Source organism: Abrus precatorius, unplaced genomic scaffold (assembly GCF_003935025.1).
Source record: "Abrus precatorius isolate BTA unplaced genomic scaffold, Abrus_2018 Scaffold11, whole genome shotgun sequence".
Lineage (NCBI taxonomy): Eukaryota > Viridiplantae > Streptophyta > Magnoliopsida > Fabales > Fabaceae > Abrus > Abrus precatorius.
The window spans coordinates 23,195,587-23,266,610 of record NW_020874303.1 but is presented as its reverse complement, the minus strand read 5'-3'; the positions used below and the strand labels follow the sequence as shown (position 1 = coordinate 23,266,610).

Genomic DNA, 71,024 nt, shown 5'->3' with positions numbered 1-71,024 from the left:
AGAAATTTTGGGTGGGTGTAAAGCAATGGAAGAGTCACTTCTTAGCCACTTATTTATTACTTTGTGAGGGGTTTCCTTATGCATGTATCATTTCTTGGTGCTTAAAGCTTCAGTGTGAGATCAGGAGATGTAGAAGCTTGCGGTGAAGGGGGTGGCATTGGAACTAAACTAGCATTAGAACTTTGAGCATGTCCTAGATTAACACCAGCTCCTTGATCTACCTGTCTGAAACTACCAGGCCAAAAGAATCCAACATCATCATCATCCATGAAAACTAGTGATCCAAAATTATTTTTCTCAAATTTTGCACCAGCTTTCATATCAGGAACCATCAATGAGGATGGCACTTGTCTTCGGTGCATCGCGGCGTGAGCTTCGAGACCAAGAGACCGAAAAGGTGAACCATGAAGAGGTAGAGATGCCAAGCTTGTATACCTCTCCGTGAACATTCCCATTCGCATTGCGCGCTTAGCCATTGTCCTCTCCCTTTTGTGAGCATTTTGATGACCCCCTAATGCCTGTGAGCTATAGAATTTCCTCCTGCAGTAATTACAAGAGAAAACCCTGGGAGTTGCTGATGCTGAAGCATGAACTTCAGCTCCTACTTCACTGCTAGCATCACTTGAACCTTTCAACTCACAATCACTATTTGAATTGAGGTTAAGTGTCAAGTCAAGGGTAACAGGAGCTGGATCAGCTTCATCCTTTGAAAGAGAGGAAGAAGTGGTGGTGCTACCCTTGGTAAGATCAGGGGAAGCCACTTGGCTGGTTCCTTCTGAATGGTTTTCAGGTTCCAAGTTCAAGTTTGGAGTCATCATGTTTGAATGGATTTGCTAAGAGATAACTTCTTCCCCAGAAGGCAAATGGATGGAACAAAATTGTCACTTTGGTCAGCTTACCATGACACCATCATCTACATTACGAAGAAACACATTATTAGGTAAGTAAAAATGGAAATATTGTTTATCAATGTAAAATGGAACATACAAAGTTCTAGTATTAATATGATGTTGGTACTTATATGCAATCAAAGTAGAGAAAACCACGTCCAATCCCATCATATACATTAGCCCCCATTGTGCTTGTCCATCATGTGAGCAAAAAAATACACTTAATAAAAATAAAATAGAAAAATACTGTTGCAGAAACATAAAGAGATATTATGAATTTATGATCACTATATTGGCGATGATAAATGTGTGGAAAATTCCTTTAGGACACAAGGGAAATCAGATAAATTTTAAGATGTTTACCGTTCAACATAATGTGCATCAGGTTATTCAAGTGATTCTAAGAGAGTTCTCATAGCTCAAATCTTGAGTAAAACTGCAAAAGTAACCATTGCCATGTGAATATCAACAAGATGCTGGTTCATTGGATTAAGTATAACCTCTTCAAGAATTGATTTATTTTTAAAAGAAAAAACACAAATCACATATAACTGTTTCACTTACAGTAGTACTTCTTTGAACAAAATATCACCAAAAAGAAGTTCCCCAATTTTCTTGTTATTTAACATTTATCTGTTTTTCCTTGCTTCATAGAGACTTAAAAATCATGGATGATAGAAAGTGAATAATGCACCATAGAAATAACATTCCTACCACATGTATTTTTCTAAATATCAGTAACAGTTTTTCAAACAATCCCTTAGCGTCCATAACATAAGGTTAATGTAGTATACTTTTTTTATCTAAAATAATTCCTATTAGACAAACCTAAGTATTTTTTTTTCATGATGAACCAATTATCTAATATATTTACTATTTGAATGGTAGTTCAGATAAACAACAAACTTAAAGCAGAAAAGAATTATGCTTGTTTAAGCATTTAGGATATAACAATATAACAACTGGGAGTTGGGAAGCCAATATAGAAATAATATTAAATTAAGGAGAAAACATGTAATAACATATATGGAAGTAATAGAAACAAACATTGGTGAATGAAAGTTAAAAGAGAAAATAGGAAAGAATAAAGCCAATAAACCAAAAGAAGTTTTATTAAGGATTAGAAGTATAGACAAGCTTTTGTTTCCTATAGCTGACACAAACCATCTCGGATAGATGTTCATTTATTGCTTGCTAACCAGTTCTTCATAAATTAAAGGAGGGCCACTACCTCTGTTAAAGAAAGTCAAAAGATGGAAAACATATTAAATGTGCTACTGATATAATTGTGATCCTTATGTCATGCATGCCTATCATATTCTCATATCATTGTTGTCCTTTTACCATTGTTTTAAATTTTGCTCTGCAACCACAATGGCAGCTGAATCAACCACATTTGTGATAATATCAAGGATTGTGACATAATTGCAACCACGGATTAAAACATTGCCTTCTACCATTTACAAAGAACTCTTGTCTCGAAGTTTTCTACACAAAGAACTAGACTACTGAAGATTTAATGACCAACTTGGGTCACTGCAAACTGCAGAATGTACAAAGAAAACACAAATTTCTGCTGACTTTCTGATGGTTTTTCCTAGAAAGAAATCATGGTGGTAATGGAGAAAGATTAATAGATGCTTGTACCCCAATGTACATATAATTTTTTGCTCTAGTATCGCTTGTGTCATCTATAGGTAAAGAAACAAACTAGTTGATGTATTGTCAAACTAGATTAACTCGTGCTTTTAATTTCATTTTTTTAACTTGGTAGTCTTTAGACAAACTAGGTGGTGATTCATCACCTTGATCAGTTCCACTTCAAGATTTTCTTCCAAATTGAATCTGCCTTCTATTTTAATCCCCTCTTGTTTATCCCTTCTACTGCTATAATACCTCGCCTTACACAAGAAAATTTGTCTAATCCCAACACAAATTAAAACGAGAGCAAAGTAAAAGAGTCTACGATGCACAGATACTTCAAAATTGACAATGTATCTGTGATTATGAATTGTACCCATACCAGATACCAATACGCATATTATAAGGCTGCCTTTATATCAAATTTATATTGTCTTATCTTCAATCCTCTACATGTCTTCTTTAGATAGTGAAGGGATTATAATCATAACTTGAATGTAACATTTTTATTTAAATTTGATTACAAGTATGCTTTTTTTAATTAAATTTTCTAGAGATTACAGACAAATAGCAACACAATGATAATGACAAACTAATATAAATATCAACTAATTGAGAAAAATAAAGAAATCAATAAAAAATTAGAAAATTAAAAAAATTAAAATATAATTACATTTTAATTAATATATATTGTTGTACCTGTACCATAATTTAATAAAATTGTCATATTAACTTATCATGTATATCATACCTGATACTTTTACTATTCTACTACCAATCACCATCTATAGGTTCATACCAAATACCCACTAACTCAAGGAACTGATCAATTATCAGTCATTCATGCTAGTTAATTGTTCTCTCATGTCCGCTTATGTGATATGCCACTATTGCAGGCCTACAAACATTAAGTGATGATTACTTACGACACCTTCCACTGAAAACTTATATCTGGAAAAAAAAAAAAAAACTTTGATCTATAACCGGCATGAACACTAGTCAACTAAATTGCAAAATGAAGGCCCGCAATTATATTTTGGGTAAACAAAATGTAATTGTTTATCCAAAAGAGAAAATAACCTTCAAATTATCACATTACCAGTAACCCATCCATCTTGCAAAAGAATTGGAAACTTGATTGCAACAAAGAAAATTCAGTCCTTCCCTCAAACAAAATAAAAGGGCCCTTACACAAACCAAAGTGTTTATCGATGCATCCATGACAAGACAAATTAAAAGAATAAGCACATTGAAGAGGAGGAGAGGGGATTGGAGAGACTCCAAAGGCATACATAATCAGATTCCATGCATGAATCGCAAAATAGTTTTCAGATAAATGTGTTCTAATGCAAGAATAAATCACCAAGAATAAGAATTAAAGAAACATAACTTTTTCTTGTCTTTTTTGTTATTTATTATGACAAAAAGAAGCATATGTTGGATACAAGACAAGACTTGAATGCAAACTGTACCCAATGGTCCTTATCACATAGTAATACTTAAATGAGCATTATGTTACACATTTCATATCTTTTCTTCTAGTAAGTAGAACCTGGCCCATCTCTTGATTTGAGTACAAATCACACTGTAGATTCACACTTCATTTTTCCTCTAGTTGCTAAGCAGAACATAAGGTGCTTCTATAAATGCCCTATATTATGCAAAAGCAAAAAAGTAGCATTTTGTATTGTCTGTTGTGAACTTAAACTATTCTGTCATTCATCAAGAGTAAATTACGGAATTGTCCTGCCCAAATCATGAGTCTTTAAGGTAGAGTACCGTGTCAGTTTTTACAGTCATAGATTCTTTACTTGCTGGCAAAAGTTGATGATATTTTTAAAACTACTTAGATAAAAAGACTCATGGCAGGAAGTTTTCAGGAGTTACTTTAAGACAAAATTAAGACTGCAAAAATTTATTAATTAAATCAGATAGGTTTAACTGAACACTCAAAAGGATTTATCTACATAAATTTGGGAAATTTAACTCTTCCATGCCAGCATAGACTTAAATTGTCACCAGAGATTACCCAAATAGTTCTAAGATCACTCATCAATTGACATGATACACTCTACTAAAAAGCATTTCTTGCAGTGAACTAACCACCCAAAAACTACTCCAAAACAAGGAAAGCAAACATGAATATTACAAATACTCAAAAACTTATGGTGAGGAATGATTATAGGATAATAAGACAAAGAACAGTGGGAATTAAGAGTTACTAAATCATCAAATTAGAGGCTTCCCTTTGACCCTTACAACGTAGATCTAAATTTATACTCAAATAGTAGGCGTAATCCTTCTCCTTCGTTAGGAAACTGATGATATTACAACCACCCATCACAAAAAATTCCAAATGATCATAAAAATATACACAAAGTCCTCAACATTAAGAAAAAAAGTTTTTCTTACAAGCTAAAGTGAAGCTTCAAGAAACTCCAAAACACAACAAAAGAAAGAGCAATACAATAATTAAAGAAAAAAAAAGGTAAAATTAAAAAAGAAAAGGAGTAAAGTAGAGTGAGGAAGCAGCAGGAAAAATGGCTTAAAATGCATGGAGGAATTAAAGGAAAGTACATAACAAAAACAAATCTTTAGGTGATGAGATGGGAAAAAGGAGGTACTTACATAGCATAGTATATAGTACAGTAGGATAAACTGCAGGCTCCTTCAGTGATATGCTATTGCTATGTACTTGTTACTCGGGAAGAGTATCAGCAACAACCAACAACATAGGGTACCATGTTTTTTTAGCATCAACGAAAGTAAAGGGGTGAGTGAATTATTAAAAGGAGATAAGATTACAGAGAGAGAGAGAGAGATGGGGATGATGATGATGATGATGATGATGGAGGAAAGTGAGAGAGAGAGAGAGAGAAGTGAGATAACACATAGACATGAACCACTTCTTTTGTCGAATTTGAGGTTGTATTTGCCAGTGTTTAGCTTTAGCTGATAAGGGCTAAGTGTGAATGTGTCTGTGTCTGTGTCCCTGTGTGTCTGTGAGATGTTAAAAATGACCAAACAGCAGAGACAAGAAAAGCAATCACTACTTTACCTGCCAAGACCCACCAGCTACTCAACCAGACGCTTCCTCATGCTACTACTACACAGAAACGTTAATAGCTAATAATATCAAGTATGGTTTGGTTAATAATTTTACACATATTCTCATATGGTCCCACTCCTCTGCATAGACTCAACAACAGTATAAATATGGATCCCTATTTTGGCTTTTAAAATAATTTAATATAAATCTTTAATGGTCATTTTGCATCCACTACCAAAAATAAGTGGTCCCCCCCTATTCAATATTTAACCTTAGCTTTGTTTTTCTGGTATTATGAGTATGAACTATACAGGATATTTTTCTTTACCATTTATTGACCCAGCCACCTTTGTCATATTCATATGGACTCCCATAACTTTCCCATCTTTTCCCACTTGTACATTGCATGCTGCACTTTCTCTTTCCTTTTTCTTTTTACGCTAATACACTCAAAGATTTAAAAATTACATCCATCGTTATATCGATTTTCTGCACGTCCAGTGTTTTATATTATATGGATCCTTGACTATATTAGTCTCCACTCCAATCGATTAAATAAAATGGTTTAGTCCCATTTTGATAATTATGTACATAATCATTATGAACTTCAATAAAATTTGAATGGTCGAGTTTATTTGGTGTTATATATATATATATACTATATCCCCTTGACTCCTGAATCTGCAACCACTTGTGCATTTTCACTGACTAATTTTGCCTTCTCCTTTTCCATATTGGCACTCCTTGCTAGTATTATCACAACTATTTACATGTAAAATCTTCATAATACTTTCAATAACAAAGAAATAAGATAAGAAAAATATATATGAAATAAGGTGATTACCTTGATATTAAGAGTGAAAAAAGAGAAACAGTTGTGAAATTGGCTATGATTTATCTTTCTAAAGCATCAAATGGTTGTGGTAGAATTACAAGGTCGCCAGCAAATGCTTTTCCTTTCTGCTTTGAACATAAAAAATCCACATCTGTAGACCCCACTCGTTCTCTCCTCAAAGTAGCTCATTCTTGACTCCCATTTCCCACCTGAGACTTGCTCGTCAGATTTCATTTTTTTTAAAATACAGAAACAGTATTTTTTTAACATTATTTTTACATTAATTATTTAATTAATTATTTAAAAATGAAAAAAAATATGCGTGATTAAAATTTTGAATGATTAATAAACGGGTTAAAAGTAAAAATTAAGGGCTTCCTTGGAGTGATTTTATATTTTAGTTTTTAAGTGTAAAATTTAATATAAAATATATTTGGATATAATATAAATAATTTTTAATTTATTTTAAAATAATTTAATTTAATTTTTTTAAAAAAATACAGTTTTGATTTTTTATATTTAATTTGAAAAATAAATTATTCAACTCTTATCTTTTTAAAAAAAAATACCTAACAATAATTATATTCACAATCATATCTTCAACTAAATTTCATTGATACTCTAATTTGAGAACATAAGTTAAATTAAAATAACTTTTATTAATTAATTTATATGCTCAATAATATATCATTATATATATATATATATATATATAATATTTTATTTATCTCATTATTATATTTAAATAGTCTTTCTTACTTTATATTTTTTATATGTTTTTGAATGTGTTAAATAGTATATTATATATTAAAGGCATATTTAAGTAAATAATTTAATTAACTACTTATTCACTAAATTTTTATCATACAAATATTTATGTATAAAATTGACTATCTAATTTATAAAAATTTAATTATAAATTTTTTTTATATTTTTAAATTTCCTATTAATTAAGAAATAAACAAATTGTGTTAAAAAAAAGAGAAGGAGAAAGCGAGAAGGAGGCGAGATGTATATATATGATCATGTATACTTAGACTTGTTCATGACACATCTAAACATTTTTCTAATTCCATTTCAGTTTTTATTTTAATTTTTTTTGCAATTTAAACTTCTTATTTTTAAAAATAATTTGACGTGTATAATTCAGTTATTTTAAAATTCTTCTTGCGTTCAAATAAAAGATTATTGACTGTGAAATTAAGATGTATTTAAATAATAATTAATTCAAGTATTTATTTAAAAAAAGTATCAAATGAAAATGTATGCCATATGCACTTAATGATGAAACAAACTTATTTTAATAGTTTTCATAAGAATTAATTAAATAAAACATATATAAAAAATATTTTTGTAAAATTAGTAAAATATTTAAATAATTTTTAACTTAAATACTTGCGTAATAAAATAAACTTAAAAGGCGAAATTTTTATAAATGCTCCTCATTCATTGTCAAATCATCATCAGTGATCAAATTTTATACATCTATGATTTTAAATTGTATTTTTATTTATAAATAATTTTATTAAATAAAAGGATACAATATAAAAAAATGTATGCTTTTTAGTTTGATAATTTTAAATTATAAAGAAACATAATTTGGTTATTTTATTAAATAAAAATATCTATTAAAAAGTAACATTTTTTATATTTTAATTTTTTTTACGAGTAGCACTTTAGGCATTAAATGCAATATATAAAAAATATTATATTTATAAAATTAAATAAGTAAAACAGGAATAAAAAATGCCAAAGATAGAAAGAAGAAAATTACTTTCAACTATTATCTATTAATTTAAAACTAGTTTAACTACTAGGGTAATCTTGCTTAAAAAATTAATTAGTAAAATAAAATTTTAAGTAACTGAAATATTTTACTAGATACACCTTAAATGACACACACACAAATCAAATTAATATGGACAACTGTTAATAGAAATGGAATCATGTATTTAACTTTTTAGAATAAGAAATGAAAGTAAGTCCGTATGGGAGCCCTCACATATTACTATACAAATATCACTATGAGGTAACAAGTGAAAGGAAGTGTTTTTTATTTTTATTTTTTAAGTAATATATCAAATTAAACTTTAAAGTAAAGTTTATCAACCAATTCAACTTCCAAAATTATAAATATATTATTTTACTAATGAAAAATATTAAATAACAATAGTTTCAACACCTAAATTTATAATAAAGGCTGATATAAGCGGCATATGATCATTTTAAAAAGTGAACTAACATTTTTATAATTTAAAGGATTACATTAACTGATATTTATGAATTAAAAACTAATTTAATATATAACTCCTTTTCTTCTCCACTAATTTTGATGAAATAATTTCAAATATACTCTCTGTTCATTTCAACATATAGATTTTTTTTTGTCGGCAAGCAGTGTTTTGTATTGCTGACTGCCCCTCAATGAATCACTGTAACGAAAAGATTTCTGGGTCTTCAGCTGAAGTCATGAATCAGTGTATTGTTGGAATTGTGGGTAAAGCTGGAGGCACCTTCATCTCTTTTCTTCATCAAAACGCACTAAGTCTTGTCTTCAACCCTATTGTTTTTTGGTGAACCCTTGCTTACCCTATTGGAAGACATCATGCTACAACTTAATTGAGGTCAATTCTTTTAATGGGAGGCCAATTTGTGGATATATGCTTTTGATTATCACTTACCATTTGGGGGCTATTTTTTAAGTTTTTCAAAGTCTTGTTCAGCGCAAACCACCCAACATGAATGAAATCAAGCAAGAAGAACAAGAATGGGCTGTTGAAAACTTTTGGAGGTCAAATCCTGAGTGGTCTAGTACTATTTTGGATTTTAAATTTTATATATATATATGGATAAATTTATTTACATTAGTTATAAATTTAAAAAGCTTATTCTAAATTTTAATCGTATAAATTAATAATATATACTTAAAAAATTACGTCTTTCTATATATTTATATTTTATTATTTTAATCAAATAACATGTAACTTCTCAACTGTTAGATTATTAATTTGTACAGTTAAAATTTGATATAAGTTTAAAAAGACTTATACCTTGTATCTATATATATATATATATATATATATATCAAATATTTTTTATTTTGTTCATAGTGTCAATGTTTATTTACTTTATTGTTTTTATTTAAATTATTTTTACTTTTTTTCACAATATTTATTTAAAACCTAATATTTATTATCAAATAAAATAATTATTGTATAATAAGACTTTTCTTTCAACTTAATATTACTAATATAAATAATTTAAGATATTATTTTCAACTTATCTTTAGTTTTAATTTTGCATGAATATCGTCTTATTTTTTCTGAAATTATAATACATATTTATATTTTAGTTCTGCTAAAACGAAAACTCTTGCTCATGGAGTTTCTAGCCATTCAGTCAATCTGATCACGTAAAATTGCTCAATATTATATAGAATGAAAATAGGAAATTACCTTTCTCATGAATAAATTTATTTTATTGTTCATTCATTAAAAACGAGCACTCTCAATTAAATATATAAACTTTAATTCATTAAATTTTTTTCTTCAATGTTTATCCACCCCAATATAAGAAATTTGAATCCTTCTTCTGAAAAATAAAATAAAATTCTATGTGTATCATCGTTTTTACTTAATTAGGTGTCTTTTTAAGAAAATTTTTCTAACACGTTACTAAAGGGTATCCTAGATATAAAAACTACAACCCAATAATCTTTAATTCTTTATCTCTAGAATTGCATAAAATTGCACATCTACTATTCTACTGTTTCAATTCAATAATCAGATGCTTCTTAAGAAGCATCTATATAAAGGACAAGCTGCCACCTCCAGGTGAGAGCCAAGTGATGTAATTTCATTCGTCCATGTTCCAATTCATGATAATTTCATGACAAATGTTAATTAATATTTTGTGGGTACTAGTTAAAAAAATTATATCAAAAAATATTATTAACGTATTTTTTATAATTTATAATATATTTCCCAATAATTTTATTAAAAACCATTCAAATATTCGTTTCACAGTTTCTTTTTATATATAAAAAAAAATTACAGTGCTATACAAATTATTTGAGGGACAACGTCATGTGCAGTTATTTTATAAATGTGGATGATTCTCATCCGAATAAGCAGCATCGGTAATAAGATGAACATGGCAATTAGTATTTCTATCTAGACGATAATTTTTTTTGAAAATTCTGAAAAAAATCACGTGCTTGTCTCCCTAACTACTTGCTTTTTGATCAATTTTCTTATTTGATGATTTAGCTCTATTAAAATATGATTGATATTCCTCTTGGCTCCTTCTGATAGAATGTTAGTGGATGGAAAATGCTCTAGATTGCTTTCACCTTTCATTCTCTGCCACTACATAATCCACTTGGGGGGGTTTGATTGATGATGACAATTACAATAGTATCAACAATTATCATAATAAAATGATTTCAATAGATTAATTAATTTCATATATGGTAGTTTAGTGGGTCGCTTTCTTTACAACTCCCTCCTTCCACTCAATGAAGATTGTCCTTTTATTCAATAATGCTAATAATTAGTGGTGATGTTATATTCTATTTGACATTCAGTTGTATGATCATAAAAATTGTTAAGCAAGGAGAGAGTTGTCTATATTAGTGGGAGGAGCAAAGGAAGAGGATAAGTAGGAAAAATATGAAATATCGAATAACTTTTCATGAAGAAAATCACTCGATGAAGACAAGTTTCGTTAGTGCTTGAGACTGTTGCATCAAGTGGCATGAGACTACACGAGAAATGTCATAATCTTTTGACACTCGTAATTTGAATGACTTTTCGCAAGAAAATGACTCAACTACATATGAACCTATGGGTGATATTCAAAAAGGATTACCTGAGAAATTGGTTTGGCTGCTCTCTTTTTTTTTCCTAATAATTTATTTATATATTTAGGAATCTTTGGATAATTATTACCCGAATTTGGCATAGTAGGTTTTGGTTTGACTCGAATACAGAACCTCCAAAATCTCCACTATGACGTAATATCAATTGTGATCATTATGAGGGTAACCAATCAATAATTCAATCAAAATATAATATGTAATCCACTAATTGAACCTGTTCCTTTGTATTATTTTACTATGCTTGGAGATTAAATATAGATAATTCTAGATGTATTGTTTTTTAAGTATCTAATAATCTTTTCGAAGATTTGGTTAAGTGGACATAATAAGGTGCAAGTACAAGGATAAGGAAAACATAACAAATAAGAAGAGATAAATCTGTGAAGAGATTAACCATCAAACCCACAAAGACGGTTATTACAAGGGTGATGGAACTTTGGAAGATATAGTTTTGAACTTCCCACCATTAGATTTAAGCTTTTAATTGCTAATCGTTATTGAAAGTTTTTATTTAAAAATTTTCAGCCTTGTTGTTGTTAGGGTTATGCAAAACATCTTTATATGCATCTATCGTTAATTTCAAGTTGTGATAAAATTGCTAAGGTAATGCTTTTATGTACATTTTTTTTTCACGTATATTTCTCAGCTATACCATTTCATTTTCATTAGAATGCTTATTTGATTACTTCAAAATTCAAATACAAGCAGCCATTACATATGGAGGTTTGTGCAAGCACACACACACAGGAAACTAGAAAATATATCAAACTAGATGATTCAGATGAGTTATAGTCTAAGCTTTACATATATAGTCTAATTGATTTCATTATAATGACTCAATATCTCAATCGAAATAATATTCAGGATGAATTTAATGATACTATATCAATTATAAAAGAAAATATGATACATATGAAAAAAAATAAAAACATGTAAATAATATTATCAAACTTTCTTAAATTATATATTTGGATTAAATTTTGTTATTTTAAAAATATAAATATAAATACAATCTGTACCCTTTTTAAGTGATTTTATCTTTGAAATCAATCAATACAAAATATAGGTGGAATGGAATGCTCTATGACCTAATTTTGAATTAAACCATAGCTTTATCTGCATATAGAAATTTATTAGGTTGAGAACATTTTTTTATAATTTGCAAATATACATGTTTTGTTTGTTGTTGCGCAAAATATTGCTATTTCACCATAATTTACTTTAATTTAAGACTGTTGATAGTTAAGAGTTACATTTCATTCTAATTAATTGAAATTGAGTCAAATAAATTTTGGTAAGATGACCAAAAAAATTTCAGTACCAATTGTATTTTATTTATAAAATTTATTTTTTAAAATTAAACTCTTTATCATTTGAACAAACAGGTGTTAGATATACATATTTTCTCTATCTAAATGGCACTTTTTCTTTTATTTTCTTACGAAAAATGGTAATCGTTGGACCGTTGAATTGAACTTGGAATTGTGTATTTCCAGTCAAAAATATAGGTGGCAGCATAGCTTTCGGATTGGAGTTGTAGATTTAATAAATTAGAACTAAAAGCTTTTAAAATAAATAAATAAAGTCATTCTCAATACTAGACATCAACTACGAAAGAAAAATTGTAAACTAAAAAGATGTACTCTAATTGGTGCTATCGAAATCGTGACAGAATGACGAAAATCTAAAAGTAGAAATATAAATGAAGTTCTCGTCATTAATGCTTATTAATTTAAGAAACATTAAGAAAATACTTTTATTAAAAATGTCTTTAAAAAGATAACATTAAAATAATTTTATTCGTCAAAATGAAAAATAAAATATAAAATAAGATACAAGAGAATTAATTCAAATAAATATTATTATTTGAAATAAGAATTAAGTTTAACTTAATTGGCAAATCTCATTTTTACTTTTCCTAGTGTAATAAAAGGTTAAAGTGACGTTATTTAAAAAAAATGTTTTTTTCAACATAAACAGTGTTCTTTTTTTCAGGGAGTTGCTTTTTTACCCCTTTTTTTCACACTCCATTTAATTTTTGTTTTTTTTTTTCTAAAATGTCTTTTATGATTATTAAAAAAATTATCGATTTAATTTTTTTATTTTTAATTAATGTAAAATTTAAAATTTTAAAAATATATCTAAATTATCTTATGAATATTAAATTTTAAAAACTTTTAATAGAATAATTTTTTTTGAAAACTTACACAAAAATGATTAGTTTTGGAAGAGTAGAATTTTAATTTCTAAAAATTAGTTCCATAAATATTTAATAATTAGAGGTTATTTAATTTTTGAAAGTATTTTTTATTTTATTTAATAATTTAAATTATTGTTATAGATATTTAAGAAAGCAACTCATAATTTTATTCTAGATTAGTGTAAGAAGCCTCAAGCTAAGGATGAACACAACACCTCTTTACCTTTAGCGGCCCAACATGCAACTGGGTCAAAAGTGTTATTCGATGCCCATTTAAGCACCTTTGTGTGCAACATTCAACTCTCTATGCAACCACTTGCGGGGATTACAAGGTCACGGCACAGTCCTTTCATCGAGGCCTTTAGAACATTCGACGATTGTGTCTTGTTGGATTATACCACATATGGACACTCCTGTACTTTAGCTGTGCGTTAATCATATTCAAGTTTTGTATAACAAACTTCATTTTATTAAGTACAAGGAAGCATGAGTTGATGACTCAGCTACGGTGGCTTCTATCATCCCTGATGATGTCTAAACGTGTCTTGATCACGCGGCAATTAGCTCTCTTATCCATAAATGTGTTACTATGTTATTATGGACTAGCATTTGGTAGAAAAGAATCAACAATAAAAAAAATATATTAAAAAGGCTAATAACTTTGATAATCAATGCATCTTTACCGTAATCATTCTATGTACACCTAGTATTGATCACTTATTCACCACCATTTGGTGGTATAGATAAGCTCACAATGTTTGAATCTGGTGATGGTGGTGGTGGTTCATTCTTCAACAAAGCAGCATCGTCTTCTGAGATATCCAACACCTCAGGCTTGCTTTTATAATTCCCATCACTTCTTATATCCTTCAACCTTTCCAACACTTCAACCATAGAAGGCCTTACATCTTTAGAACTTTGCAAGCACTGAAATGCCAACTCAGCCACAGCATTGACCATTTTCCTTACCTTGAAATCTGAATCAAACCCAAGAGTAGGGTCCACCAGCTCATGCAATGCCCCACTTTGAATCTTCTTAATAGCCATGTTGAACAAATTAATTTCATGCCTATGCCTTGAGATATCAACAGCAGGCATGGATGATATCAATTCAATCAGCACAACCCCGAAGCTAAAAACATCACTTTTATCAGTGAGTTGATAGTACTCGTGGTATTCTGGATCCACATAACCTGGTGTCCCTTGTGGAGCAGTTGAAATGTGGGTGACATGGGTTGGGAAGAGACGTGAGAGTCCAAAATCTGCTACTTTGACACTGAAGTGATTGTCAAGGAGAATGTTGTTGGTTTTCACATCTCTATGGATGATGTCAGAAGCATGAAGATATACCAATGCACTTGCAGTTTCTATGGCAATGTTCATTCTAATGTTCCACGGGAGTGTGCCAGGTTTTGATTTTTGCCCATGAAGGTGATCAGCCACAGTTCCATTAGGAATGTACTCATACACCAGTAGAAGTTCTCTACTGTTGCGAGAAGTGCATCCATACAGTGACACAAGATTTTGGTGGTGTAAGCCAGTTAAGATCTCAATTTCATTCATGAATTGCTCAACTCTTTTGTAACTGTTCTCATACATCCTTTTCACTGCTACCAAACGTCCATCCCTAAGTTTGCCTAGCCAAGAAATATTAGAAGGCAGCAACCTTGGTTAATGATCATTGAAAACACACAAAACATTTATTGTCATTGAGTAAAGTATATATTGGTCCTGAAATTGACAGTACTAGTTAATTTGGTCCTTGACACTACGAAAATATCAATTTGGTCCATAAAATTAGTTCTACAATCGATTTAGTCATAGGTAAAGGAATGTTATTAACATACTCTTCAATACATCCCTTGTGATGTATTAGTTTTTAAAATATCAAAACAATTTTGAAAAGTAATCAATTTACAAAACAAACATTTGGCTTTTTAAAAAATAGATCAACAAGTAAAATGTATTAACAAGTATATTAAAAAAAATGTCTTTGTAACACTTCTCTCATAGTAAATTTTGTTCTCCAATTTAAGAACTATTAGTCAATTTGATCCCTAATTTGGTGTGCATTAGTTAATTTGGTTCTTAATGTTTCTGCCCATTAAGGACCAAATTGATTAATAATTTTCAAAAAGTGGATTAAATTTTCTTTTTCATAATGTTAAAAGATTAAATTGACAAGACTAAATTTATTTTCATAATATCTAGAATAAAATTGATTATTAATGCCAATTTCAAGGATCGAATTGATGTTTTAGTTAATAGTTATAAGTAATGAAAAGGATGCGGGTTTTTACCAAAATACACAGTCCCAAATCCTCCATCTCCTAGTTCTCTGGCTGGATCAAAGTAGTTTGTGGCCTCCTCAAGTTCACCATAGGTGAAGAAATGGAGTCCGATGCATTTACATCCCTTCTCAAGGTCTTCTAAAAAAGGACCAGAAGAGATTCCCCGAGATAGTACTGATGATGATACTACCAGATGTTTCTTCTTTTTATGATAATAGATATAAAAGGCTGTGCCAACTGTAATTGAAGTGATCACAGCAGCACCCACGCCTATGAAGAAGCATTTGAATTTTCAATCACTTATAAATATATTAATGAAATAAATACAACATTGTGAAAAAGAAAAATCATTATCAAGGATAGTTGGATCTATTACCTATACCAACCTTCCTTTTCCAATTCCATCGATTACCTGAGAGAATTAAAATAGAAGACAGATAAGTGAGAGCATTTGAAGGCAATCTTGCAGAAAGTTAAGCAATTTTATCAATGTAGTTTTAACTAAAGGGTTTCACGAAGAATGTAAGCACTTATGGCCTACGACATCAGAAGTTGCATGAGACACTAGAAGCAGGCAAAATGGGAATTACTGCACTAGCTTTTCACAACTTGGAAATTAACCATGCCATATTCATTTCCCATTTCAAATCAGTAAAACCAATTGTTTGTGATTGGAGATCATTTGGGATTTCCAAATTAATAATTTGAACCGTTGAACATACAGAATACTCCATTTCAGTTAATTTTCTGCATAAGCTTGAATTGCTTGACAACATTAAGTGAAATTTTTAATGAGACAGTGATGATTGCATCAAAGAACAGCGCTTGATTTTGTTACTCTTCCGAAACAATTGATCTTTTATTCGAAATGAAAAAAAAGAAAAACTACTTTTGAATTTTGACGAGTATGCATCAGATATTATTAAACTTTATAAAAATAATAATGATGATGATTTATAAGCTACCCAAAATAGTCAAAGTCAAAAATCACTACACGTTCACACATGATTACCTTATAAAATTTAGATTTAGATCCAGAGGGGAGAAAAGAAACGAAACAAATCGTACAGGAAAAAAAAATTGATTAGACCATTGACAAATTGAGAGGAAGATATGAGGTCAATTCAAGAGGGATCAATGAACAATATACCAAATTAGCACCAAGGGATAAACCAAACGTGACAATAGTAAATGCCCACAATCTAAACTTCTCAGTTTTCACTTTGTGATGACTCAAAATTCTGAAGAAATATGGGGAGGATTACTGCGAAGCCTCTCAAACAGAATCAGGTAAATAAAATTCCCAAATTCGATAGAGGTAACCCTTAAAAAAAGCCTTCAACTTTGAAGATTTCAACGCCCACCTAATCATAGATTCCTGTAATCACAGCTGTGAACAGCAACAATATTTTGATTCTAGTTAACCACGAAGAGTTGAATTCTGACAGGGTTAACGCCTCAGTTTCCTTTACTAGAAAAGTTTCTAGCTTAACATAAGCTAGATGCTTCAATTCATGCAACCAATTTGCATCAAAATCTATTCTTAAAATGTTTATAAACCCATATCTAAATCTCTTTGTATGACACACATATGAAGAAAAGAGAAGGGAAAGAAAGCATACTTTGATGAAGAGAACAATCTAAAGCTTCAGTTCCATCGGGGCAAAAGCATGAAAACTGAGACTTATCATTAGCTCCACAGGTTCCATTAGTTAAAATGCATTTCAAGCATAATTGACCATCTGAAATATAATTCACTTGAAACCCTTCACTCAAGGCTTTGTTCAGCCCTTCAATTCCTCCATCTTGTGTTAATTCCTGTGTTACTTGCACTTCAATTCTAACTCCTTCACAATCTTGTACTCTTGTAGTTGTGGGATCCCCATAGAAAACACTCTTGTTACCGCCCTCTTGGCACGGAAAAGAGTGTGTAGTGTTTGAAAGCATGGAGCTAGGACAACCGTAGAAGATGGTTATGTTCCTAACACTTGAGGTGTAAAGGAAGAGATTTGAGTTAAGGGAAGTGTTGGTTAAGGCCAAAGAAGAACAATGATCATAGACAAGGCCTGTTCGTACCATTTGCATGGTGTAACCCACTTGGTCAATGTGTAGCACTTGGAAATTTTGTGAGCCAAGTTGAATTGAGGTGTTTTGATGAGCCTCGCATTTGAGCCTGAATTGGTGGTTGCTTCCACAATAACTGGATCTGTTCTCCCCCCAGAAAGGGTAGTAGATGTTGTATATTTGTCCACAAGTGTATGGCTTGCTACACTCTACGTGCTTGTTTTCTTCTTGGCAAATGGATGTTGGACAAGTGATTAACAAGAAGAGTGATGATGTTAGGAATATGGAGACGATCATGTGAATAGTTTCATCCATGAGCAATTTAGCCATAGAAGGATCACAAGAAAATGAGGAATGAAAGAAGGGGTAGGTTGATAATCTGAGTGAGTGATTGTCACATGACGCAGTTATGGCAGGGTTCTCTTTTTAATATTCACTTTGACATTTGATTTTTCAAAATTGGATGATTTGACAAGTTATATGTTCAGTATCTTGCATTTGGCCGATTTAAAATAAGGAAATATATAAAATTAGAGAGTAAATATTCATTTATTGTTGATTTAGAATTAATTATTTTTATAAAATATAAATTAAAACTAATGGGATATAATTTTTTACTTTCTCATTTTATAGAGGAACTAAATCCGTGTATCTTCTTGTTCTTAGTGTTTGTTATGAGGCTGGTGCTACTTCAAAGGTTGATTACAATGTTAATATGTTATTTGACTGTTGTGTGTGTGGACATGTATAGACACATATATTTCAATCAATATGCAAATATTTCAAAGTTGTATCTGAACCTTCACTTCATTCAAGATCAGAGTATTTGAATTAGACAGGTGTTTCTAATGGATGTTGATCGTTTTTCCTTTGTCATTATGATTTTGATCTAAATAAATGTAAGATGTTGACTTCAAATTAAGGAAACTGCAAAGTTTGAAGTTTTATTTGCTGAAGTTTGATAATAAATTATTATATCATACCGTTTAAAATTATGGTATTTCGGCTGGCAAGAACAGTCTAACCTATGCAATAGGTTTGACAAATTCAAATATCCATTAGCCATACTAAATTCCTGCAGATATGGACGGTTACAGGAATTGAAAAAGTTAGCTGAGGATGAATAAATTCATCATGCCAATTTTTGAATAATTTACTCGAATAAGTATGCAAAAAAATCCACAGGAGTTTGTATGAAAAGGAAGTCATTGTGTGGACTAAACAAAGCATCCAGGAATTGGAAACAAAAATTCTTTTTCTTTCTTCTTCAGCTTGGTTATAAGCAATCCTATAACATTCCTCGTTTATCCGTCACGTGGAGCATTCTTCTTTTTACCATTTTTATTTAGTTGATGATATTGCACTGACACGAAGTGATTATGTCATGTTCGCTTTGCCTCATTGAAGGATTTTTTATAATAAATCTAGCACCAAAGATCTGCCAAACTAAAGTATTGTCTCAGTATATTATTGGCCCAATCACCAACAAGCTTGGAACTTAACCAATCTTAGATTGCAAGCGATACTTCTCCAGTGGATCAATAGAATAAATTGCTTTCAGAGGTTGGGCCTTTCTTTTTGTAATTTACTATTGTTGGCCTTTTAATTATTATGGTAAAGATCATGGTACATTTGAAAAAACAAAAAGATTGGGCAGGTTGTTTATCTACTTATTAAATCTGTCTCTCTGTGTACATATAGTTTAAAAACAAATGAAGTTATCTCATTCTAAATTTTGATCAGTATGTGTTTACATTGATTGATTTTATACTTAGGAGTTTAAAAGAAATTTTCAAAACAATCTTGAAACAAACCTATACTTTATTATTATAAGCTTTAATAAAATCTTGTAATAGTATTTATAAACATGTTAATAAAAATTGTGAGAAAAATTAAATCTAAATATTTAAATTTTCACAATTTTATAACAAAAATTATTGTCACAAAATATATCTCATATATATATATATATATATATATATATATATATATATATATAGAAGTAATCACAAAGAATTATTTAAAGTAATTAATTTTTTATTACATATATATTTTATACTTTTAAATTTTTAATAAAACATTTATTTGTATGAAAAAAGACTTGATACTTTATTGAGGTTGTAATTTGTAAACAGTAAACTGCTCCCTGGTGTGGAATATATTTAAAAATGACTTGAGCATGTGGTGCGTGGAGTCCATAGATAAAATTGTAAAAGTAGTCATTATAGCTTCACTTTGACATGGACACACCCTATGAACCAGAAAATGCTAAGGGACCCATTTATTGATCATGATAATCTCAGTGTAATGTAATTAGGTAACCCATCTCCAAATCCTGTTCCCACCATCCCATCATTGTCCTCTCTTCATCTTTTGTGAGGAAATGTTGATCGATGCAAAGGATTGGCCTAAATTCAACACCCTGCTGCCCCACCATGCATATTCACGATATGGGATGCAAACATCTCTGTCTAAATTCAACAATTAAACATACAATAACTCCCCGAGTTTTTGTCACATTTTTTAAAACATTTTTATTATTAATTCTTGATGATTGTACTCTGTTTGTAAAGACTCATTCTTAATCAAATACGTGAGACGGGAGAATACTTGTAAATGACATTTTAAGTTAATGTATGTTCTAATGGTAGATGCAATATAATAGAGGCTGTGCATGTTTGATAATATTGGTCTTTTTCATTTATAAGACCATTCTTCTATGCTTGTCTTTACAAGGGGAGACAAATCTTAGTAATGGACACACACAATGGGTCTATGATCCTGAGATCATATTTATTCATATGAGTTTTAAATATGTCTAGGAGAAAAAACAATTATTATAATGTTGTTGGACCTATGCATATGATTTGTGTACAAAACAGTCACTTCACTCGTATACATTATTTAATATATTAAATAAAAATATATTATAATATAATACAAATGAGTTGACATGGAGATGATAATGAGCAGGGTCATGTCGATGTATTTTAGTATATAACTATAGACTTATATTTTAATAAATTATCCATACTTATTTTTATAATATTTTTTTATTACCCACAATCTCTCCAAAAAAAATTTATAAAGTAAAAAAAAATCATTAAAAATATTATAAAATTACAATAAATACCAACTATATAAATAAAATATAAACTTCTCATGTTAAGAGATATCAAAATTAACTATAATATACACAGTATAAAAAAAATTAAGTTAAAAAAGAAATCATAACGTAAATTTATAAATAAAATAATTTTAAAAGTTAATTTAATTTAATTTAATTTATAATATGTTTGAATTCTATAATATAGTTGTTTTAAATATTTAGAAAAAAAATACAAGTTTTTTTAGATACTTTTCAATTATGATTTTGATTGATGTAACATATTTTTCCGTTATTTTTTCTATTTAATTATAGGAATAAAATTACATTTTTTTTTCTTTTGTAGAAAATAAAACATATTAAAAGAGACACTATATTTTGTTTAATTAAAATATACATAGCGAAATATTATATAGTATGAAATAAACAAAATAAAGCGACAAAAACTGAATAAAAAATCTATACTTAATTTTCCGTCAAATCCACATTTTTCTTAATAAAATGAATTTAACTTATATCCATCATAGTAAAAACGCGTAATTTCGTACTATTTAGCCACATGTATAAATAAGTATATAAATGCATATAGAACATTGACATAAATACAAAGGTTATTCATTGTGTAAATATAGATATGTTTTTTTTTTTTAAAATACAAGCATGAAAATAAATAGCAAAATACTCTGTGGATCTTAACTATTATAATCTTTAATTAAGGTGGCCAAAACGACATTTTTTCAGCATTCTATTGAGGGAGTTGTTGCAGTCAAAGAAAGGGTTGTTGGTATGGCTATTATTCTTTGCCGTGGTTGCTCCTACTTTCCTTTTTCCTACTAAATAATCAATACAACCATTTATTTTCTGAAGCAAATCGTTCATTCTAAGAATATGTTTATATTTTAATTAAAACTTGGTTTCGGGAATAGTTGAAATATTTTTTCACAAAATTACTTCATAACGGGTGTAATTTTTATTTCAAGCACTGACTAAACAGGCACTAAAATTGTCTAGCTGATGATTTCCATTTTCTAACATAAATAAGGTAACCAAATTTAATTTTGATACATGTTACTGTCATGGTCAACGATTTTTCAAACAAAGCAACATATAATTAAATTTAAAATATAAAATTTTAAATTATATACTTTCCAAGACCCTATAGATGAAGAAACTAGTTAACCAAGAAAAGAATCAAACATTCAAAATCAGACCAAAATAAAAAAAACGATTTTAAATGACACATAAAGTTATTTATTTATTTATAATCTAAAGTTTTTTGTATGACAACATTAAAGAGTAGTAGAATAGAATAAACTTATAAAATAAAATTGTTATATCTTATAAATGAAATAAACACTAAAGATAAAATAAAATCTTATTATTTTATTTCATTAACAAAAAAACCTACATGATGTAAAAGGATGAAGGGACATCTTATCACACTAAATATTTACAGATAAAAAGAAGGAATATTCTTACTCCTAAGATGTGATATGTCCTTACCAGACAGTAGAGTTTAGAAAGCAAAAAATGTTAAATTGAAAACAGTAACAAACAGACAAGTCAAAATCTACTTCAAATCTTTAATGCCTCCGTTACACCCAATTATGCCACATTTCTGAAACCAAATCTCACGGCGTCTTCACAAAAAATTAGACAACGTATCCTAACTTTCAGTTTTGAATTTTATATACTCTTACATTTTATTTTTCTTATTAAATAGTTATTTAAATAATTTTATTAGGTAGATTAATTTTATTTTTTATTAAATTAATAAATATTTTATTTTAATGAATAATATATATTTTAAAATATAAATAAATAATATGTTTATAAAAAAAAGTATGATAAGTGTTCAAGATTTGCGTCAAATTTCGACAGATATGACTACTGTATATACTTTTATTTCTTTAACCAATTAAGGCATTAAATTTCAACTTTTGAAAAAAGAGAATTATTTAACATTCTCATCTATCTAATCATTTAAAAAAGATTATGTTCAATGTAAGGCCATCACGAATGGGTCTATTCACGTATGTTGTGTCCAAAGTTTGTGTTATTTTATTTTATTGACATTTAATTTAAGTGATAACAATGAAGACTCTTTTCCATAAAAGTCCATCTAATTCCACAACTAACCCCAAAACTTCACATAATTAGTTAAATATCCCAAGAAAACGAAAAATGGTAGAATCCCCACCAAACTTGGTATGCACTCGTTCATTCCTCTCTCTCTCTCTCTCTCTCTCTGTTTTCTTGTAAAAGCTAGTGTTGAAATTTGTCTTCTCCTCCCTTCTTCTCTTCTTCAACATATTCAATCTTTCCTTTCTTCTCTATTTTTCATTATCTTCCATTGCTTTGATTCCGATTTGCTACACTTTCTTTCCCTTTTCTTTTTCTCCACAAAATCAGAGTCTTAGACTTCCCTATTCATCCTCCGTGATTAAATTTTTCTGGGTTTAATTCGTTTTTATGATCGGAAACGTTTCTTTGTGAAAATCCAAAGTGCGGGAAGAGAAGGGGAGGCGAAAAAAAAAAGGACTTTGAAATTTGGGTCGTATTTATTTTCTCATCTGATACTTTCCTCCGTTTTCTCGGTGACCAAACGGAGGAGAAGATAGTTGTGGAAAATGCTGGGTACTGCACTGCAATTTGGGGGTGTTCGTGGTGAGGATCGGTTTTACATTCCGGTGAAGGCAAGGAAGAGCCAGAACCAGCGTAAACAAGCTCAGAGAGCCAAGAATGGCGAAGCTGAAAACACAGATTTAACTTCAAAGAGCAAAATTGATGCTTCTGAGAATAACAATCTCAACCAATCATTGCACTTGTCAACAAAACCAACTCTTTCTCAATCTGTAGAGCCTGTTAGTAATATTGATAGGTTCTTGGACTCTACAACACCATTAGTCCCGGCTCAGTATTTCTCCAAGGTTGATCTCAATCATATTTTTTAAAAATTCTTTTTAGTCCATGATTTTATATTTTGGTGGTTGCTTTTAAAATACTGAAACAATTATTATAAAAGTGTTATGCTTTGACTGGTAGTTTTTGCATTTGTCTGGTTTTGACAAGTTTAAGACATTTAGTTTTCGTGACTTTTACTCTTTTTCATTCGGGTTATTGCTACAAAGGTTGATTCTCAGAATTCTTGTTATCACTGTATGGTTTATTACTCATTTTTATTCTGTTGTGGATGTAGACAACAATGAGAGGTTGGAAGACCTGTGATGTGGAGTATCAGTCATACTTCACACTGAACGATCTCTGGGAATCGTTTAAGGAGTGGAGTGCATATGGAGCTGGAGTCCCGTTGCTACTTGGTCAGAGTGAATCTGTTGTTCAATATTATGTTCCGTATTTGTCAGCTATTCAACTATATGGTCAATCTTCTGAGAAGTCAAGTGCAAAGCCAAGGTATTGGGCCATTGGCATTTTGTGCATAGAATCATTCTCTTTATTCGTGCATAACGATCGGTAACTTTAAGGCAGCACTAGCCACCGGAAACATGCTAGGATCGATTGACACTAGGTGTTAAACATTTTACTACAACAAATCTTATCCTTCCATTGACCTTTGCGATGCACCGGTGTGTAATATGTGAGAATAATGACAATAAAAATTAATTGTTCATCAGAATGCAGATTAATAATAAAGAAGCAGCAGAGTTTAGAACAAATAGTAAATAATTACAAAGAAAACAGAATGCATGTGAAGAATAAATAATTAGATTTACGCATATGTTGTATATTGGACAATGTTATCTATTGCAAAAATAAAAAAATCTAGAGTCATCTCATTCAGAGGATTGTCATAGAACAGAACTGTCGCTGGAATCTTCACTTCTATTAACCGAGGTATTTCCTATCTTCTAGTTATGCATAAGGTCATGTTGCATTTGTGGACCAAAATCAATTTGCCCCTTCAACACTGCACTGACGTTGGTTGTACACTTTCCAAGTAAAGTATAAAATAATAGTTGAAACCGCTATATCTAACTAATAGCTAGCATAAAGAGAAGTCGTGAGGAGCGGTGAAAGTAGATAATGCATTAAGCATTACAAAAAGAATAATTGACAACCTTTCCCTGCATCTCATTATCAACCATACAAAAAGTAGTGAAACTGCATGCTTATTGGTATTCTTGAATCTTAATTATACAGTGAAAGAACAAAACTAATTGAAAACGAGGAACATGGCAGACATATATTGGAGGATCATGAAAAACCAGTTTGCATAAAAATTGAATCTGACTCTACAATTTTCTAGACCTAAGCAGAAATCAATTTGCTGTCTTGGGTTGAGAAGCATCAATGTATGGGGGGGAGAAAAGAGGGTGCCATGTGACAGAATTAATGAATAAATCTTAGCCTTTGGTATAAGTATAGCATTTAGCACCTGGTATCAATTGATTCTATCCTGTGTGTGTGTGTGTGTGCGCGTGCGTAAATTTCTTAGATGGATTTTTTGTGGTTATGTTTTCGGGCTCTTGTTGTAAGGAAAAAGGAAAAAAAAATTGATAAGTAAATGAAATAGAAATTCAATGTGGTTTTAGTTTTCATTATATGCTATTTATGGATATTGAAACTGCAGGAGTTCAGATTGGTGAAAACCAGGAAGATGATATTGCTAGCTGGTTATAATAGAAAATGAGTTGGCTTTGCCTTTGTTTTCAATCAAGCTTTGTTTTCAAATTTATGAGTTTATAACCATTTGATTTTGTTGAAGGCAAGCCTTGGCGCAATGATAAGGTTGCTGCCGTATGACCAAGAAGTCATGGTCATGGGCTTAGATCCTGGAAATAACCTTTCTGCTTGGTGGGACCCTTGTACACTGGGTCTCCGATTTATAAATATAACCATTTTATTTTTTTCTGCTTTGTATCTCTTTCTTAATTTTCACTTCTTTCTCTTCCTATGATTTTTGGAACAATTTTATGCCCCTGTTTTGATCTTCCCACTTTTCCGTCCTCTTGGAATGAGTACCATTTTATTCGTTACCATTGATTAGCCTTGAGGTTTTAGTATATGGATTATTGTTATCAAATTTAAGAACCAGTTTTGATCCTCCCATTTTTCCCTCCTAGTAAAGAGGAACAATTTGCAGGTTATTCATTACTCTTGATTTGCCTTGAGGGTCTAGTATATGGATTATGGTTGTCAAACTTGATATTGAAGTAAAATCATATAATTTTAGGATTTTACTCACAAAAAACATGTAAATCTACTTAAAACCTCATTTGAGGAGAAGTGTTTGGAGTTGTGCTTTAAAGCATTGAATTTGTTGAAGTCACAGTATCATGGAGTGATGTCAGGCTTTAAATCATATATATATTTGTGTGTAGCATTTTTGTTGGGTTGCAACATTAACAAGTTACTTTTTGAATTAGATTTTGACAGTTTCTAGAGAAAGTATTCATTAGCAATAATAATTAATGGATGAGTTAATGTGTTAAGTGTTTGGATGGAGAGTCACAAAAGATTGTTTCTATAATTGGTTGATTTTTGACTAGTTATTCATTTTGGATCTCAATATATTGGATATATTTTAACCTATTTTATTTTTACTCTCTCTCTCTATCTGGCTACTGCTTCCTGTATGTAGTCAACATAATATAAATTTGTGAATTTTTTTTTGCTATTTTTGTAACTTGTTAACGTAATATTGACTATGTTTGGAACTTACAAGTGTGTGCTATTATTTGTTAGCTTGTAACCAACCAGATTTGATTTTGTTGTGTCATTAGGTACACCGGTGAAGATATTGATGGTGATTACTACAGAGATTCATGTAGTGAAGGAAGCAGTGATTATGAATACGGAAAGAGGACTGACCGTTTTATGGTGCATCGAAATAGTCAATATCTAACAGGTGGTGTCTCATTTCAAATGAGGACTCTGTCTATACATGAGACTGGGAAGGTGCAAGAAGGTTTTTCTAGTGATGACAGTGAAACTGGAAATCCTCAAGATTTGCTTTTTGAGTATTTCGCACATGATCCTCCTTATAGTCGCGAACCATTATCTGACAAGGCAATTACTTTAATCTGAACAAGATCCTCCTTAGTTTATGTGTGGCTTATTTGCTCGTAATCTGACCAGTTTGTCTTATACTTTATGACAGATACTAGATCTTGCACGGCACTATCCTGCCCTCAAATCATTGAGGAGTTGTGATTTATTGCCAGTCAGTTGGATGTCTGTGGCATGGTGATCTAATGCTTAACTTCTTTTGCCATTTTTTTTGTTTTGAATAGACTTGGCAAGACCACCCAATCTAATGTTTTAGTACTGATTTTTTTGTCAGTTAACATATTTTAATGTCATGCTCTAGGTATCCTATATATCGAATACCCACAGGTCCAACATTAAAAGATTTAGATGCATGCTTCCTAACATACCATACACTCCATACACCCTTGACAGGTAATTATGAAACTTCAAGCCTATGTTTGATCTTCAGTGGCATCTTAGACTTGCTTCTGCAGCACTCATTTTGGTTCAATATTGTTATTAAATGTAACAGTGCATTTTGAGATTATTTCCTTTTGAGTAAACCCCAATTTTTATCGTTCAAAGATATGGATATCATTGCTTTGGTCTTCAAAAGAATTTTGTAATTATTCAACAATGCTCAGTGTTGTTATTTTAGTCGTCAAGAGGAATTTTATTTTTGCATAATCTAGTCACTCAATAATGCAAATCGTTATCCCCTAAAATTAGGACCTATTATTTTCATTTCTCTCTCTGACAAAGAAGGATCAATTTGATGATACTTTAAATAATTAAGGGATTAAATTGATGACAAATATTGACTAAACTGATGATCCTTTCTTTTGGAGAGCAAAAGTAGGGGTTTACTCTCTACTTTTTCCCCTCTAGTAATATCTGTCAGAAACAGTGTATTCACAAAAAATATTGCACTTTTGTCAACTAATATGAAAATTGGCATCTGCTCCAGTAGCATGTATTTAATGAACTGCATCTTTTCATTTGTCACTTGACTTTTCTTTACTCTTAAAAGTAATAAGTTCTTGCTCAGCACCCACTTGATTTTTTATCTTTTACATAATTTATGTTTTTGTGTTTCGCAAACCCATTACATTATTTATGTTTTTGTGTGTTTAGCAAACCCCGGAAAGAGACATGAGAAATTTATAAACAACAAAGAAATTGATCAGTTTTATTAAATGACTGAGAATTGGAGAACAAACCCCCCTTCAAGGGCATTCTCTTCTTAATCTTAAGAACAGAATGAATACAAATCTGAAACTTATTTCCTGCTACATCATTTTTTTAATCTTTTGATGAAGGATGATTTAATAGAGGCATGGAATTCTGGGGAAACACATTGTAATTTGAAATCAACAACGATAATCAGGCCATTTTCTTACTAGTTAGAGTCGGCTGCATGGATTAAATCTTACTAAAATTATATTGTAAATCATGTCTCTAGACAAACCATGACCTTTAATTCCTTCTTAATGGCTTTTCCTATAATTTTTTGGGTCTCTCTTGCACTAGGGACAAGGCTACCTTAAATCTGAACTATTCTCCTTACTGGGGTTTCTACATGTCTTCTCTACATACAGATGAACCATTCACCTTGTAGGCATTGATAACACTTTGGGGCACTCTTCAATTTCATACACCCCGCTTGAATTCTATGGATTACATCACCCTCAATTTCTTTATTCTTTGTATGATGGACTCTAAGATACTTCAGCTGTGTGATTTGTGGTAAAATACGGTCTCCAATTTTCACCTCTGAACTGGGATTGATGTTTCTCTTGTCAATCTTGCTTTTCATATACTCTTTACTTAAACACACAAGTCATGTGCTTCCAATGTTTGTCTCCACCTCTAACCTAGCTTTTATTTCCTCTCTTGACTCTCCAATTAGGACTATATCATTTGCAAAAAACATGCATTGTGATATGTACTGACCCTTAGATATGTTGAAGACCAAGGTAAAAAGATAAGGCTCAAAGTTTACCATCGATTCGGACTTGTAGGGAAATTTGTTGTGATCTCACCTTGTGTTGTTACACCTTTTGTGACACCTTGTACATATTTTTGATTAATCAAATATATGCAATATCTCTTTTATTCTCTAGTGCCTTCCAAAACCTCTCTTGGTGACCTATCCACGTGTCTTTATCAAATCAATAAGAGACCATATATAAGTCTTTTTTATTCCAATAATATCCTTCCATCAATCGTTGTGGCAAGTGTTTTGCTTCCATGCCTCTCCAACATAAAACCAAATTGATTTTCATTGTAATGCACTTGTATTAATCTTTGCTCAAATACCCTCAATTTGAAATTGACAAATATGGACAAATAGAAACCAAGTGCTTGCATGTTTCTTGTTTTTCTAAACTATTTCCTGCTGTTAGAAGCAAGAAAACAAAAAAATGTATAATAAAATTAGTTTCTAAAAACTGTTTTCAAAAACAATATCTCTTTTTTGGTTTTTAAAATTAAAAAACCAGAAAGTTGTTTTGGTTTTTTACTTTCAGCTTTCTATTATTCATGTTTGCTGTCTCATATTCCTTCACCACTTACTCTCTTTCAGCTGCTACTAAAATTAGTTTTTAAAAATTGTTCTACAAAATAGTTTTTTAAAACTGAAAAATAAAACATAGTCAAACTCAGCGTTAAGTCTTGAATGGTGCATTACTCAACTTGCTGGTTGATGTTATCTCAGCAGTTATGCTAAAATAATACTTTTTTTGCTTTCTTCCAAAAAAATGAAATGTATTAATGCAATTCTTTTCACACTTTGATGCAAGACCAACAAATTTATTTTCAAAAAAATTCTTTTGATTACATTTCAGGAAGTGGTCGTACTCATGCTCCAACAGTGGTTTATCCCAGTGAGATGGATGGCGTCCCAAAGATTTCTATACCTACTTTTGCAATGGCTTCCTATAAGTTAAAGGGATCTATTTGGACGAAAAAAGGAGTTAGCGAGTCTCAACTAGTGAATTCCCTCTTGCAGGCTGCCGATAACTGGTTAAGGCTAGTTCAAGTGAATCACCCGGATTTTCAGTTCTTTAAATCACATGGTACATACCATAGATAAACTGAATGAGACATGTCATTCCATCATCTTGGTTAAAACTAAGCCTTGATTTCTGCGTTCATTGCTTGGTGCAAACTTGATAGAAGTCCATCCATCTGTAGAGATTGTGATGACACGAGGACTTCCTTAGTGTGGTTTCTTGTTTTATGGCTAAGCAGCACGACAGATGAAGTTGATCTCAAGCAATGAATTCATAGAGATTGCTAAAGTGAAAAGGGAAAATGAAAGAAAAAGTTATTTTGCATGTGGGGCAAAACTATCAGAGGAGTGGAAGGTCCTTGTGAAATGGGAGAAAAACTAAATACAAAACAAAAGTGGAATATGGAAAACAAGTTCACAGAACGGATATGTGGAATTAAGGCAGACTGTCCTTTTAAGTTGAATAATGGCTGAGATCCCTTTAATTTCTAGAGATAGATATTTACAGATGTGATTTGGAAGAAAATGGGCGAAACACTCAGATTTTGCTGTGTTGTGAGGTCAATTTTGGCACTATATTTGATGAACATGTTGCTCTGTTGAGAGGAGAGGATAGAGGATACGGTAGTGTACAATATTTTGCAGTTTTAAAAAAGCTTTACACTCTTAAGACGCTAATTGTTTGTTATACCATAGTTAGTGGGGTAGACGTACGTTGTTCTTGTACTCCTAAGATGTTAATAATTAGCTCGATGAAGGTGGAATACTTTGTAGAGAAGATATCGATCATATAGTTTTCACAGTGATGAATCTCAACTATTTGTATTGAGAAATAGCATGAAAATAAATTTTGAATTTCATGTAAATAGTGTACAGTAATTTACATAACATACCATATGTGAATAACATCTTTTTATACTGGTATAAGTCTAAAAACTCTTACATTTAATTCAATCTAAACTTTTAATTTAAATTACATTTACAAGTTATTTTAGTCATATATATATTAAATTTGTTAGTTTCATAATTAATTAATCATAATCATATTTAAGGCATTGTCAGTTGATGCCTGTGTGATTCTTTGCTATTTGTTTTAAATTTTGTGAAATGAAAAAAGAGATCAACTTTCATAATTAAGGAAAATAAATATATTCAACTTATTTTGCATTTTTATATTGTCCAAAGTGTTAATAAATAATAATATAACAAGAGAAGTACAATCTTGAGAAAAATAAAGAAAAAAAAGAAATGATTAATACTAAACTATAGCATTATACTTGCTCATAGATTTGGTACATTGTTTCATAAATAAGTTTTTCGTTTATTTCTTGTGAAGCATATTTTAGAGGAAAAAGTGTAACATAATAATAGTTGATTTAAAAAATTAAACCTTGGAAACCAATATTATTTTAATATCAGATACATTTTAACCTTGAACAATAATCAAGACTCATGTAGAGAATTGTTTAAAAGAATGTCAAGAACAATAAATTTTTCTTAATCTTATTATTCTTCTTGTTATTTATAGAAAGTATTTGAAGAAATTTACCCCCCTTGTCTAAAACCTCCTTTTCCAATTCTTAAAACTTTTTTGTTTTCTAAGTAATTTTGTCAGTCACTTCATTCTATCCACTCCTCAAAGATAGGAACAGTAAATTTACTTCAAACATAACCACGGATATTAGAAAAATGTGTAAACGATGCAATGTAACCGTATGTAAATAGTGTTATTTTACTATTATGGAAATTCTAGAATAAACTATGGTTCTTATTTGCAAATGTAAATAATAGATTATTGAATCCTTGGAATCAGTTCAAACTACTATCTTTTGGGAAGTAGCAACTAATTACTATTTGATGCAATACCTCTTGGGCATTTTCCTTTACAGAATATGGTGAGGAATCGATGAACTGAAACACATAGCAATTGTGGATTGGTAATTTGGTACTAGCTAGCAGTAGCTACTCATTCTGGATCGGAAATCTTCATGTATAAGCCCTTCTGCGATTATTATTTATTTGTTAGGCTGTTCTCTAACCTTGTGACCAACTTGTCTCTTTATGCTTTTCCTGATTTGTGTGTTGGCATATAAACATTTCCAACGTCTGCATACATATAACCAGTCATGATATGTCATATAAGTAAGATTAAGACTGCAATGGAATATAACACCTTTTCACAACACTTTTCTTTCTATCTTTCCATTAGAGTATTCAATTTATCTTATTACTACTCATTTTATTATAGGGTGACAAAAAAACATTTAATTTGATTAATCAGAATAAGGAACACTTTTCGCGGATACCAAGCATGTCCAAGATTTTAAATCATCATTTTCTCCCTTCCTGGACAAAAGAATTGAGATAAAAGGTGATTAGTAGGAAAATTTTGGCCTTACAAGCTCGTGCCTTTGGATCATTATAGTGGAGAATCAAATCTCCTAAAATATTCTATTATGCAAAGACATGCCTTGTCATGCAAAAACCCTGCTGTGCTTGAAGATTGGACCACCACAGTCCCACTCTATTTTACGTTGAAATTCAATTTAGTTTGACGAATAGGGCTAGTAAATATCTAATTCAAGAACTAATTCTCCTTAAAGTTTGTTATAACAATTATTTTGCTTTCCAAGCAAGCATAAGGCTTGAACAGCTTAAATTCTTTTTAAGGTGTAAATCATTGCTGATCCTAAGAAATCTTATGCCAGAAATCACCAAGCAGATGTTAGTAGCTATTCTGGATTAACTGAAGCTGTATTGGGCAAGAAAATCACAACTTACTATGCAAGATTGTCCCAGTGAAGGAATCCACCATGTCCCCTTGCGTTTCTGAACTTGTAAGTGGCACCTGAAACTGCTCAAAGAAATAACTAGTGTCATCAGATTTCAAAGACATCATTCAAATCAATATTTACCTGAAAACCCAAAATTTAGGAGCAACATATGGATATCATGCAGAGTATACCCTGATAGCCTTCAAGAACCGGATCTTCTGACAGCAGAAGTGGTGTGTCTAAGTCAATGAATCTACAAAAGAGTATGCAATAATTAAATGCATTAATAAAATAGAAGGTTAACAATACAGCATGAAAACAATATGAAGTTATAAAAATATAATAATGGTTCAAATTCTTTCAAAAATAGTGATATTTACTTAAAACACCCAAGGCCAGCAGCAAGTTGGCCAGCAAAACCCATGGCCAGTCTTGTCTCAACCATACCACCAATCATCAAATCTAATCCTGCTGCTTTTGCCTTTTCAATAATATCCAGGGCACCCATAACCCCAACTTTGGCCAGCTTAATGTTAATGACATCTACAAGATTCCCTTCAACTATTTTGTAAACATCAACTAAGCTTCTGCAACTCTCATCAGCTGCAACAGATACTCCATATCTTTCTCTTGCTATTTTACTGACATATTGAAGACCTTCCCAATCGTCTCTATGAACTGGTTGCTCAAATAGAACAGGATTCAACCCAATATCTGTAATAGAAAATGAATCTAAGTTCCCAGCCAAATTGCCAAAAATTTTACAATAAAGTTGCATGAGTATATTGGTGCATGTGTGCATTTTCTTTTATGACAATGACAATTATTTGGATCATATATATGTAGGATGGAGAAAAAACTTTAACTATGTAGCATTTAACCATGTAATTTCTCAAGAACTTCCACTGCTTCCTCAGAGTTATACCCCTCATTAGCATCCAGAATAAACTGACATATAGGGTGGGCAACACGTATCGCTTGAAGTACTTTTATATCTGCTTTCAAATTCTTGCCCACTTTCAGCTTTAAAGTCTTAAACCCTTCTTTATAGTACTTGGAAGCCAATTCAGCTGCTTCAGCTGGAGAAACAATGGGGATCTACACATATAAGCTTGATTAGATTTCTTTCAGTAGATAATTTTTTCACATATTTTTGTAAAGTTATTTTTATCATAAACATTTCTTTGAGATTAAGTAAGAACTTAACTGTTATATCAGTGGTTATGGAATTTGAAGCCCCTCCAAAAAGCCTCCACAGTGGCACACGAATACTATTTGCAGCAGCATCAATTATTGCCATCTCCACCCCAGCCCTAACCTTCAATATGACATAGATGGGACCCCATGAGGATAAAAATAAAAAGTAGTTTTACTGAAAACTGACTCATATATTAAGAAATCCTGTAGTCAAAAGATCAATGATAAAATTCATAATGCCTAAAAGATTTTGTTCCATGCTATATGATTTCACCACCTTATTCATATATTAGCCAGTTGTTCCTTCAAGAGAAATGAAATTAAAAATTAACATGAATTTCTTATGAAACCTTTTTTAAGTTCAGAAGCCAATATCCAATGTAAAATCTCAAGTTGCTTCTCCATCAAAAAGCAACAACTGATTCCTTAAAATAAAATTAAAACAGGGGAAAAGTGGTTCAATGCTACGTATGAAAAATGCCATTGAGTTACTATTGTCAATTAATTTGGTTTTCCAGAAAACTCTTCTAGCATTGTAAGAACTGTATTGGGCAGATCTGATGTACAAGAACTCAATGCATGCATTTAATACCAGTATTCAACTAGCCCTCGAGGTTTAAACCATTAAATGAAGTATCACTACACGTATATAAGCCCCTCATTTTCTCCATATTCAATCTGAGACTTCACATATAATATTCTACAATTGCTACCTCACATATAAGACCTCATTTATTTCAGGCTGCCATGATTCATCTTAGCAAATAAACTCAAATCAACTTGGGATGCACATTAATGCTTTCCCATGATATCTCTCCTTTACTTTATTTTATATATATATAGGATAGAATTTTCTCACAATAGTGTAAATTTAAAAACTCTTACATTTGATCTTAGACTTTTATTTAACTTACATCTAATAGGTTATAATTCATTATTTCATCCCGATTGTTAGATGTAAGTTAAATAAAAGGTTCAGATCAAGTGTAAGAGATTTTAGACTTACACTAACATGAGAAGATCTTTTCCCTATATATACACTAACGGAATCGTGAGAGCCATGCTCTTGTCAACCATGCATGCTCCCAGTAATAGAAAGATTTTAAATCTGGACTCCTATTCTTTTTTCTCTTTCATGTCTTCACGGCAAGATTATGCTTTATCTTTTCTTTTTGATAAGAAATAAAATATGCGTGAATCGTCACTCTAATTATGAGGATCCCATTACCAATCTTAAAAATTTTAAATCCATCTACAGAGAGAGCATTACGAAAAGACTCTTTTCCCTTCTTTTGTTTGAGTTATCTTAATATTGATTCCAGAACAGAGAAAGCAAGCAACTTTCAAACAAACAAGGATAACAAAATATTTCTTAACATCAAGCAAAGACAAGAATCAAAGCAGAGTCCCAAAATAAAAGTTACACTAAGGGAAAAGTCAAGCAAGTTATTATTGTAAAATACAATGCTAAATTTAATAGCTAAATTTTCTCAAAATTTGTAGCTTTCCTTTTATGTCAGGTTACCAAGTAGAAAAACTATAGCTCTTATTCAAAATTCAAGGAATTTGTAAAGTAAAGGGCCATGTCAAATGTATCCTCTCGAAAAAGGCCATGTCAAAATACAACAACTTTATTCTCAACATTGCCATAATCCTTGGCCCAGTTCTGGTCTCTCGTACCAACCCTGAATAGAAAGCATGATCACTAACAAAGAGAACACTAAGAAAAGTCTCTTTTTTCATCCTCCTTTTGAATTACCTTAATATTGATTCCAAAACAGAAAAAGCTAGCAACTAAACGAAGAGGATGTAGTAAAAGATTTTCTTAAAATCAAACAAAGAAAAGAACCAAAGCAGAGGCCCAGAGGAAAGTCACACAAAGGTAAAAGTCAAACTAGTAAATTTTATAAAAATCCAGTGCTAAATTGAAGATCTAAATTTTCTCAAAATTTGCAACTGTCCTTTCATGCCATTAGTTACCAAGTAGAAAACTATAGCTGCCATTCAAATTCAAGGAATTTGTATAGAAAAGGGTAAAAATGGCAAGGTCAACTTCAAAAGCATAAGAAGTGAATGAAAGATTATTAGAATTATTCTAAAATTGATCTCACTCACTGAAGCAAATTCATGCCCTGAAAGCATACGACCAATCTCCCCCAACATGGAACCCAGGGTTAGTGCAGGGCATCTCCTCAAGAAGGCACATGCCTCAAAAGCCTTGGCCATGGCTATGGATTGATCCTCTGCAGTAACAAAAGGCAAAATTGGTGCCTCACCCCACCCCACAGCCCCATTACTTAATTCAATTCTAATGGCCACGTTTTCCACCTTGTCCAATCTTGAGGAAGCAATGGTAAAAGGGGCAATTAAGGGCACATTCAGCGGTCTGTTTTCTGCTCTATGCACATCAATGGTGAAGGTTTCCAATAAATTCTTGAACCCAAAGGTGATGGGTGGTGCTGCAGGTGTAGCAGAATCCATGATCTTGGCAAAAGCACAAGACTTTACGGAAAAACACCTCGTGAAAGTGATGAAATTTGGGTTCTTTGGGTGGTTGGTGAAATGGGTAGGAGAACATTGAAGGAAACCGTGAGATAGCGACGTAAGATTTGTGTTTATTGGGTGTTGTGTTCTGCAACCCAGAGTTTGAGACATGTTGGAAACTTTAGAGTAGCACCAGATGATTGGATTCTGCAACTCGTAATTTATACTGATCTCGTACTTTTCATAACATTCTTTTAATTCAATCACATAAATTAAAAAATTGTTAAAATTAATAAATATATTTTTAAAAAAATAGAAAGCTTTAATAATAAAAATACAAAAATAATAAAGATTTCTAAAATTATAAAAAGTCATACTAAAGATTAATAAAAAAATCTTCCGAAAAAAAAGGAATAATTTTTGTTGTTCTGGTGAGAATTTCTATATTGAATTTAGAAATTGCACTTATAACATTTTATAGAATAAGTGAGAAATAAGAAAAGAAGGGGAAAATAGGAAAAAGAATGAGAGTAATATGATGGGTTTAATGAATTGTAGCGAAGGTGCTTCATAGTTCAAACCTACTATTGTCTCTTCTTCCTAACATGACTAGACTTTTGTGTTAACTTATGAAGATATTTTTAATAGATTTGTCCTTTAAGATATAAAAACGTTCATCACATTTACTTTTATAAAGTTAAAAATAATGACATAAAAAACAATGAATGCATTGTACTATCTTTTTACAAAATACAAAATTCAGTCATGCTGTACGATCTATGCTTTTTTTTAAATTATACATATAAAATATTTAAAAGGAAAATTGGCCACGTGAAAAATTAAGATATATTCTTGGAAAATGTTTGTTGAATAATATTAAATTTTATATTATGAATAATAATATTTATTTAATATATAAATATTAATTTAAATTATTTTTTATTTGAAATTTTTTTGTCACGTCAAATTGAAATTTGTTTTTTATTATTTTTTAGGTAAGTATTATCTTGATACTTCTTTTTTTTTTTTATAAATTTCATCCTTAAAGAATTGATATATAATTTATTTTTAAAGTATAGCCCTTGTGATCTTTGAAGGGCCGATACTCTGAACGCACCAGATTCCAATGAAAAAAGAACACTCAATAATGTTGCCCCTAAAAACACACAACCACCATCACAGAACGTTACCATGTAAAATTTTGTTTTAATATTACCCACACTTGTTCTAAAATTTTGTATTACATTATTCGTGAAATTTTAAAATTTTATTTGCACAATGCTTTGTATACCATTCAGTAAATTCAATTGTTTTCAACTTTCTTTTTTGCACCCAAATGGCCTACAAAATATGACAACTGTGTGTCTATGTCAAGTCTGATTATGTGAAAAGGATGTTACAACAAGCTCAATTTTCAACCTACAATTTGTCCCCTAGTTAGTTGCTATGTAATTCAGCACAAAATTCAAATAATTAGAAAGAATATAAATGTAAGTAAAAAAATCAAAATATAATTTTATTATCTCTATAAAAATATTATTATTTGAGATAATTTTTTTAAAAAAATTATTAAGATTTATTTTTTGACATTTAAAAAAAATTAGAGACTTTTTTTTATAAATATTAATTATTACATAATAAAATATATAAAAAATGATGATATGACAACAATGAACTGCATTTTTATTATCTAACTCGTCACTTAACAAAGTATAATCGATAGAGGTTAAATTGAAAATGTGAGGGATTAATTCTGAGAAAACTTTTTTTAAGGGCTTGTCTCAAAGAAATAAGAGATATTTTTTTTGTAATTTAGTTTGCATGTATATATATATATATATATATATATTAGTTTCTATTTAAAAATTTATTTTTAAATTTGTCCATATTATTATGGTAAATTTTTATATAAGTGTCAAGTGATATTTTCTCATAATCTCCATAGAAAAGTATTCAAAATTTTTAAATAAACTTCATATTCTGCTTCAGATTTTTTTACATCTAATTTTATATCTTGATTTATCTTTACATTAATATAGTTTCTATCTTTTCATCTTTAGTGTCACTATGTGCTCTATTTTAACTAATCACAATCTTCATCCATTTTCATATCATTATTATCTTAATATCTTGAATCTCGACCATATTTCCTTGGATCATGCCCAAAATTAATAAACTTTCTTCTTTTAAATTATTAATACATTTATAATAAAATTAAAATTATTATTTAAATTATCACTATCATCATATTTTTATTTATTTTTGCAATCATAGATTGATTATATTAAAAAAATAACATTAAGATAAGAATGATAAAAAAAAATGATAATTATTATGAGAATACGATAAAGTAGACAAATATTGACATTTAAGATGAAAATATTGGAGGTAAAATCTTTTCAAGATGGTTTTACATAGGTTTAAAGTAAACAAATATTAATTTTTATAATGAATTTCAACATTGTGAATTAAAAATGTATAAAATAAATATGAATTTTTTTTTATAAAATTCAGAATACTCACTTAAAAATAAAAAAAAATATCACTTTAATAACAAAGAAAAAATTAAAAATAATTTATTTTATAGGTATTGATATACAATTTTTTTACACTAAATTACAAAAAAATAGTTTTATATAATAATTAAAAGACAATTTAAATCTACCAAGTTAAATAGTTAGTTAATATCGTTATAATGTATCATAACAAATGTTAATAAAATTAAAAATAAATTTTTATATAAGATTTGATATACAAATTTTTATCTATAAGAATTAAATTAAAAATATATATAAATTAAAAGATTATTTATCTTTTTTATATATAAAAATAATTTTACTTGACTTGAATAAAATCATTACAAATATTATTGAGCTTATAGATTAACTAATAAAAATTTGTTCCAATTTAGGTCTTGAGTTTAAATTTTAACAAATGTAATTATTAAATAAAAATTTTAAAAATAATATTTAACATAATTAAATTTTAAATTTAACTTTTTTACATGTATAAAAAAATATTGTTATATTGTAAGTATTTATATTCCTAATTTAAACAAAAATTATTCTCATAAAAGATACATGTGATTAAAAAAAAAAAAAATCGTTAGTTTAATCAATACCCCACAGCCAAACTTTCACGATTCTCGCTTCCCATTATTGACGATTGTCGCGTCCCATTATTGATGATGACATTAACTTTAGTTTCTTTCCCTTCACATGTATTGATTTAGGATTGATTAAGCACTGAATAGACACAAATTATAATTATAATACTTCCACAGTGTGGTCTCTTTACTATGTCGAAAGGACAGTGAAGCATTTTACAATGAACCTGAAGCAGAACACGGCTATGTCCTTGTTTGGCACAGCTTAATAAAAATAAGGTTTGGAGGGTATATTCCCGAAGGTATAAGCATTATGCTGTTATTTAATATACTATGATTGATTCAGTTTAATTTTAGGTAACTTTAAAAAGTAAGTGATTATTCTTTTAAAATAAGTTAAGTCAAACAAGTCATTAAATTGAGTTGTAAAAACAGTATAATATGTAACAATAACTGTTAGTTAATTATCGTAATTTAAGTTTACGTATAGATGTATATACTCATTGATATCTAGACGTATAAATTTATTTTTACATAACTATTTTTTATTCGTCTTGATGAATTAATTATTTTAAAAAAATAGAAGGAATAATATATATGTGTGATCGCGTGTATACATGAATTTTAAAAATTTAGTAATATATATATTATGGAGTACGTAGAAACTCTCCTTTATTAAACTTATCTTAAATGTCTTTAGATGCAACAATGATATATGAGTTAGCACCAAAATCTTATGTGGATAATTATATACAAGTTTAAAATATATACTTTACATGGATTGTATGAAAAATTAATCAAATTGCATGCCTACGTAGCATACTCATTTAGATTCAAGGGATATATTACTTACTTTAGAGTTATAGTAAGGATGCAAAGCAACCTTCGACATAGTATCTTTTTGCTTCTGCAAGAATAATGTAAAATGGTTTAATAAATGGCAGCACAATAATGCATTATCTGACAAGAAGGAACTATGGCACCCAATAAATCATCCGACTCTGATGATGTAATTGATGAAACACAAGTAAAGATCTTTCGACATGGAAAGTCAGTACATCAAATTCTCGGGGAAGGAGAAGGTACCATTAGTTCATCTTTGTTAACTTCTTTTGATATTATATTTTATGAATTAATTTGGACAATGGATAGTCCTACAAACAAAAATAGTATGAAACAAAAGAAAAGGAATAAAGAACATACTGCATATTTGACAATTAAAGTTAAAAAATTATGTTTTGTAAAAAAAAGATCCTTCTTTCTTATATTGTACATATTCTTTGCTAGATATTGCACCACGTTATGTTTTGCTAGCAACTCATGATGGTTAGTCTTGCAAAAGTCATTTATCATTTCTCTCTTCTTTATTAACGCTAAACTAGTTGTGTAGCTTCAATGAAGTCCTTTGAATCCATGAATTGATTATGGTAACTTGGTTACAAAATTTGCAGTGGCAGATATATTATTATGGAGGAATAGAAATATATCAGCCGCGTTTCTGCTTGGGATGACAACAATTTGGTTTCTATTTGAGGTTGTTGAGTACAATTTTGTGACCCTTATTTGTCACATTTCCATCACCACAATTCTTGTAGTCCACATATGGTCCATTGTTGCAGATATCATGAGATGGTACACCTTGTGCTTCACATCAAACTTAAATTATGAGTAAAATCTTTTACATTGAATGAAATTTTAAAAAGTATGAAATCAATGATAAAAAATGTTTAAAGTAAGATTTAAATATGAGGAGAGATATAAACAATAAATACAAACAAATTGAGTATAATAAAAAATTTCAAATTCTCATTACTTTTTTTTATTTAATATAAAATTTATCTCATTAAAATTTTATAATATTTTTAAAACACTTTTATTTACTAGCTAAATACATACAATTTAGTACTTTGAAATTATTCTATCCTATCACAGCCTTAAATTTTTCTTATGATCACGTTTAAGTTGCCAAATAATACCTAATGTTCATACTTTCAAAAAGTGACTCAATTGCTTTTGGTACCAAAGGATCGTTCTGCCATACCATACCTTACATGTTTCAAAAAGTAAACATGAGGACCTCAAAAACTCTGAAGAATATGGTTACTACTTTGTCATGGCATTTTATAACTATAGCTTTATTAACTAGTATATTAATCCTACGTGCTAATTTATTACGGTGATTCTCACGTTTGATGTACATACATCCTGACCAAATTAATCATAAAAAAATTTACCCTGTTTTGATATTGCACATTAGCATAGCTAGAAGCTAACCATTAAACACAATCCTAATTAAAAAACGTCAATATAGTTATAATATAGCAACTTTAAAGCAAATATTTAGGGAACTTTCCTTTCAACAATGTCTCCAGATTACTGACAAACTAATTATATTTGTTACTCTTTAAGTTGAAGGTATTTTTCTTACAAAACAAATGATCATATTGAGTTATATCTCTTTCGCTAGTTCTTTTTGTCTAATAAATGAATATATCTACAGGAATGGGCCCCGGGTCCTGGAAACTATTTTACAAGATTATTCCTTCTTTCAGCATCTTGCTACTATTTTACACACAAGATCTAACCAATTGTTAAGAATGGTCCTCTACATTTCATGTGGAACAGAACTACCATCCTTTCTTCTGGTATCACTAATTAATATTGATTGTCCTCTATTAAGCTTTAATTCTCAACCAATAAGTGGTCCTAACATGTCTAAAAATATTTCCAGATCATCTTTTTCCTCTATATATTGTCACTGATAGGAACCTACTTCAGCTTTGTTAGTTTGCTATATATTGGTAAGATCGAATTCCCTCACCTTGTTTCTCTTTGTCTATGATTTGATATTGACGAATAAGTGCACGAATTATTGGCTTTCTTTTTTATGGTTCATTGACAAGGTTTTCTTTGCATTCAAACACTGCCAATTGTATATGATCACTATAAGGAAGAAATTAACAATCTGGTTGAACATATCATAATGGACCTCCAGAAAAAATATAGAAGATTTAAGAAGAGATATCTCAACAAAATTCCCCGAGGACCAGTGAAAGAAAAGAAAACCATATAAATTACAGTAGAAACTCTTTAAATTAATAATGTCAGGAACGGAGAAATTTATTAATTTAGAGAGTTATTAATTTATCGATAAATTAATAATTATTAATTTAAAGAGTTTTTAAGTAATTATACTGTACATACCAAACAAAAAGGCAAATTAATCTATACCTCTTAGAATTACGTTGCAGCAAATCTTGGGACTCAACGTATAGTAAATTAGTAACTACACTACATATGCATTGGAAATCAATAATGACTTTTGAAATACAGTAAATGTAAACAAGAGGAACAAATGTGTTCAATGTATTCTTAAGCAAGTTTGACATATATAAATTACATGAATGTGTTAGAGTATTCAAACCATATCTCACAAGATGGCTTCTCATCTAAAAGGTGTTGCAAAATCAACTATGTTAGATCAAATACGTAAGGAGTTGTGTGAGTATAAGAGAGATAATCTTGCAAGCACACAAAAAGACTTGCAGAGATGGCTTGAGAGAACATTTCAGTTGAAAGTTAGTCAAGGAACAATATTAAACACACTTAAGCGGTCAGATGACTATCTCTCTGCTAAAATAGAAAAGGGAAGAGCAGAGATCAAAAGACACAAATCAGCAAAATATCCTGACATGGAGAAGGTTGTTTATGAGTGGTTTCTCTAGCATCAAGAATATGTGAATATCACAGGAGAATTAATTTTGCAGAAGGCAAGAGATATAATGAAACTCGTGTACTCTCATGATGATTCAGATTTTAACTTCTCTATAGGATGGCTTGGGAAATTCAAGCACCGACATGGCATAAAGTCATTTTGTCGTTTTGGCGAGAGTGGGTCTGTTGATATACAAGACATGGAGCAGAAATTGGTATCGATTCGAGAGAAAATTGATCAGTTCCCTATGAAAGATGTTTTCAATATGAATGAAACTGGGTTGTTTTATAGGCTACAAGCTGATCATTCACTGGCAACAAAACAACTTGAAGGAAGAAAACAAGATAAAGAAAGGCTGACGATAGTTATTTGTTGCAATGAAAATGGCTCTGAAAAAATCCCTCTATGGATTATTGGGAAATATGCAAAGCCTCGTTGCTTCAAGAATGTCAACATGAATAGCTTGAATTGTCAGTATTGAGCTAACAAAAAAGCATGGATGACTAGTGTGCTTTTTGATGAATATGTTCGTTCATTTGACCAAACGATGCATGGTAGAAGAGTTCTACTTGTGGTGGATAGTTGTCTAGCACATCCAAAGAAATATTGAAGGGCTAAGAAACATTGAGTTGTTCTTCTTACCACCCAACATGACATCAAAGATTCAACCTTGCGATGCTGGGATAATAAGAGCTTTCAAGATGTACTACCGTAGAAGGTTTTACCGCAAAATATTGGAAGGTTATGAGGTGAGACAATCTGATCCAGGGAAGATAAATGTCCTTGATGCTATCAATTTGGCAATCCCAGCTTGGACGATAGATGTTCGAAAAGAAACAATAGCGAATTGCTTCCGACATTGTAAAATTCGTTCAGATAGTGACGTTGCAAGAAATTTAGATGAATCCACTTTTGATGAAGAAACTCAAGACCTCGAGATTATGATCAATCAATGTGGCTATCGTAATAAGATGGATATCGACAATCTAATGAACTACCCAGGTGAAAATGAAGCATGTTCGGAGGTTCAGAGTTTAGAAGATATTATGGGTACTATCATTGAGAACAATGCAGAGGATGACGACGAAGATGATACAGTGTCTTTGGAGCCTGTTACGCGAAAGGAAGCACTTATGGCATCGAACACTCTTCACAACTTTATGATACAATACAAAAATACAACACCTGAGCTATTGGATGCAATAAGAAAAGTTAGAGATGAGCTCCAAATAGACTTGAACTTTAAAGGAAAACAGACAACTATTGAATCATATTTCAATAGAGTGTAATATATTTTTTTCAGTTTCTATGAATTATTAATTTATGATTTTCTTGGGACTGAAATTATAAAAGGATCTCCCGAAAAATTATTATCTTATTATTTTATCGAGTTTTTCAATTTTTTAGATTGGCCCAAGTCGAGACTGGATAAATTTATTATTTTAGAGAGTTTATTAATTTATCGAGTATTAATTTAAAGAGTTTCTACTGTAATATTTTAAAATTTAATTACTTCTTTGACAAAAGTATCAAATATGTAATTTCATAAAAAAAAAATGTCATGATACAAGTAGATATGTCTACAGTATTGTACATGTATACTTGCCATAAACAACAGATCATTTTAAGTCACATAAGTCTACTCGCTAGTTTTCTTCCTTGAACATAAGTTTGGAAGAAGTACGTGAAAGAAACATCACTATACTCTTTAAAACTATCAAAGCATATTTTCTAATGTTTGGATTTAGGCAATAGACAAACAGGTAAGACATACTTTATTGAATTCAAGGTTGTCTCAACTCCAGCTAGCTAGATTAGTTAATTCAAAGAGCTTGCCTGGTGATTAGGAAAGTTTATTCTATATTTTAGCTAATACATTGCGTGAACACCTAGAAAACTTAATTTCTCCGAATTCATAAAGATTATGAAGGGTGCGCCTTTAAGATTATACAGGAAGACACTTAGTTTCGTTTAGTGCAAAAGCTGAATAAATATCAAAAGTTTTACTGTATTAAAATTTGAAAATGTAAAATACACAACATTTTGTAGTCAAGCTAAGCTTTCATTAAAGACAATAGTTTGCTCCTTCCTTCTTCTTTTTTTCTTTTTCTTTGACTCTTAAAAGTTTTGCTCAAGAATTAAGAAAATCATTAATATTCTAAATTTTACAAAAAATAATTACTTATTTTTATTATATCTTTTATCAACTATATTAATTATTATTTTGCTTATTTATTATATCTACCAAGTACACACTGATTTTTAAAAGTAATCTTATAAATAAAATTAGTTGTTTATCAATTTTATAAAATAACGATGAAAAATGAACAAAATAAAATTATTAAAATATCAAAGAAAATTTTCAAAAAATAAAATAAAATAAAATAAATTACCCTTTATTGCATGTAAATTTAACACTTTTGTAATCTCTAAACCTCATAAATCTTGGGTTAAAGTAAAAATGACATAACCACAATTTAAACAAGGTTAAACTAAAAATGTCGCCCATATATCTAATAACATTTTTTAGTTTTGTATAAAAAAAATCTACATTTAATCCTTATAATAATACAATTCAGTCTCAAATGTTAACTAACTTTGCAAATAATTAACACTGGTATAACGTTCACAAATAATATAAACTAAATTGTAAAGATGTTTTTGGATAATGACTAATTTTACAAAATACTAGGGTAAAAATTGATTGACAAGATACTAATCCTTGATTTAATAATTAACTTAACTATCATCTACCAATGTACCATAGCGTTTGTACTATTATATTTATTAAACACACATATTTAATGGTTCAATCGATTCAATCAATAATTATTAATAAAACCAATGATCCAGTAATCAATACTCCCACTGAAGTCAATACTAGCTTTTTTTTTGGTTTGGCATTCCCCTACTCAAAATTCTGGTAGTAATTGCATGTGGACTCCTACCAGTTCTTAGTAACATTTTATTTGGATAAAAAAAAAAAATAACGCGTGACATAGAAAAAAATATATTTAAAAATTTGATTAAAAAAAGTGAAATTAGTAAAATGAATCAGTTTAGTTGAATTAGTCTGTTTAAGTTTGTTAAAATATAAAATTTGTATTTTAAAATTTAGGCCTAAATTAATTGTAAACTTTTTAGTTTGATTTATCTGAATTTTACTTTGATTAGGGTTTGGGCCAACCTGATATATCTAAGTATAAAATGTGTATCTAAATAAGGCGTAAATTTTTATTTTGCATCTTCAATAGTAATTTTTTTTTACATTGGTTGTTAGATTATGAAATTTTAAAGTGAATTTGGTAACGCAGATCTGTCACACCTAAATAAAATTATATAAAATAAAAAAAAAGATGTATTATTTAAATAGATAAAAAAAATTAAGAAAAAAAGTAAAGTAAAGTTTGAAAGTAATAGGAGTTAAGGTAATTCTAATTACAATGATTACAAAGTATCTAATTAGAATAATTTCTTAATTTTCACGAACCAACAAGCAAAGTCTAAAAAGGCTTCTAAGTGTTGGTATTCTAGCTTAAGAGTGGAGCCACAAGTGATTGATATTGGAACCACCTTCAACCTTGGAGTCTATTTTGTGATTCAAGCAATAGGGGTTAAGGTATATAATAATTGATTAGTTGGGGCCTCCCCAAGTTCATAATTAACTTAAATCTCGTAAGATTGAAACAGGAATTATAATTTGTAATTGAAACATGAAAGTGACCACTGGGCTCCCAAAAACTTTGTCTATGGGAATCCAAGGCTCGGTTGACACCAAATTTCACATCGTGCGTTCCATGTCAGTTTCCACAAATTAATTTCATGACAATAACACATGAAAACTACATACCCATTAGTCACAACTTTAGGTTAATGACAAGTTCATTCATGTAGACCCCTAGTTTCCTTTCCTACCTATACAATCACACCGTCAATCTGTAAAATTCACGTTTAAATAATCATAAATTTATATTTATTTTAACGTTATTAATTTAATATTTTTTAGTTAAATTTACATTTATATGTTTTTTTAACATATTTTCAAACATGTACATAGGAACGATGAGTGGTCTGTTGTACCAGGAACTAGGCCTAACTTTATATGGAAAATGACAAATTATATAATTTTTTGGATGTTTTATCAATTGCAAACGCTGGAACACAGGCCTATAGAAAGGGGCCAGTTCATTCTCAATCTTCACAATGGCCCAAAAAATAGTTCTGCAGCATAAGAATGTTCATGACCAGTTTTACGACAAAAACACAATAAAGCCTAAGTTTTTTGTTCTAGGTCATATAAATTAGAGAACTGATATTTGAGCGTAGATAATGATAATATTAGAAAATTATCCTATTGAAGGTTGAGATATTTGGGCACCAATTGAAACAATAATTTATTTGGTAAAAAAAATAAAAATCAATGATTGGCTATAAATGGCATCAAATCTGAAAAAGCACAATTGCCTAACCCGCAGATTATATTGCACAATTGAATCTTTAATTAATTAATTAATTAATTTTTATGTAATGTTTTATCTTTAAAAAAAATTATACACGAAGTCAGTTACAAACATTAGTTAAGAAAACATGTTTTAGTTTTTATCATCAAAAGGGATAATTTATTCATCAAATTTCAAATTTATAATTTTCGTCTCTCGACTATTTGTAGCACTTCTTACTAGACTATTTTTATTCGATAGATATATTTACAGCTGTCAATGTCATGAATTTCAAGATTTTAATTGAAAATTTTTATCAATAATACCAAACATAAAGTTTGGTCTTCGTGTTTAATTAATTTTACCAGATTCAATTCTTATTAAGATTAATTAACTTGTTCTATTCTAAAATTAAATAAGTGAATTGGTCATAAATTATAGATATTCATGGGGAAACGATCACAAATACTACACGAACATGAAAATCGGGATGGGTGAATGGAATAAATTCTAATGATAAGTAATTAAAAGAAAAGGATTTATATAAAATTTTAACTTAATATTACACCTTTTATGTAAAAATAATAGAAGAAATAAATAATAATAATAATAATAATTGCCTTGGGTATGATAGTGATACACAAGGGTGTCAACACACCTCTAGCAATAAAAAAAAAGTAAGAAAGAAACAATCTCGATTTGTAGCACAAAGGTCAAGATGGCCGAGTTGGTCTAAGGCGCCAGTTTCAGGTACTGGTCCGAAAGGGCATGGGTTCGAATCCCATTCTTGACACTAAAAACCATCTTTTAAGCAAAACACCTTTTCTAATAAATTGTAGATATCTTTATTTTTTTTATAAAAATTCGTAAATATCCACCATTACCCATGTAACTAACGGGTACCTATTATGCAGATATTTTCAGTATCGAGATCCCTAATCCTAAATGGATAGATCACAATAAGTTGTGACCATTCGTAAGAGACACCTTGCTTAACCTTATTATATATAACATCCGAATCAATGTCAGAAAAATTGTGACTGCGTATAATTTTACGCACAATACTCAATTTTATATCAACTTAATTTCTCCTTATAGTCCCGAGATTTTTAACTGATCAATGATCCGAAGTCAAGAACGGAACTGCAGTGTTGACCAAAGTGCAACAACGCAAGATTCCATGGAACTAATTGAAGTAAAATCTCAGCCTTTAGCTAATGCCAATACGAGGTACAATTATGCTCTACGCTACGCTGATCATGTAGATATGGACTCAACTCTACCGTAGTGAATGATTCATTTAAGAAGATAGAATATTAAATCTTAATATTGTTTTTTAATAGCGATTAAGACTGCGATTAAAAAAAATGTAAAGAAAACAATGGATTGTTTGTTATACGTGAAAGAGAACGGACTGAAGTGGGAAAGTATCAAATTCTCCCATTTCAGTCCACTCACCTTGTTTGCTTGGCATCAAAATAGGAACTGAAATAGAACAATTTCTGTGGAACTCATTAGTGAATGGCACAAAATCTTATCTTTTCTTTTGCTTTTTCATTTATCAGTTTTTTTTAAAATGATATTTCCTAATTAAATAATTTTATATTAAAACTAAGAAATGCTCAATAACCAAATTAAGGTTAATTTGTTTTTAATTATTATATTAAAACTATTTATTTATTCACTTTCATTTTCACTAGTTCAAACTACTTTTTTTTCAACACATCCAAACAGTACATCCTTTTTGTTGTATTTTATTTTTATTTACATCTTATCTCTTCTTTTCATATTTCAAAACATAAGTTTTTAAAGTCTACTTCATTGATTTTTCAATAACTATTATAACATCACATTTTAAGATCTAAACTACATAACTCACTTTCTTCAGAATAGCATATCTACAAGATGCAAACATCATTATAATACAAGTCTCTCAAGATCACTAAACCAATCATGGTGGCTTTATTCTGTCCTTTTTATAAACCTTTCTGTTTAACACAAACTCAACAAACTGTCAGTGTGAGTCTAGGACCAATATTAGTTTTTTTCTCATCCAAGCTCAACTGCAGCTACGCAGCTACACTCTCAATTTGATGAAAGATTGCGCAAATATAATATCTATATACTCTGTTCTATCATCGCATACCATCAAGTCTACGGCCAAGTAAATCATTAAAACATGCTTAAGTAATAATCACCACACCACACCTTCTCATTCAATGCTTTTCAAGCAAAAGGGATGTGTTTGGGCCACAATTAAACATCAATTTCGTTATTTAAAGTACTAAAAATAAACCTTATATATCATTATTTTATCTTATTTATATACACACCTCGAAAATACACTTCAAATACAAATAGAACACACGTCCCCTCCTGAGGTTCAAAAACCATTTTCCAGTGGAAATTGCCTTTCTTCAAAGCACATCGAAACCAGCAGAACGGACCTCAAATTATTTTTTATTCATTATAAATCAATATGTATAACAAAATTTGAACGGATTAATTCACACGTCAAAAACATATACAAAATTAAGCTCCTTTCTGAAAAATCAAAGCTGCTATTTCTTGCTACACATTAAGCATCGGTATTTATTGAGCAATTCAAATAACTGGTCAACTAGCAAATGCTCATGGATAAGTAGTCCCTTAATCTTCATTATCAGTATCCCAGTGACCATCAGTTATATACATTAAATGATATTATTGTTGAAAACACAAATAACTCTAAAATATGTGTAAAAGTCAATTAGCTAAAGGCAAAAATTCATCCACGATATTAAACACCAAATATGAAAGATATGACTAAAGGTCAGCCCAGTGCACGAGTCTCCTATCATTGTGGGCTCTTGGGAGGGTCAGATGTATGCAGGCTTATCCTATATGCAGAGAGGTTGTTTCCGCAGCTAGAAACCATGATACAAATAAATAAAAAAAGATAATAATCATAAAAGAAAATAAAATCTGGGAGCAACAACAAACTAAAGGGAGTGCAAGTTCAAAAATTCAGACTTTGGAGCTTGAAACCTCAAGCAGGAACCTGATTAGATTCTCGCAATCTCAAGGACTTGGCATGCAGCCTCTCCATGAAAGCTGGATTGGCTCGGAGTCTCTCCTTAACATATGAAGACCGGGCATCATCTACTAGTTTATTAGCTTTCCCAGCCTCCTCAATGAGGGAGAGAAGAGTCCTTAAGCAGTCCTTTCTGTTTTCTTCTCGATGTTCAAACCTTCAAAATACAAATAAGATAATAAATACACACGAGGGCGCTTCCAGGTTTTCAGTAAAAGAGCCAGACCCTAGGGTTATGAAATAGAACAAATAGCATTTTACCTCTCGCTAGTTATCGTAAGCTCATCTCTCCCAGGATGGTAACGTTTCCCAACCAATTCTCTGAGACGGCGGAATTGGTATTTTGAAAGTCCAAGCTCCTTCACAGTAACAGATAGTTTCACTTTCCTGTTTTTTGGATGCCAAGCATCGCCACCAGGAGCAAAGACTACCCTAGTTTGCCACCTCAAAATAGGACCTTCCCCCGGGGGATCATCTAAATCCTTTTTCTTGTCTGGGACAGCAGTGTCATCAAACCGCGGGACCTCCTCTTTCTCCATAATCTTCATGTATTCCGCAACCATCTCATCCTCAAACTTCTTAAACTGCTCATAAGCTTGTTCAGGTTCAAGTTCCCCTCTTTCACACATGTCTCCAAACTCATTAAATTTTATTTCCACCTTCTGTTTTATCTCATCTAGATAAGACATAACATCAAATCACAATTAAAGCCACAATTGACAATTAAAAAAAATGCTCTCAAAGGCATTACTGATAATTTCACTGTATATGAATAACAATCAAATAACAATAACATCAATGGATATACCTCAACAACAAAATTAGTAATAAATTTGAAATAATAATAATAGTACCAGGGAGGAGTTTGTCCCAGCTAAGCATATCCTCGAGAATCTCCTCGCACTCCTTCGTATCCCTAAGAAAACCATGCTTTACTCCTTCCTCAACAATGTCGTCCCACTTTTTATCATCCATGTTGAAATACTCGTCATGAGCCATCCTCTTCATCACCACGTCCCTAGCATCGTATAAATCATCGATCTCCTCATCGGTTTCGTGCATATTTTCGAAATCGGACTCGAATTCTTCGTCCTCAACGCCGTCAATGGGCTGCATGCTGAGTTCGTCCATTAACTCATCGTCCGTCTCCTCGTGCTTCCCCGACAACTTCCTCTGCAGAATCGCTTCCATGATAGACGGAAGTGCCTGATCGTCGCCGTTGAAGTAGTTCTCGATCTGCGTCTTCAGCACTGCGAACCGAAATTAAAGCAAATTGTAATGTAACATCCAAAACTGGTTCAAGAAAATGTTCCAATTCCAATTGTTTGGTATGAGAAAGAGAAACCTTTGTTGTCGACGTCTTCGACTTCAAGGGCAGCATTGGTTTTGGGAACCGGATGAGGGTTTTCATCGGAGGAGAAGAGTCTGAGTCGTAAGCGAGTTGAAGCGGCGAGTGCGGTGGGAGTGGCAGTGGAGGAGGCGGTGGTAGAAGAAGAGTGGAGAAGGTTGCGAGTGTAGAGTGAAGCATTTCTCAGCAGGGTTCGTCTCATGGTTCTCTCTCTCTCTCTCTCTCTCTCTCGCTCTAGGGTTTCTAGGGCATCTTCTTGCTTTCCCTTTTTTCGTTTATTTTTCTTTGTTATTTACAAAAAAAAAAATTATAATAAAAATATCATTAAAAATGATCATCATTGTTAATTTATTAATATGAATAATACTAAGAAATGTAGCTTTAGATTAGTAGATTAAATTACCAAAAAGATATTCAACGATTAGAGATAAAAAAAATTCAAGTTTATGACAGCTCTTTTGGTGGTTCAATTGAAACTTTATAAATATTGTAATTTTATTAATGTACTGGCCAATTTTGAATTTTTTTTTTCTCTTCTCAGGTTTCTTTCTAATTTTAAAAGAAAATTTGAAGATTATAACAATATTGGTGGTTCATCTTAATTAGTAGTACTTTTACCACACTGGTTATTATTTACCTTTTGTTTAACGGAATAAATACTAATGAGATTCTATTATATATACACACGCGCATAAATAATTTGTTTTGTAATTTAGTTTTTGCCACTTATGACTAACGTCTACAGTTTTTCTTTTTGTTCGTGGTCTACAGAATTTTGTTGAGAGAATCTTTTTACACATAATTACACAATTAAATAAACAATTTTTAACATGTTTTCACATAATTTTTAATCATTTTTTTAAAAAATTAACACTTAGTTTTAAAATAGCATACTTACATGATTGTTAAATTATTAACTTTACAAATAAACTAACCATAACAATATATGCATTACTAACATTTTAAACTGAAAGATGCCGTCATCTTTAAAAATAAAAATAAAATTCAATGGTTGGCCTCATACTTTATTATGAAAAGAACAAAAAGGCCTCCGTCCATGTAAAGATTATACATTATCATTCATCAGCCCTCTCTACTTCAGCTGTTGATGCAAATTTACAAAGACAGAAAAAGAAAGCAAATTTACAAAGCTACCATTCTGCTTCCACAATCTTGCTTCAACCCTTATTCCATATAATTCAGTTGTGAGAACGAGAATAGTACATAGTACTTTGGTGGGGCGGTGGAAAATGAGATCACCGAATTTGTGCTCATTTCTCAATTGCAAAATATTAAAGAATAAGAATTGACATAAACCTCGCCACTCCTAATCTAACCCTCGCAATATCTACAATATTCTACTTAGTTCATATACTTACATTGCAAAAAGAATAACATGATGGCAAAATTAATACATTGGACGTTTCCCTCTTGTGTCAATTTCTACAGTAGCAGTTGCGGAGCTTGTTCCCGTTGCAGTAGTAACAGTAGTATTGTTATTGCTTGAATCAGAAGTGTGTGAATCAGAGGTACCCGCAGTGGAAGACAATGCAGAGTGCCTGCGAGGTCTTCTATATCTTGAACCAGGTACTCCTGGTCTCGTTGGTTCTTCCATGTGTCCTGGCTTCCGTGACAGCATCACCACCACGCGCCTCATCGTTGGACGTAGCTGTGGATCACCTTGAGCGCATAGCAGACCAAGTTGAATGCACATGCTCACTTGTTCTGCTTCCGCTGTAGATGCTAATGCAGGATCTACAATGTCTAAGCTCTTCCCTTTCTTGTACATTTTGTATGCCTGTACAAGACACAAAAACATCCTTAGAAATAACTCTGTTTTGTTATGCGTTAAAAGTGAGTCCTGTACCATTAAACGCCGTTATGTTTTAAATAAGAATGTCTAAGATGTATAATTTTTAAGGGTTTAATAGTTTAAACATTTATAAGTAAAAAAATTTTATAAAAAAAATATATAGTTATTGTATTGAAGTTATAAAAATATAATAAATATTTTTTTAATAAATTTTTACTATTATTTACTACTTATTCTCAATTATCTGAAGTTAATAAAAACTATTTTTTAAATAACTCCCAAGTAAGTCAACTATAAAAAGATACTTAAATTTTTGAATTACAAGTCAAAACACGTTTGAGAGTAAGGCAGATTGACAAACCTAAAAGCAATTAGATTATTTAGGCATGATGAAATGGTGGAGGTGGAGTTAGGTTTGGGGTGTTGACGTTGGTTTTAAATTTTGTGAAAAGGTGCTTTGGGGAGATGTCAATCAATCACCGTTACCATTAATTAATTGATAGATAAAATAAAAAGTCTCCCAAAACATATCGAAATGTCAATAACCGCGTACACGCTTTCTCTATATGGATAGATAATCAAGGTTAACAAGAAACGATTATACCTAAACCCTCAGATGGTAATTAAATGCAGTCATAAGAATAATAAACGACGCTTACCCAATCAAGCAGATTCTGCGCATCCACACTCAAATTGAAGGACGAATTTCGTTGGCCAGTGATCAACTCTAATACCAAAACTCCATAGCTAAATACGTCTGCCTTTACCGATAGATTTCCATGCATCACATACTCCGGAGCCATATACCCACTGTATAATAATCAAAATTATGACTCTACAAACATAAAAACACTCAGAACTAACACATTTTATAATTTCAAGTCAAACACTTGACTAGTCATTTGCACGTAAGCATGCATCCTAACCAATACGCAATTTCTTTTTTAGTAAAACAATACGCAAGCTTTTGATTTTGTGATATATGGCGGCGTGTCCATGGATTATAATAATAAGAAAAAAAAAATTTATTAAGAAGAATGCTATCAATATACTGTGTTTATTTTGACAAAACCATTTTCTTATAAGTCAATTTTTTCATAATTGTATAATAAATTTAAAATAATTTAGACATTTATGAATATGCAATAATATAATAATTCACTTAACAACAAAATGGTATGATAAAGTAGTAATTATTTTTCAAATTCTATAAACTTCAGTAGTTGAGTTTATTATTTTTAAAAGTTAAATCTGTAATTTTGTCAAGAATTATTATTGGCATCTACGAAGAAGGATAAATCTACTCTGATACTAAATTCACTTTTACACAATTAAATATTTTATATAAAAAAAACATCGTGATTCTTTATTTTCAACAAAAAAAAACATTGCGTATTTTTTAAAAATAACTCAAACTTATTTTAATTATTCAAAATTTTACCGTAAAATATGAAAATTACTAACGAGAATATTCTGAGTGTGTGCATGAATAGAGAACTATTTATTTTAGTGACAGCAAATATTTATGCGAAACTATATTTTTCAAGAATTCACTGAAAACTCTTTGACAAAAAAATTTTAATAATAATAAAAAATGTATAGACTTACTTGGTTCCAGCCACACGTGTATTGACCTGGCTTTGATCTTCGGGGAAGAGACGGGCCATGCCAAAATCTGCAATCTTGGGCGTCCATTTGTCATCAAGCAAAATGTTACTCGCCTTTATGTCACGATGGATGATGCAATTGTGCGAGTCTTCGTGAAGATAAAGCAACCCCTTTGCCACGCCTGTGATTATGCCCAACCTACGTTTCCAATCAAGCTGCTCTCTCTTCTGCGATTCTGCATCCATTTCCACCAAACAACATGCATTTTTAATAACAATACGCCTAATTGTTACTATTCATTAAATTGCCATAGCAAAGTGTTTTCTTTATACCATTAGGATTAGGTATTATCTTATTACCCAACTCAACTCCACCTCACCCTTTGTTTGTGGGTAAGTTTAGTGATTTAATAATATTTAAAAGAATATGCTTTCTAATATTGGGACAATAACATTAGTTGTTTACGATAAAAATGAAAAAGTGCCCCACATAATGACCGTACATAAGTTTGGGAAATTCCCGTTATCCTTCCTAGAAAGAAAGTAGAAGGTAATCCAAAGTTCTAATTCCCCACGCCGCCTTGCATTGATGACCCATGTACTTAATTGAAAAGAAAAGAGAAAAGGTTGGGATGGTTCGTTTAACATAAGTCTTCATGGCTTGGCTAAGATGCATGAGAGGAGGGGTTGGATCGACAACATGCTGTTGTCTAACTCTAAACAATTTATGTATTTGAAAAGTCAAGGTCCCTCAAGTGAAGCCTCTTTCAGAGCTTCAGGTCCATTAGAAGTGGACATAAAAAATACACATGTGATATATCCATGTATGAAGAAAGGTAATTGGCGGTACATGGTCTTGGTAAATGTGAACAAGTTAACATTGAATGAACAAAAACTGCTTCTGGCAGAGGAGGAGCCGTGGAAAATAAAAATTGTTTGCCCATTGAAGATTTCGTCAAAAGAGAAGGGTACGTAAGGAAATTCCATGTTTCATGGTCAGTTAGACCAAATGAAATTTGATGTGAAGGGAAAACTGAAAACGCATTCACATCATTCATAGGCATGGCAAATAATAAAGACCCGATAGTTATCTTAATTTAGGCTGTTAAATTAACTTAATTTCACTTCTTAGAAATAATGATCATCGATTCAATTACCAGCACGCCAAATATTTCATTTAAATTTAGCGTTTTTGACAAAAAGCATGTTAAAGTTGAAGGATTCTTATAAAAAGCGAATGGCTTTCATTCATCTATGATTTTATTGAACTGAGTAGGAATGGCACGAAAAAACTTACTGAATAGAAGTTTGTCAAGGCTCTCGTGAGACACATACTCGTAAACAAGTAGCTTCTCTGTGCCATGGACACAATAACCCAACAAATTCACCACATTCCGATGCTGCACACGAGCCAACAATTTGGCCTCATTCATGAATTCCTTCTTCCCTTGGTTTGAAGTGTGCGACAACTTCTTCACTGCAATCTCTCTCCCATCATTCAGCTTACCCTGTGAGGAAAAAAGGGTGAAAACCAAAAACTCAAAACAAGTCTTACTAATTAGAATGGGTCTTGGGTTCTTATTTTAAAAAGGAACCATTTTTAATATATATTTTTGAGGAATTTTCTGAAGGGAGGGGAGCAAATACTAGAAGCAATCGAGTTTTACAATCCAAATTCCCATCCATTGAAGGCTGCGATTGAATTCATTCTCAGAAAACATGTACTTCAACCAATTGAAAGCTTTTTTTCTGTCACAAAAAAATTAAGAAATTTGGTGTTTGATTTTACCTTGTAGACAGGTCCAAAACCTCCCTCGCCTAGCTTATGAAGAGCACTAAAATTCTTGGTGACAGCAACCAAGGTTTCATAGGCAAATACCTTCTGCTCCTGTGCCGCCATTTTCTGTATGTCAGCTTCATTGTTTCGCTCTAATCAAACACAACAGAGCAGAAACACAGAAGAACACAATCCTACTATAATCAGACAACTCATCAACCAGAAAATTAAAATTAAATTTAAAATTCGAATTAACAAAGAAAAGAAACAAAACGGAGTGTTGTTGAATTACCTTTACTAGAACCGAATTTGAAGTGTTTCACAATACTGTGAAGAAAGCTGTGCGATTTGTCCATGGAGGTGTCTATGGTTCCAAATTCCAAGACAAGCCCATGAATCGGAGAACAGAAAAAGAGGGAATCTAGAAGCAAAGTTGCGATCTTTGTTGAGAACCGAAATTGGGATGGTGGGGAATGGAGAGGTGAGGAGAAAGCGAGAGTAGGAGAAGAAAATTTTGTTCTCTGGTACAGCGAGAACAGAAACGTAGATATCTGCAAAAGCAATGGAAAGAAAAAAGCGTGTTGCTCTTGTTGACCTAGTGACGCGCGCTTGACTCTCCTCTGCCATTCCCCCACCACAACATACACTATTAACATTTTGCAAAATGTGTTGTTTAGATTTGGAGAATTTAAAGAAATAAAATAATTATGACAAGCATTCCTTTTAATCCTTAATACATGCGACTTAACTGAAAATATTCTTTAAAATTTTAAATTTTAATATCTAAAATTAATAATTAAAAGTTCATCTTTATTTTATTTTCTTTTATATTGTTTTTTTAAACTGCAATAATATTTAATTTCAAAGTTTCTCCATTTGACATTATTCTTATTTTCTTTTTACAGTTTTTTTTTTGTTAACACAAATTTCTATTTTTTTTAACACAATCCAATAAGTTAAAGTTTTCACTGACTCAAATTCTATTTATCAACTTTTTTTTTATTAACACATTCATTAAAATCACATTTAAATCTAAATTTTTCTACTAACTCACTCCACACGTGATGTTGGACAAACATATTAAACTTTCTTTTTAGTAATAACTAATAAGGATAAAAACATCATATCTACATAAACTTGCTTGACATTTAATATTTTTATGCCATTATTTTTATAAGTCTAATGAAATATATACAAAAGGTTTTCAATAGCATAACATTTGAATATTTTTGCATAAAATAAAATACAAATTAACAAATATAAGAAATGATGTAAATATTAAGTTTAAATATTAATGAAAAGTAACATTGAGATTCAACTTCAATTATCCTCCCTTTTAAAAATATCTTAAAACACACAAATAATATCCATTCTATTATCGGTGTTAACGTGATAATATATATGTTTTTAACCTAATTTCTTACTACTAATATTATGAGTTACTTATACAAATATTTATTAAAATTTCTCACATTATGTATTACACTTATTACAACTAATAAAATAACGACTTATTCCTAGCAACATGTTTCATTGAGTGATTTTCTAAAGAGGTGTTTTTTTCAATCTTCAAATGATCAAAACATAACTAGCATTAAGAACAAAAAAGGAAAAAGTCACTGACATTGACAAGAAAGAAAAATAATAACAAATATATTTCAAAATATATATGAAAATGGGTTGGTTACATTCAATCTCAACTAAGAGTATACTATATACTCTCTGTGATTAGAGCAACCTCACAAATAAAAAAGAAAAAAAGGAAGAAACTTGTAAAGTTCTTCACTTCGAGCTCCAAGGATAATGGAAGGAAGTATTCTTCTTAGCATTTTCAAAGATATCTAGAAAATATTTTTTCTTTGTATTTATATCATGCTTTGACATACAAAAAGTGTTTTTTTATTTTAAATTCGCTTAAGCACCTTAGATTTACCTAAGCAAATTACTTCTTTGTTTTTCTAGGTGTGAGATTTGCTTAAACTATTTTTGAATGATTTTAAGCAAATTTTAATGCTGGAGAACTCAAGACTTTTGTTTAAAATTAGCCTAAGTAAAAATATTTGGCTTAAGCAAATTTTTGTTTTTTACTTTTCCTTTTCTTTAACATTTTCTCACAAAAATATTAAAAATAATTAAAAACTAAGTAACAAAATGTAATTTAGAATGAAAGTTTGAAAGACAAATTTTCTATTTTTAGTACAATATTTATAGTAACATTTATAATTATCATTACACACATAATCCTTTGAATCTCATCATTCCTTTAACCCCTCTAACACCCACCGTTTTCAGTTCTTTAAGTCATTTTTAAAGATCTGAAATTAATAAAATATTTTTAATTTAGCAAAATTTGTAATGTGTATTTAAGGACATATAATAAAAATTTTATATAAGATAATTTTTTATTAAAAATTAAAAATTAAAAATATTACAATATCAATATATTAATAATATTATTATAAATTTTTAATAAAAATTATTATTTATTAATTTTTTATTGCATGATGTTTGATACTTATTAAAATAGCAATTAAATATTCGAAAGAAGAGTTTTATTATTTATAATTATCTCATACAACTTAAAAATTATTTATGATAAAAAATAAAGTTAGTTAAATTAATAATATCACATACTTATTATAAATAATGTGATCACAAATTTCTAGTTCTAGTTTTCAACATTTTTAAGGCAAGTCAAGTTAGTCCTTAAATTACATAAAATTGTATAGTAGTATTTAATGCACATGTTATTAACTCAAATTACTACAAATTGCATTTGTCATTCTAGTCTATTCCATAGAAATTATTGATTTAACGTGTTATGTATCATTGAAAGGTAACATGTGTGACAACCTAGTGTTGTGATATGGCTTAGAGCTTATAGCTTCTTTCAAAATTTATTAATTTGGTATACACAATCTCAAAATCTATCAATTTTGTCTCTCAATGATTTATAATCAATCAATTTTGGTCTGGGTAACCTTAAATACAAAGAGGGGGCGAAAAAAACCTTCAATTTCCTCTTCTTTTCGGTTGATAGGGTTTGTTCATAGGTTCTACTAATGAGGTGGTCAATTTGATATCATAATTGTGAGCCTGGGTTCCAATGTGATAGTGGTTAGATTTGTATAATGAATATAAAGCAATGATGATTGTGATTAAAAGGTATAAGATATCACATAATACATTATATTAATAATATTAAGTAAAATTTTATATTTCTTATTTTTATTATAAGTCCTTTACTCAATTTATAGATCAATTTGACTTCTCTAAAAATATTGAACACTAAAACGATTTTTTTTTTCATAATTTAATTGTAAAATAATCAAAATTATACATAACAGTAGCTTATTTTTTTAAAAATAAATGCTATATGAAATATCAAACTTTTATTATAAAACACAGGAAATATGTTAAACAGATTTTTTCTTCTTAAAAGTAATCGATTTCGTGTTTATCTTATTGCATTTTGGTAACATTTGAGGTTGACATATCTTGATTACGCGTTGATTAATTTATTCATTTGGTCGAGTGAAGGACAATCAATCCAAACTATTGCTTAGTGTTATGATTTGAACTCATGAATACGTCAATTAAACAAACCTTATAAAACTTGCATGGATGAATTATACATAGAAAGGAAGTTAGGTCTCCCAAATCATTTTGTTTATCCCAGTTGATATCCATATATTTTAAGCTTATAATTTAAAATTTGCCATCGAAATTTATGTATTTCTAAAAATACTATTAGACGAGGTATTCACTTTAGGTCTTAGATATATTTTAAGAGACCAATCTGATTTATTGAGTGAAAAGATACTCTAATGAAAAAAAAATTAATTAAAGACATTTTTTTTTTGTATAATAGTAAAATAAGTTTGTTTATAAAAGTACGTTTGACTAAAAATAATATACATAGGAAATTGATAAACACGGTCGACTCCTTAATTCTTTTTGTAGAATATACATTTAACTAAATTACATTAATTAATAAAAATTAAAAATTAAAAATTAAAAATATTATAACAAAACAATATTACTCTTATTTAATATTATCAAACTTACCTTTACAATTTAACATTTATTTTTTATCAATTTTAATTTAGGATTTTACTGCTCTATCCATTAAAGACAAATAAAAGAATATAGTAAATATTTTATAAAAAATATAAAGTATCTTAAAAAATTTTAAAAAGTGCTTTATAAAAAAATTCAAAGATATAAATTTAGTACTTAACGAGTGCAAGGAATGTAGTGTGTTTTCATTCTTCCCTCTGCCTCAAAAGTCAAGAGAGAACACCTCGATCGTCACTGCTTCTGCAAACACGAGACGCAATTATTTGTTTCACTATACAACGTTAATTCTACGAGAAATATATCACTTTGTCACAATCGTTCCAACCCCACGAGTCACTACTCACTCAGTGTAAAAGCTCTCATGTTTTACTAACAGAAGCGCGTTCCCATGTTGGAATTTGGACATTAACTGTTTCGTGATAAGAAATTGTACAATGTGTTTAAAGTTGTTTTGTAGCCTACCCTTCTATAGAACAACATTCAACTATACAATTTTATTTTGTCAACCTCAAGTCGTGTCATGGCTTTGCCTTATTAATCATTCACTAATTCAAATTTATTTTGTCATCCTCTCCATCTCAAAATTCTAGTTTATGAATATCAAGAGATTATATATAAAAAAAAATGGTCATAAAAGAGTAAGTGTTGATTTGTCAAATAAAACAAAGAAGATGGAAGGAGAAAATAGAAAAGATTTAAGGGGCTGTCATTGCTGATGAGGGCTGAGGCAAACAAAGTCACAAAGACACCTTGTGAAAGAGTCAACGATGGACCCAGAAAAAAAATAGAGTGCTTAAATGTATCTTCATCACAAAATGGACTCCTCAACCCTCAACTATTGGTTTGGAGTTACTCTTTTAAAGTTAGCGTAACTTAAAGGGAACTCCTGAAGACGGGAACGTTTCCCTGCTTTGATCTTTTTAATTTGATTTGATTAGCAAATATTACTCGGGCCGATACAATGTGCCTTAACTATATATCTATGCATACTCGTCACCTTTCATTGACTTTGCATAGAGAACAGGTCTGTTTATTTTTTTTAATTAATGCATATAAAACATACCTAATACCCCTCATTGTTTAATAACATTTTATCTAATACATTTTTATTGTTTATTTACATACAACGACACAATACTTTTCTAATTCTTTTATATAATTAACAAAGTGAAGTCAGAATAATATCAAAGAAGAGAGGATTGTCAAGTGAAGATTCATTTACCTTTAAACGGTGTAAATGTAATTTGCCTTAAATAATAAAGTGACGCGTGATTGACAACAATCATTACAAAAAGAACAGAGTTAACGTTGAGTTAGTTCTCATTACTGTTTTTTTTAAGTAAAAATTAAACAATTAGTATAAGCGTTAATGAGTTTAGGATCTCATATTTGTGTGTGAGAGTTATTTTAATGGAAAAATTTAAACTTTGTCCATGATTTTGTGTTCTGATTAAAAGTGAAGCACTGGGTATCTCCCTTTATGTTTCAGTGTTTTTGTTTTTTCGTGACTTTGAATTGACACCATGTTTGGGGAAGACTCCAGTTTCTATTCTCACAACAATCTCCAAAGAGTGGCATGCATGAATAAATACTCTCAAACATAAGAGTGGAGTTTGAGAAGCCCACGGTTCAATTCTCCCCCTACTATTGATCCTCTCAAGACGAAGGTTCATGTCGATGGAAGAAGAAGGTTTGTTAAAATAATCGATTTAAAATTACTAACGGTTAATGCGACAAAAAACAGTTAATTGCAAGTAGAACGTAACAGAAATTGGAAATAACATTGGGATTTCGTGAATAGATCTAGGTTTAATTCCCTCTTGCTAATAATAGTTCATATTTAATTTCTGCTTAAATATATTTTTATTCTTTACACTATTTTTGTCTCTATGATTTAATAAAGTTTTATTTTAAGTCCTTCTAACTTATATAATTTAATAAAAATAGATATTTGATAACATTTTAGTAGATCAAATCTTTAATAGGAACTAAAAACAAAAATTCGTAAAAAAAATAAGGACTAAAATGTTAACACTAAAATATATTTAAAACTTTTAATTTCTGAACATATTTACACAAATTCGTCAGTCTTAACAAATTTTTGAAGAAAAAAACAAGTTATAATGCAATAGGAATAGCTAATGATCTCGGTGCTTGGGGAATTTTCAAAGTTTGCTAGGGCTTCTATAACGAAAGTAAAAGTAAATCCCACAACTTAAGTTTAACAAAAGCCCAAAACCTGAAGTCAGGAATATATCACCAAAAGAAAGGAATATCATGTCCTTAAAAAATTTCTATATAACTTATTTTTGTGTGTACTATACTTTTCCCTTTGTGCTCCCCTATGACTACATAGGCATAATTAATCACAGTAAGTTTTAACAGCAAGAGGAAGACGAATCATGAGTGCCCTCCATCAATAATCTCACTTGTCATAAAACCTTACAAGAATAATGTAACACACTCTTATATATATATATATATATATATATATATATATATTCTCTAACACATTTTATTAATTAAAATTTATAAAAAATTACAAAAATCATTAATTTAAGAATGAAACTCACAATTTTACCTATTATTACCTAATAATAAAATGTGTGTTAAAAGTATATATCAAAGAGTGTGTAGTTAGCATTGTTCAACTCTATTATTATATATTTAAATTTTAAGGCTTTATATCATTTTATCTTTACTTAGATACAAATAATTGTTATTTTAGACAAATGCTAACCATTGTACTAGTTAATAAATTAATTTCAAGGCTTTATTGTATTTTATCTTAACTTGAATACATATAATTATTATTTTTGACAAATACTAACTTGAATACAAATGCTCTCACTGTAATTTTTAATATATTTCAATGTGATTTTTAATAAAAAAAAAATGTTAATTAATTATTTTACTAACAACCTTGAATTGGTTAACAAGGCTCTATATAAAATTGTAGAGGTCTCCGGTGGCTGCAGGCAAGAAGTGGCGACTAATTTCTTTTTAATTTTTGAACCAGAATATGAAACAACTTCAATTCACAAAGATCCAAAGGTGACAGATGATTGACCCACCATGTATTCATTGAGGAAATTTCTTGCTTTGGTGGCAAATGTTGTGTAGCCATTCATTCTTCATAAAACATTTGCAACAGTTCTCACTTTATCAATAAATAAGTTTATGCCCTTTATTATAATATCCCTGAGCCATCCCTCTATTGTTTTCAGGGTAGTTTATTAATATTATTTTACTTCACTCATGTTGTTTTCAATCTAACAAGAAGTTGCATTTTGCTTAAAGCACAATCAAATGTGAAAGCAGCGTGTGCTTCTTATTCTATTTTTAGTTGTTTCTTACACATCTATCTCAGTCACAAGCTTTAAAAAAGAAATAACAATTAATAAGCAAAGTTAGTTCCATCCAAGCATTATAAACAAACACTCACTTTTTATATAATTACAAATGAATACATGTAGTATACAAGTGACTCAACTTTTTCCCCTCAGAAATAAACAAACATTAAAGGATATGCAGGAATGCAAAAGATGAGAAAGAGAAAAAGAAAAAGGCTACTTACCTCATTCTTCACTCTCACCGAAAAAATGAAAGAAATGACAAAACTAGTGGCCCTAATTCTGTCTGTCTAATAAACTAATGCTATATACCTGGCACTGGAATCTTTTTTGGATCTCTCCAGCTTTGCAAGCCAGGTCTTTTTGCTCACAAAATACAAGTGACAGGGTGGCTTCACCTCACTAGCCTACACACACATATACTCATCCTCCTCCTTTTCCCACAAAGGAAATGATGATGATGGACAACCCACAAAAAAATTGGGCTTACTTGGACAAAAGAAACAAGAAATTACAAAACAAAGAGAAAAAGAGAATGGCAAACTTCACTTTTGTTGTCCACCATTGGATCAGACAGACCGTACCAGGATTCTCCCCTCTCCATTAGGGAACTCCCTTACTTTTTGTTGAAAATGAAGTGATGCATTGGTTTCCTCACTGTATATATATATGATGATATGTACACCACTGAACTGGTGCTCATGCATGCTTGATTTGCAGCTTGTGGATCTACTCCAATATAACAAATCTGCACGATACATACATGAATCATGTTTTAATTGACAAATAAAGGAAAATCATTTTAGTAAAAGAAGATACGCATTTTATTTACCAATTATCTGTTTGGCACAGTTCGGTTTACACTGCAAGATCTCCCATGTTCCTTACTCTGAGTTCTACATTCCTTAGATCACGAAGATGTTGTAAAATTTCTTGGAGAAGATGTAACCCTTTATCCCCTTTTCTCAAGGAGCTGATGCAATGCTTTAGAAACTCTCTATCTGCCTCCAACACTTGTAGTCTCTCGTAAACATGATCCACCTCCTCTTCTAAAGCAAGCTTATTCTTATCCGAATAAGCCTTTTCAGCTGAATTATTTTGCAAAGGGGAAAAATCTAATTCATCTCCACTCAACTCTACATCTTCTGCTTCTGAACTCATAGCATCAAAAAGGGGGAGAAGCCTCTTGGCTTTTGTGCCCATGATTTTCCTCCCTTGATGATGCTTTCCATTTATTTCCTTTGCATGACCATTTGCAAATCCATTTACCTGGCCTTTGTGATCACCATGATCATGATGATATCCATTCCCATTCTCTTCACAAAGATGTTCTATCGATTTAGTATCATCAAAGCAGTGTTCTTCTTCTTCTTCGTCTTCTTCTTCATAATTCAATATAACTAGCTTTTCTTCCAGAATCTTTAACTGTTCTAGAATTGATAACCTCTCTTCCTCAAAGTTTGCCAATGATTCCTCCAAATACAAGACAGCATCTACGGGGGTGTTCTGGCTGCTGCTGCATTCTTGATGGCTGTAAAAGCCATTTTCTTCCTTTGCTTCATGATTCAAGTCAATGGACAATCCATCACTATCTTCAGCATTGCTACAAGATAGAGATGAAGTTCTGCTTCTTGTGCTACCATCTCTTCTTGACATCAACATCTTTTCTCGTACCTCATATTCATGAACCTTTTTTCTATATACTTCAAGTTCCTTTTCCAGCTCTTGCTTCTCTTTCTCCCTCTTCAGCATAAGTTCATTCAAAAGCTGCAAAGCCTCCTGGTCATACTCAGATTGTTCTTCCATCATTCTCTGATACTGCAAAGCTTCCATCTGCATTGCTGCTTTCTCTTCCTGAAGCCTATTTATCATTGCCATTGTCTGATTAGCTGCTATAGCAGATGCACTTCTCTCTTCTTCTAGTTCTGCATATAGAGTACTTAAAGCTTTCCTCTCAGATTTCAATGCTGCCTTCAACTTTTCAACGGTCAATTCTCCACATTCTATATCACTTATGACACTTCCATCCAATGATTCTTCTGTTCCTGATTCTTTCCTTTCAAGCAGTAGTAGTTTCTTGTGTAGCTGATGCAGACTCTCCACGGAAGTGGGTGTATCAGGAACTTTTTCTTCCTCATTCTCATTAAGCTCCAATGATGATGGCAAATGGTTATTCACTGTTGGCATTCTCACTTCAAGTGACATGGGTTTAAATTCTACAAACTCTTCACCCTTGTCATGACCTAATGATAAATTTCAATTAGCTCAAGTTATTGGAAAGTTCGAAGTATGGAACTTGAGGGAAAAGGAAGATAAGAAATTGAGGCTTACCATTGTCATCTTGGATGTGAAATCTGACTGTGCTAGTAGATGGATCTTCTTGTATTCGTTGATTTGCATCCAAAAGAACATCTTGGCTTTGATACTCATCCACCTGCTCCTGATCAGGAATTTCAGTCCCTATTGAGACTTCGGCTTCAAATTCCTCACCTTGCATTTGTGATGCATCTTCAGAAGCTGCAGGAATAATAAAAGCATTAAAGATTGTTGCATATAAAATAATTAAGAATAGTATAAGAACAGAAAAGACTTGTTAAGGAGGAAAATAGTTGCAACCTTGAGAAGCATCTGAACACAGTTCTCCATCTCTTCTTTCCAAGTTTGCTTCAGCATTGTCATCCCTGGGCAAATCTTCAGCTGTTCTAGAAAAACTCAAATCCTGACAATTCTGCTCCAAATTTTCTTCTTCTTCTTCTTCTTCTTCTTCTTCTGCTACTACTTGTAACCCTGAGGACTTCCCTATGGTCCTTAATTGAACTGATTCAACTCCATTGGCCTTGAAAACTTTTTCATTCCCCTGACATGAAAATTCAGCCACAATATCACCAGAGATGTGCCAATTCTCAATAACCGGTTCAGCTTCTTCTGCATCAGCACTCTTATCAAAATCCAAAATAAAATCTTCATTGTTGTTGAGGCCTTCACCCCCCACCTTATATCTGCTTTGATTTCTATTTTCTGCGGCGGGGGAGTCCACCAATTCAACAGGAATCAATCTGCAACCATCACCATGAACGAAAAATTCCAGATGTTTGGGTGGAATTTCCATAGTTATCTCTCTCTTGTAATCAACTTGAGCAGTGGATTTCTCACAAACTTGATCATCATCATCCTTAGGCTTAGGGACATTCAAACTTTCCTCTTCTAAGGTTTCTTCTTTCCCTCTCTCCACATCCAAATCCAACTTGCAAATTTCATCCGAAACAATCTCTATGCCACCATCACACACAGAACAAGCACAACTCTTCTCTGCTTCCTCTTCTTTTCTATCTGAACCCTGATCAACCTCAAACACCATGTCTCTTCCCTTGTTTTCTTCAGTGCTATGTTCATCCTCATGATGATCAAGAACAAAATCCGATCTACTATGATCTGAGTGAACACCTTCATCAATTTCCACACCAGCCCCACCTTGTGTCACCAAATTATGCTTCTGATCATATCCCAAATCGTTGAGAGAAGGCTTGATGAGAATGCAAGGAGGGTAGAACCTGTTGTCGAAGTTGACACCACAGCAAGAACACCTCAAATTCTCTTCCACCTTCACAATTTCCTTGTCATCATCAGCATCAGCATCCTTAATCATACCTATTTGCTTCATCCATGGAAAGAAACCAAAACTCCGAGACAATTTAACATAGTCCAGTTGGGATGAGGATGAGCAATCCTCACACATCTCTTGTGATTCAGCAAGTTTGTGATGATTGGAGCAGAACCCAAGTTTGGAAATCTCAAAGGCATGAGCTTCACACACAAGATCTCTGCAGGAATTCTTGTCCTTCCCAGGCTCTATGATGTGATCGATTCTGGTGCACCATATGCATGGCCTTTTGAGGCCAAAGTAATCGGCAAACTTTATGATTAGATAAGAAAAGAGAGAGTTTAGAAGGAGGAGGAGGATCAGAATCCATTCAAGGATTGCATACACTAGAACAAGGGTGATTTTGTTGGTGTTTCTGTGCACCATGGTTGCAAACTTGTTGGCAGCCATGGTTGATGATGCTTCGTTTTTTAATATGTACAAAGAAAAGGCTTTCTGGAATATCAGATTGGAATCTAAGAAAATTTTAGAATGAGAGACAGAGAAAAAAGGTTTAAAGGAAAGAGAGTTTTGAGTTTGAGTGTGTAATGAGAGAGAGAGAGAGAGAGTAGAAGAGAAGTAGAGAGCAAGTGGTTTTATTTAGACTGAGTGAGAAATGGGCTGTTTGAATTGAATAAAATGGCAACCAAGGAAGACAGAACTAAGGGGAAAAAAGAATTGTTCTTGAGTCAAAGAAAATTAAAGAATGTTACATTTTTTCTAAGCATTGTTTATGAAATGCTTTTTGACAAAAATGAGGCATTGCACTTTAACAGTTCAATAGTTTCACAATAGCAATTAAGAGTTGAACACTTGTGCCTTACTACAAGATTAATAGGAATTTTCAGACAGAAAATGTGAAACAGTCCTTCCTTAATCATTGTTTTATGTGGATTAGTGTCTTGGGATCAAAATGGTTTTTTTTTTTGTTTTCCCTTTTGTTGCTGAGATTTTAGAAGGAGAAGATAACACCAAATTCTAATGCGAGAACGACTAAAAACAACTTACAAGAAATTTATATTTATCTTACTTCAAAGTTCGAGAATAATTTGAGTTTACAATGAGTTTTTCCGAAGTCTAGAATTTTCTGTGGCTAAAAAATATCATTTTTGATAATCCTGCCAGCTCCACTTCAATTTTTTTCTATTGAGGCAACAAATGGAATGGCCCACCAAACCACACACATGAGCTGGTGGACCAGTCCCAAAGTAACGGGTGGGGCCTGTTATGACTACAGATGCTTGAGTACATTATGTGGGTATGCTTCCTAAGAAATTTTGTTTTTTTATTACAAGAATATATAATATAATATACCCTCCTTCAAACCAATTAAATCATGTAGAAAATCAAACTCTGTTTTGCCAGATAGCTGCTTAAAAGTTAAAACTTCACTTATTTTACTTTGTCAACAAGCCTGTTGTGTGCCAAATTTATATCAGGGGTGACACCTTTTAACACAAAGCTGATAATAACTTCCACAAATGAGACGTACTAGAAGGATGTTTATATATTTCTCCTCAATCAAGAACATAAAATAACTAACCTAACTTTGGTTCATAACCATAACACAAATTTTTTCTTGCCTTTTTTTTTAAATATAATTTCGTGAAATTCTATGTCAAAATCAACTTATCTCTGCAAATAATTTATTCAATTATTTCACTTTTATTGTATTTTTGTCCTCTTTCCATTAAATTAATGTTGGATGTACAATAAAATGACTCACTGATCAGGTAATCCAATTTAAACCCAGAGAAGAAAAAGGGTGGCCTTAAAGAGCCGAAACACCTACACGTAATTGTTTGGTTCCAACAAGGACGAATTTGGCTTTTGGGGTCTGGGCTGCACCGTCACTCACCGACTAATTCGCCATGGCACTCTATGTTTTCTAAAATAATGTGATGACTATTCTAAATTTTGTTCCCATACGTTATCACATTCATATGTACTTTCCAAAATAATATCCACATTTCCATATCTCTTTTATAAAAGGAATCTATGGCTAGCTTAGTGAATGTTGTGCTTTGGCCCTCCAAATTACTTTTGCTTTAGTCAAGTCCACAATAAGTTTTTCAGTGTATCATTTGGCCCTACTGGTTATAATTGAGCAGATACCTCCCCTCCCCCACCCCCAATGCTAATATAATTAACCTAAATTAGGCAGCCATTATAAAATTTATTTAGTACATTTATGCCAGCTCAAAGGAAATATCATCACACTTTTGCTCCTGTTGATGATAATATTTGAATGCAGAAAGCATCCAAATATCTAGTAGTACAAAATTTGGAGGCAAATTATGGCTATGCCAGATGGGAAAATTGTAGCCAAATAGATATTTCTTCATTAAGGTAAGCAGGTGGGGAAAATTGAAGAGGAGTAAAGCAACTTCTCCAATGTTTGATGGATGCAATATGAATAAATTAATTGATTTATTCATCAAAGTTCATTCATAGAATGCTTTGTAGCATATATTAAATTTATTTATGTTTTCTCATAAAAAACTTGTGCTAATCGGTTACATTATGAGTAGTTTTGTAATTTAAATATTTTATGAGAAAGGTATTAGAGTATATGACAATTAAATGAAGGCTAGATGCAAAGATGGGACCATTTATGATGTATTGTTGATTAGGCAAAAGTTCAAGAAGTAAACAAAAC

General features: G+C 30.8%; 8 protein-coding genes, 1 non-coding gene and 1 pseudogene across 13 annotated transcripts in view; 4 read left to right on the top strand and 6 right to left on the bottom strand.

Annotated features, from left to right (window-relative positions):
* LOC113854135 (zinc finger protein 4-like) overlaps positions 1–5,709 on the bottom strand; it is a 6,437-nt gene extending 728 nt beyond the window's left edge. The window contains exons 1-3 of one of the 4 annotated variants that reach the window (XM_027485003.1): positions 5,160–5,709; positions 1,254–1,326; positions 1–913 (exon numbers count right to left, since the gene is read on the bottom strand). The exon at positions 1–913 is cut by the window's left edge and continues 255 nt beyond it. In XM_027485003.1, coding sequence (XP_027340804.1) covers positions 102–818 — 717 coding nt within the window. In that variant the 5' untranslated portion in view covers positions 819–913; positions 1,254–1,326; positions 5,160–5,709 and the 3' untranslated portion in view covers positions 1–101. Of the gene's footprint in view, positions 914–1,253; positions 1,327–3,358; positions 3,430–4,003; positions 4,278–5,159 lie in introns of all 4 variants that reach the window. The other 3 variants (XM_027485000.1, XM_027485001.1, XM_027485002.1) reach the window with 3 other exon arrangements.
* A 7,646-nt stretch (positions 5,710–13,355) lies between these two features.
* LOC113855859 (LEAF RUST 10 DISEASE-RESISTANCE LOCUS RECEPTOR-LIKE PROTEIN KINASE-like 1.2) lies at positions 13,356–18,179 on the bottom strand. Its single transcript, XM_027487489.1, has 4 exons — positions 17,408–18,179; positions 16,162–16,197; positions 15,795–16,055; positions 13,356–15,131 (listed from the first exon to the last, which is right to left on the bottom strand). Exons 1-4 carry the CDS (start codon positions 18,177–18,179, stop codon positions 14,212–14,214), a joined length of 1,989 nt encoding a protein of 662 aa, XP_027343290.1. The 3' UTR covers positions 13,356–14,211.
* A 5,059-nt stretch (positions 18,180–23,238) lies between these two features.
* On the top strand, positions 23,239–30,715 carry LOC113854207. The gene is made up of 6 exons (XM_027485097.1): positions 23,239–23,885; positions 24,155–24,369; positions 26,700–26,985; positions 27,077–27,162; positions 27,287–27,378; positions 29,793–30,715. Exons 1-6 carry the CDS (start codon positions 23,586–23,588, stop codon positions 30,038–30,040), a joined length of 1,227 nt encoding a protein of 408 aa, XP_027340898.1. The 5' UTR covers positions 23,239–23,585; the 3' UTR covers positions 30,041–30,715.
* Positions 30,716–31,669: 954 nt separating this feature from the next.
* On the bottom strand, positions 31,670–36,611 carry LOC113854437 (L-Ala-D/L-amino acid epimerase). 2 transcript variants are annotated; one of them, XM_027485408.1, is made up of 7 exons: positions 36,046–36,611; positions 33,941–34,051; positions 33,615–33,831; positions 33,114–33,447; positions 32,925–32,986; positions 32,741–32,813; positions 31,670–32,065 (listed from the first exon to the last, which is right to left on the bottom strand). In XM_027485408.1, coding segments are annotated over exons 1-7 (1,338 nt in total). In that variant the 5' UTR covers positions 36,586–36,611; the 3' UTR covers positions 31,670–32,064. The 2 variants fall into 2 exon arrangements, with proteins under 2 accessions (XP_027341209.1, XP_027341210.1); XM_027485409.1 differs by lacking the exon at positions 31,670–32,065 and having other exon boundaries at positions 32,740–32,813.
* A 3,885-nt stretch (positions 36,612–40,496) lies between these two features.
* Positions 40,497–42,593, top strand: LOC113855858 (reticulon-like protein B9). Its single transcript, XM_027487488.1, has 5 exons — positions 40,497–40,602; positions 40,972–41,152; positions 42,021–42,165; positions 42,252–42,321; positions 42,424–42,593. Exons 1-5 carry the CDS (start codon positions 40,497–40,499, stop codon positions 42,591–42,593), a joined length of 672 nt encoding a protein of 223 aa, XP_027343289.1.
* A 364-nt stretch (positions 42,594–42,957) lies between these two features.
* On the top strand, positions 42,958–44,524 carry LOC113854436 (annotated as a pseudogene).
* A 3,862-nt stretch (positions 44,525–48,386) lies between these two features.
* TRNAL-CAG lies at positions 48,387–48,467 on the top strand. Its single transcript has one exon. It is a non-coding gene; the product is annotated as a tRNA-Leu (tRNA).
* Positions 48,468–50,311: 1,844 nt separating this feature from the next.
* LOC113854920 lies at positions 50,312–52,360 on the bottom strand. The gene is made up of 4 exons (XM_027486255.1): positions 52,093–52,360; positions 51,602–51,997; positions 51,009–51,423; positions 50,312–50,904 (listed from the first exon to the last, which is right to left on the bottom strand). The coding sequence occupies exons 1-4, from the start codon at positions 52,295–52,297 to the stop codon at positions 50,703–50,705; spliced, it is 1,218 nt and encodes a 405-aa protein (XP_027342056.1). The 5' UTR covers positions 52,298–52,360; the 3' UTR covers positions 50,312–50,702.
* Positions 52,361–53,151: 791 nt separating this feature from the next.
* On the bottom strand, positions 53,152–57,909 carry LOC113856137 (putative receptor-like protein kinase At4g00960). The gene is made up of 6 exons (XM_027487824.1): positions 57,585–57,909; positions 57,305–57,444; positions 56,813–57,023; positions 55,517–55,751; positions 54,568–54,718; positions 53,152–53,893 (listed from the first exon to the last, which is right to left on the bottom strand). The coding sequence occupies exons 1-6, from the start codon at positions 57,646–57,648 to the stop codon at positions 53,504–53,506; spliced, it is 1,191 nt and encodes a 396-aa protein (XP_027343625.1). The 5' UTR covers positions 57,649–57,909; the 3' UTR covers positions 53,152–53,503.
* Positions 57,910–64,805: 6,896 nt separating this feature from the next.
* Positions 64,806–68,972, bottom strand: LOC113854761 (myosin-binding protein 2). Its single transcript, XM_027485963.1, has 4 exons — positions 67,342–68,972; positions 67,057–67,242; positions 65,558–66,968; positions 64,806–65,473 (listed from the first exon to the last, which is right to left on the bottom strand). Exons 1-3 carry the CDS (start codon positions 68,774–68,776, stop codon positions 65,584–65,586), a joined length of 3,006 nt encoding a protein of 1,001 aa, XP_027341764.1. The 5' UTR covers positions 68,777–68,972; the 3' UTR covers positions 64,806–65,473; positions 65,558–65,583.
* Between the last annotated feature and the right edge of the window lie 2,052 nt (positions 68,973–71,024).

Excerpts from the sequence above, each read along its gene's own strand:
- LOC113854437 (XM_027485408.1), bottom strand. The coding sequence starts at position 36,585 with ATGTCTCAAACTCTGGGTTGCAGAACACAACACCCAATAAACACAAAT. Across the intron at positions 34,052-36,045 it reads CAGGGCATGAATTTGCTTCA|GTTAGGGCTGGGGTGGAGAT; the intron begins GTGAGTGAGATC and ends GTCATATTGAAG. Across the intron at positions 33,448-33,614 it reads AGTTCTTGAGAAATTACATG|ATATTGGGTTGAATCCTGTT; the intron begins GTTAAATGCTAC and ends TTTCTATTACAG.
- LOC113854761 (XM_027485963.1), bottom strand. The coding sequence starts at position 68,776 with ATGGCTGCCAACAAGTTTGCAACCATGGTGCACAGAAACACCAACAAA. Across the intron at positions 67,243-67,341 it reads GTGTTCAGATGCTTCTCAAG|CTTCTGAAGATGCATCACAA; the intron begins GTTGCAACTATT and ends TTATTCCTGCAG. Across the intron at positions 66,969-67,056 it reads TCACATCCAAGATGACAATG|GTCATGACAAGGGTGAAGAG; the intron begins GTAAGCCTCAAT and ends ATTTATCATTAG.
- LOC113855859 (XM_027487489.1), bottom strand. The coding sequence starts at position 18,179 with ATGGCTAAATTGCTCATGGATGAAACTATTCACATGATCGTCTCCATA. Across the intron at positions 16,198-17,407 it reads AGATTGTTCTCTTCATCAAA|GTAATCGATGGAATTGGAAA; the intron begins GTATGCTTTCTT and ends TAATTCTCTCAG. Across the intron at positions 16,056-16,161 it reads GAAAAGGAAGGTTGGTATAG|GCGTGGGTGCTGCTGTGATC; the intron begins GTAATAGATCCA and ends GCTTCTTCATAG.
- LOC113856137 (XM_027487824.1), bottom strand. The coding sequence starts at position 57,648 with ATGGACAAATCGCACAGCTTTCTTCACAGTATTGTGAAACACTTCAAA. Across the intron at positions 55,752-56,812 it reads CCTTGACAAACTTCTATTCA|AATCGCAGAAGAGAGAGCAG; the intron begins GTAAGTTTTTTC and ends AAATGGATGCAG. Across the intron at positions 54,719-55,516 it reads ACACGTGTGGCTGGAACCAA|TGGGTATATGGCTCCGGAGT; the intron begins GTAAGTCTATAC and ends ATTATTATACAG.
- LOC113854207 (XM_027485097.1), top strand. The coding sequence starts at position 23,586 with ATGCTGGGTACTGCACTGCAATTTGGGGGTGTTCGTGGTGAGGATCGG. Across the intron at positions 23,886-24,154 it reads CGGCTCAGTATTTCTCCAAG|ACAACAATGAGAGGTTGGAA; the intron begins GTTGATCTCAAT and ends TTGTGGATGTAG. Across the intron at positions 27,163-27,286 it reads AGTTGGATGTCTGTGGCATG|GTATCCTATATATCGAATAC; the intron begins GTGATCTAATGC and ends GTCATGCTCTAG.
- LOC113855858 (XM_027487488.1), top strand. The coding sequence starts at position 40,497 with ATGGCACCCAATAAATCATCCGACTCTGATGATGTAATTGATGAAACA. Across the intron at positions 40,603-40,971 it reads AATTCTCGGGGAAGGAGAAG|TGGCAGATATATTATTATGG; the intron begins GTACCATTAGTT and ends CAAAATTTGCAG. Across the intron at positions 42,322-42,423 it reads TGTTAGTTTGCTATATATTG|GTTTTCTTTGCATTCAAACA; the intron begins GTAAGATCGAAT and ends TTCATTGACAAG.
- LOC113854920 (XM_027486255.1), bottom strand. The coding sequence starts at position 52,297 with ATGAGACGAACCCTGCTGAGAAATGCTTCACTCTACACTCGCAACCTT. Across the intron at positions 51,424-51,601 it reads CTGGGACAAACTCCTCCCTG|ATGAGATAAAACAGAAGGTG; the intron begins GTACTATTATTA and ends TGTCTTATCTAG. Across the intron at positions 50,905-51,008 it reads CTTACGATAACTAGCGAGAG|GTTTGAACATCGAGAAGAAA; the intron begins GTAAAATGCTAT and ends TGTATTTTGAAG.